The sequence below is a fragment of the Helianthus annuus genome, chromosome 3 (genome assembly GCF_002127325.2).
Source record: "Helianthus annuus cultivar XRQ/B chromosome 3, HanXRQr2.0-SUNRISE, whole genome shotgun sequence".
Taxonomy (NCBI): domain Eukaryota; kingdom Viridiplantae; phylum Streptophyta; class Magnoliopsida; order Asterales; family Asteraceae; genus Helianthus; species Helianthus annuus.
In genome coordinates, this window is record NC_035435.2 from 124,329,614 (window position 1) to 124,401,702 (window position 72,089).

The 72,089-nt window shown below is 38.3% G+C and overlaps 3 protein-coding genes across 3 annotated transcripts in view; all 3 read right to left on the minus strand.

Annotated features, from left to right (window-relative positions):
- The window catches only part of LOC110929424 (cytochrome P450 CYP72A219), a 3,901-nt gene extending 3,897 nt beyond the window's left edge, over nucleotides 1-4 (minus strand). The window contains exon 1 of the mRNA XM_022172582.2: nucleotides 1-4. This exon is cut by the window's left edge and continues 264 nt beyond it. Within this exon, the coding sequence (XP_022028274.1) occupies nucleotides 1-4 (4 nt within the window).
- A 6,233-nt stretch (nucleotides 5-6,237) lies between these two features.
- LOC110931858 (cytochrome P450 CYP72A219) lies at nucleotides 6,238-32,107 on the minus strand. Its single transcript, XM_022175231.2, has 4 exons — nucleotides 31,831-32,107; nucleotides 31,523-31,740; nucleotides 27,579-27,823; nucleotides 6,238-7,189 (listed from the first exon to the last, which is right to left on the minus strand). The coding sequence occupies exons 1-4, from the start codon at nucleotides 32,105-32,107 to the stop codon at nucleotides 6,370-6,372; spliced, it is 1,560 nt and encodes a 519-aa protein (XP_022030923.1). The 3' UTR covers nucleotides 6,238-6,369.
- A 1,814-nt stretch (nucleotides 32,108-33,921) lies between these two features.
- Nucleotides 33,922-37,246, minus strand: LOC110931859 (cytochrome P450 CYP72A219). The gene is made up of 4 exons (XM_022175232.2): nucleotides 36,970-37,246; nucleotides 36,666-36,883; nucleotides 35,468-35,712; nucleotides 33,922-34,841 (listed from the first exon to the last, which is right to left on the minus strand). Exons 1-4 carry the CDS (start codon nucleotides 37,244-37,246, stop codon nucleotides 34,022-34,024), a joined length of 1,560 nt encoding a protein of 519 aa, XP_022030924.1. The 3' UTR covers nucleotides 33,922-34,021.
- Nucleotides 37,247-72,089: the final 34,843 nt, after the last annotated feature.

Consider the following 72,089-nt stretch of genomic DNA (forward strand, 5'->3'; position numbering starts at 1 on the left):
CCATTTTTTCCACATAAACAGGAAGAGTACTAGCATATATTGGCTTTTATAACATTAACAATACATAATAGTTTAGTTATAATTAATTAAAGAGGTTGTTGTATATAATCCACATTTATTTAATCTGGTAAACTCACCAAACGGCAGTTCCCTAATAATTCCAATAAGATAAGAGCTCAAATATCGTCACTAGGGTATCTTTTATTTCTATTTTTGTAGTCTTGCTGATTATTTTCAATGCAAAGATAAGGGAGTATTTGGACTATGTTGTAGGTGATGAGTAGTTAAGGGAGTATTTGGACCTATATTAAAGGTGATGAGTCATGTAATATTAATATGTATTTTTCTATAACCAATCAATTTTACGTCAAATCAAGTTTAATATTTAATTACAAGTAAAATGTAAAAATCGTCCCTAATGTTTTGTATTTTTGGCTTAATCCATTAAAAATGATTTTTTTTTTTGTGCATTTAATTAAGTCCTTTCTGTCTGCGTATTATTGACATTTCATCCTTGAGTTTGGCAATTTATTGCAACTTTTGTCCCTCGAAATTTGGCCATCAGGGATGAAAATGACAAAATTTAATTTTTTTGGTGAAAATGACACCTCAGGGACGAAAGACATAATAGTGGTCAAACCTTGAAGGCGAAAATGACATTTTACTCTTAACTTATTAGCATCAATCACGACCATAACTTCACATACTAAGACAACAACACTACCATCACCCATTAGCCATAGCGCTGCTGCCCAGCCACCATTCCCCATCCCTTATCATCGCACCAACCACCACCTGTGTCCCCATCAGTGCACCAGCCACCATCCCTAATCCCCATCGCCGCACCAACCACCATCACGCATCGCCACACCAGTTTTGAACTTTTTAATGTGATATTGTGATTTGTGTCTACTTTAAAATCTATACTTGGTATTACAGTTTTGATTTTGATAGTTGTTTATATATTTTAAATGAAGTTGAATCAAAACGAATTTATTCGAATTTACCCGGATTCGATTCGAATATGAATTCTAATCAAATTGGCCAATTTTTAATCGAATATGAATTCAAGCAAAAATAAAAAAATATTCAAAAAGTTTGATTCGAGTAATTCGAAAATTCGTTATTCGAATCGACGAACACCCCTATTAATAAGCCAGACTAAAAATAATTAGCACAACAAGCCAACTTTTAACTCAAATTAGCGTAAGAAAGTTTAGAACCAAAAAAGAATCATTAACAACATCCATGCTGTGGCAGTTATTCGGTTGAATTCTCTAAACCGCCATCCACACTGCAGCATGCAAAAGGATTAACGAACCCTAAAGTACTTCCATTCACTTGAATTCTCTATTCACATTTTCAAAGCTGTCTACATCGCGGCAATCGATTGATTATGATTACTGGAAACCTTAATTAATCGGCATTAACTGTGGGTTCTACACTTCTATTCCTTTAGTTTTTCATGGATTGATTGAATTATTTCATTGATAGAAAAGTTTACCAAGTTAGTTTTTAATAATTATACATAAGAGTTTTCTTTCAATTAATTGACAGGTTTGATTTCCGGAAACGACTAGTTACAAATTGTTTACGAGATTGTCCCTAATTGAGCGTATATAATTAGTGAGTGATTCAGCTATGCTTATTATGCTTATTGGGTTCTTGCTATTTGTAATTAGTAAGATATCCAAAACGTTCATATTTTTGTACTAGTAGGGTGCCTGTGCGTTGCTGCGGAAACGCAAGACTTAGGCACGTTTTTCATAACTGTAGGGGAGATCTAACCGGGCAACTCGAAGGTTCACTTATATGTAGCGGTCTCATTAGCCTTACACATGTCAATTAAATAATAATTTGACATAAAAAGCAGTGGCGGATCTTGACCTAAAACTTAGCATTGGCCGATGTTTTTTGGAGATAAAATCAGCCTGGGCCGAACCAATACACATTTAAAAAAATTCTCGAAAACCTGAAATTTAACACTACTGGACGAAAAAACCGCACGGGCCGAGGCCCGGTCCGGCCTCCTCTAAGCTCCTCCCCTGATAAAAAGTATCAAGTATGTAGTAAAACCATTGTTGCATCTTAATAAACATATTCACAAATACGAAAATAATAGTCATAAACATAACAATTTAAGATAAAAATCCAGTTGTGAACCACTTGCATCGTGATGAGTTGTAATTCAGTTGTAAACCTTACAAATTTCGATTATCGCATCTAGATATTCCGACCACCATTCTTCATCATCAAGACTGTTATAAAAACAGTTCCCGGGAGTTTCTTGTTTTCTTTCACCATTGCATCAACGAGGAAGCGTTTCCTATATCTTTTCCTCTTTAATTACTACATCTATTGGAGCAGATTTGGAGGTTTGGCCACTAATAAAAAATAGTGTTAACTATCTTAATTACGTATATTGCATCATTTTTAATATTTCGTATAAATACCTGACGCATCTTTTAGTTTGCTTTTTGTCTCATCCATAACAGCTTCTAATTTGTGTATAAGAGAAATATGAACAAGTGAGTAAAAGTGACCAAAGTGTGTGTGAACTAATAGAATAAAATTGTGATGTACCTAAATATTTTGGAATATATTTATTTGTTTTATTATTTCGTTAATTGAGTTTGTTAACTTGTTAGTTTTCGTGTCTAGTTTGTGATGTAATTTGGTTTTCTTTTAGTTTATAATACAAGAAAAGAGTGGTGGAGTTCCCATAAAACATGTTGCGTTTTTTGGGTGATTTTTTTTGTCAAGTTGATCTTTCCATCCGAAGTTACAATGGTGGAACCAAGGTCGTCTAGGGTTTTCCGATGTAATATATTCGTTGACCATTGTGGTCAAGTAACTAGAAAGCTTATGATATTTCAGGTTGGATGTTATAGTTGAATGCAGATGTGGCATTGGCAAGATCACGGATGTTATAGTTGAATGCAGATGTGGCAGTGGCAAGATCACGAGGCATACTATACCCCTACCGGGCCGCGTGAAAATGCGGGATGGGCGTGACCTAGCTCCCGCTCACCATTCATCCATTTCCTTTCCTTGTTTTTTTACTTTGTATGATGTGGTACATTTTCATTGGTATGTAATTTTTTTATTTGTAGTAAATAATAAAAAGGGTGAAGGATAGGTATAACACTTGTTGAGTGGTGGAGGTGAAAGATGGATGAGATAGTTGATGTTTGTTTGCATTTTAGTTGTTTTTTTTTTTTTTTTCTGGACATCAAAACTTTTATATAAATATAGAAACCGGGGTAGCAGGTAACTAAAACCCAAAGTTACTAGATTACATCACAAACATTGAGTTCACACCATCTACCCCAATTTAAAACTTTAATTTAGATCTACAACGGAACCAATAAACGAGTCTTCTTTGATGTCTTCCACCGTCTCCATAACTAGAATAAAATTGTTGTTAAACTTAGGGGTGTTCAGAATTCATTTCCAATTCGAAAAATTCGAAATTCGATTTAATTCAACTCAATTATTAAGAATTTGTTTCGATTATCAAGAATTCGAATTCAATTCAATTCGAGTCTAGTAAATTGAATACAAATTTATAATTTTAAATTCTATATGATTCGAAATTCAAATTAAAATTATATATATATATATATTATTTTTATATATAACTAGTTTATAAACCCATATATTACACGAATTAAATATAAAAAAACTTAGATTGAATAATATTTTAATTTATAAGTGTTACAAACCCGTGTATCACACACGTAAAATAAAAAAAATTTGTAAATCATACTCCTATATAATCCTATCCTGATCACATAGTTAAACAATGTAATAATATTAAAATCTAATTATTGCGTGTTTTCGATAGTATTAATATAAGGATGGTTTAGTAAAAAAGATCTAATTATGTATTCTTTAATTTTACGATAATATTTAATAAAATACATTGTATTTATCTATAAAATTAATTAAGTAGTGCATCCTAATATGGTTATTAAGATATTTAAATTAAATTTATTATATTAGTAAGGATAAGGATTAAAAAAATATTTTTAAATAAAATGGAAGTCTAAATTGTAATGCTGAAGGAGAGAGTGACCCGTGACAATAATTGGAATCTTATATTAAAAGTTAAATAAAATTTGATATTTATTAAAAGTTAAATTAGATTGACATGTGGCTTTAGGGGGACTTTCTTATTAGTAGATTTGTTACTTTATAATCTTTATCAATAACTAATATTTTAAGTCATTTGGTTTTAGAAATATATGTGGTTAATCTTAATGAGGTGTTATATTATCAAATAAAGTAAATATAATGATGCATAAATAATTAAATCGGGGATATTAATAATAATAAAAAATAATAATAGTTTTGCTATAGATAAAATAAACCTACGATTAAAAGGCTTTTGATTTTAAAGGATATTAATATTAAATACAGACATATTAAAAAAAAATATAATGACCCTTTATCGTATGTTATAGATGTGAAGATAATCTTGATCTTTAATATGTAAAATCGGTATATTCAAGAGATAAAGTAATTCTTATATTTTTATCTATATATCATATAGTATAATTTAGTAACTCAAGCATCATGGTATATCAATTTCTTTTGAGTGAGATGGCGCATAAAAAAATTATTTATTAAGGTGGAGAATGATATTTATATTAATTTAGTTATTATTATTATTATTATTATTTATTATGGTTGATGTAATATAATAAATTGCCTCATGACATTTTGATAAAATCCTTTATTACGAGAGAATGCCATGTGACATTAAGGGAATTTTTTTTATTAATATTAGATACATATATGACTTTTATTGGGCTATAGTATAAATTAATCTATAAATTTATTCTAACTATTAAAATAGCCCATTATCAAACCCATTACAAAGCCCATAACTTAAACAATTTATTACATATTTTAACCAAATTTGAATCAAAACGAATTTATTCGAATTTATCCGAATTCGATTCGAATTTTTAATTGAATTAGAATCGAATTCGAATTGGGATTTTAACTTGAATAGGAATTCGAATCGAATTTCGATATTCGATTCGATTAACACCCCTCCTCTTTGTCGTTTCGAGCCTTCCAAACATGCCAAAGCGTCGTCAATAGGATTGTACTTATGACTTTCTTCCAATCCCTCGAACCTGTCAAGCTATGGAAGGTTTTGAGGACCAAAATCCAGTTTATCCCCACGGCTGGAATAGGAAGTTTGAGCCACACCAATATATTCCACCAAACGTCTCTCGCAAAATAGCACAAGGCCGCCATGTGCTGAGTTGATTCAACCTAAAATGTACATCTGTTGCACATCAGATCTGTGAGACCCATACATCTTTAGCTAGCTCGTCTTTAACCGCGATCTTACCAAGAGCCACCCTCCAACCAAAGTAATTAGCTTTGAGAGGTACCTAATTGTTCCAAAGGTTCCACTCTTCACTAATCCCAAGGCTGCCCTTAGACGTTATCTTTCTCGCAAAACCGAAACCGAAAGCTCCTCATCTCTACTTGTCTGGGCCGTGACACATCTGAATCGTTTTTACCTGCCGCATAAGGTCACTGAGCTGGCCCATTCTTCCACCAAAGTTGGTCCGTTAATCCAATTCCACGCCCAAAGGTTTTGGCCGCCACAACCACTTTGGAGCGATTAACTTGTTCCACCCAGCCCATTTTGTGTTGTATTTATCCCTGTTCTTCCCCATACAAACGTTATTCTAATACTCTCCAAAGTGTTCAATACTTTCTTTGGCGCTTTAAACAAAGAAATTATTTGCCTTCCAACCGAAGAGTTTAGCATTAAACTTATCGATCATGAATTTCCAAAATTTGACCCGTTTTATGTTCGCCCCGATGGGGACCTCCAAACGAAAAAAAGGCAATTTACCCTCCATACATCTAAGAATCCCGGCCATTCTAGACACCTCTTCATTGCACACCCCAAATCCAAAAACACAAGACTTGGAGGGATTAATTTTGAGACCCGAAGCGAGAGAGAAACTTATAAGGATCCGGTCAAAGTTCTTGTAGCTATAGATAGATGTAAGGCACACATGAGTATTTAGTCAGATAGATAATAAACTACAATTACTCATTTCCTAATTTCCTTCTCCTATTTTTGTAGATTAGCAACCTTAAGAATCAGTCTCTATTTCTTGGTTTTTCAAATTGTTAATTATATGATTGACCATTGATTATAAGTGTCAAAGACCAATACTATCTTGTTTGTGAAATCAAGAATTGCAGATTGCATCAATAGTTATTATTTTTTTTTCACGTCGAACACATATCAGTACTCATAAAATCCACCTAATGCTTACAATGTAGGGTTCGACCCTGCATCACTTTGATGTGGATAAACACGTAATGCCACTAGGGCGAGAGGCCATCGGCACGTAAAATTAAATGAACGCCGAACTGGGGTGGAAGAGTGAACGATGAAAAAGGAGAATGTTTATATGATGGAGAAAACTCAAACGAGAACCGTTGCAGAATCTTAGCTATGGCTGTCTTTGCTTCTATCATGGCAAAGTTTTGCCCTATGCAAACCCTTGGACCACCACTAAATGGCAAAAAACAACCTGACCCTTTGCCCTTGGTTGCACCCATGATTCCTTCTAAGAACCTTTCAGGCTTGAACAATGTTGCATCTTCTCCCCATAGTTCAGTGTCATGATGAACATGCATTATAGGTATGGTTATATGCACCCCAGATGGTATCATCATGTCTCCTAGCTGTGTCTCCTTATGGGTAGCTCGTGTAACCATGGTTCCAGGTGGGTATAGTCTAAGAACCTCATTTAGTATCATCGTCACAATGTTGAGGTGCTTTAGTCCTTCATAATGTATTTCTTGATTACCAAACACTTGCATAATCTCTTCTCGAGCTTTTGTTTGCCATTCTTGATCTAAACTCAAACAAACCATGGTCCAGACGATCAAATTTGACGTTGTTTCTGAGCCAGCGACATAAAATAGTTTGCATTCTTCGATCACATCTTCCATACTCATTCCAACTCCATCTTCTTTAATCTTTTTTATATTGGATTTGAGTAAGATCCCAAGTAAGTCATTGTTTATACCTTCTCCGATCGCCATTGCTTTCTTCCTCTTATCAATTATACTCATTAGTAGTATTCGTTGTGTGTTGTTATTTTCATTAAACTTCCTGTTTGCTCTGGTTGGTATGAACCTACAATTAAAACCAATTAGGGTGTGAATTTCCGAAACGATACAAAAACACAACACAAACATAATATGAATTATTCGCGGGTTTGAGCCTAGAATAGACAAGGTCGGGTTAGTTACTTTCGGGTGTGGACAAGTTTAGCTAAACGGTTGCTAATAGCGTCAACCCGGCAAGTTTACAAGTTGACCCATTTAACCACTTTATTTGTTATTTATTATTTATAAAATGTGTTTTGAGTAATAACTTGAACTATTTGGGTATTTTTATGTCAAAATTAGAAGTTTATAATAAATTAGCATATTTAAAAGATAATTGTTGGTGCACTACATCTGCTGATTACGTCTTGTATCGAGTCATTGTCTTAGAACGTTAGATCTGGGCTCGAAATACGAGAAATAGTGAAATGTATAGGTTTTAGAAGTTGGGCCGCTTTTAGAGTCATATTAGATAGTTGGATCGCTTTAGTGGTCATTTAATGGGCTGGACCGCTCATTAGGCTAATGAGGTGAACCGCTCGAGTGGTAACAAGTTTGGACCGCTCGAATGGCAAAGCTTATGGACCGCTTATGAGACATCTTGTATGGGCCGCTTATTGGGCCTGTCCAATAAGCGGTCCCAGATCCCTATAAATACCCTAAAGGCGATCTTGGTTAAAAACTGTTGTAGAAATCGTGCCGAAGTTCTGCCGGTGCGAGATTTGAGCTGTAAACGTTTGAAATCAGTAAAACAAGTAGTTAAAGTGATTTGCCTGCTGTTTCTACCTTAGTTTCTTGTAATTCCGCACCTGAAACCAAGGAGAAAGCCTCTGAACGACTCGTTCGGGTCAGAACACGATCCTACAAGTGGTATCAGAGCCACGGAGGAGGTTCTCTGCAGAAATTAGCCGGTTTTCATCACTTTTTCTTACTTCTACACCTTCTTTTTCTGATTCGGGAAGATTTCACGGTCGGAATTCGTTCAAATTCTCACAGATTGTGCAAAATAGTACCGTGACAAACCCTTGAAAGTTTCAAATCAAAATTCGAAGTTTTAGTGGGTCAAAATTGGATTTGAGAATGTGGACCGCTCGATCGGACTACCCTTGAACCGCTCATTCGGACGGTTGGGAACCGCTCATCCGGACGGTTGGGAACCGCTCAATCGAACAGTTCTTGGACCGCTTATACGTACGAATCGTGAACCGCTTATTCGATCGAACAGCTCTTTGAACCGCTTATCCGGACAAGGTCTTGGATCGCTCATTCGGACGTGTAACACCTCGAAATTTTGTGTCCAATGATGTGTTAACACGTGTCATTTGTTTACACATGGCATCTATAATAAATAAAGGACTAATTTTGACAAACCTTGAAAGTATGTAAATTCGAGGGTTATAAATGTCAACAAGGGTAAATATACTGTATAGTATCCCTAAATAATGCTTAAACCTTCAAACGAATAAATTATAGATCGTACAAAAACAAAACGCGGAAGAAAGTGAGAGATTACAAACTACAGGGGTTAACTGTGTCAACATGTTTAATAATACCTCTGAGTGACCCTTTAACGTTCCAAAGACTTTGTAACGGTATTATACCCTCACTAAAATAATATATATAAATCTCGCGAAGTTTCGATATGAAACGAGAAAGATACGATCGAATTCGTAGAAGAAGGATTAAAAGCGTCAACAATGAAAGTTAAGGCTTTCAGAATAATTAAATAAATAAACCGGGGACTTAATAGCGCGGGTAATTAACACGAGGCCCCTATCGGTAAATAACCGAGGGCCAAACCGCAAAGTTACCCCTTCAAAACCGAAAGGTCAGGCGAATCATTACGAAAGATTTCGTTATTAATGGCCAGATTCTGTAATAATTACAAAAAGAATTAAAAATCCTGAAATCTTAACCTTAGGCGACCCGCGTGAAGTTTAAGGATAAGTTGAGGCGGGCCGCGAGCCTCCTCAATAACGCGTCTGAAATTCTAATCCCAAGCGACCCGCGTAAAAGAAGCATGGAATGTCCATGCGGGCCGCGTAAAGTGCCCAGATGCAGAATTGTAGTAACTACTTGGCTTTTGGACCATTTGAACGATCAAACCTTAATCAAAGAGGCATGGGCACCCTACAATTGACCCATATCACTCAGGGGACATCTACCCATCATCATGATCAGTAGTAGCATGTTGTGTAATGATTTTAGGCCTTGTTCTTGGCTATAAATAGCACCATTGTGCTCATAACATTCACAACATCAAAACTCACTTCTCTGATCATTCTAAGTGCTCCCAAGCATTCTCTTCTGCTCTATAATCAAGAACACACTTCTGTAAGTCGTTCACAATCAATTTGGTCTTGCATTTCCATAGTTATAGCTCATAAACGCAACCGTCGTAACTAACGGTTGTCATTGCAATATCTTGCAAATGGTTCAGTCTTATGACGAATCAAAGATGGTTATGAGTTGGTATTTATGTGGGTATTAAACCTCTAAAATGGTTCCCCCTGATCACCACTCTAACTATGTCAATTATCGAGTCAAACGTGCGGTTAAAAAGTCAACAGAAAGCTATTTTAGCGATTTAAGCATAATCTGTAATGTATATGTTATGGAACCCGTTTTGACAATCCTAAAACATGATGATAAGTATATAAACTTGTTTGCGCTCGTTTGAATCGATCATTTACTATATTGAACCGGTTCGGAGCCGAAAGTCGCATAAGTTTGACTTTTGCTTTGACTTCGGTTCTGACCCGTTTTAGTGAGGTATAAAGATACCTTAGGACTCTCTTAGGACCAGGTCACATGTTGGTAATAACCTCTGTGGTCGGTTCATGAGTTATCCGAGTCTTTTGCGCAATTCCGTCATTCGCCTAAAAGTTGACCGTAACGGCCTTTTAAAATTAAAACGAGTATTTCGGACACGTGAACGGACCAAAACCTTGCTTGTTAAATTATAAGCATGTCCTTAAAGTTTCACGTCAATCCGAGGTCTAGAATGAGAGTTATGCTAAAAGGCGCACTTTTAAGAAAGTTTTGTATTTTACGGCGCAATTAGCATAACGCCCATCTAACCCAAGTTTTCGTCACCAAAACTTTTACCCACTATGGTGAAATAATATTTTGGGAATTTTAAAGATTTTTAATAATTTTTACCTTGCTCATAACCTGCGGTTATGGCTACGGTTCGGTAAATACCGAATATGCCCTTTTTGGCCAAAACGGGAGTTCTACAAGGTCTTTTGACCCGATTCCAGTTGCTACTAGTTTTAAATAATAAATAAAGTATTTTAAGCTTTATAAGCTGTTCGGGAAAACTCAGATTTCCTGTAGAACTCGAAAATCCCTTTTAAAGTCTTTAAAATGACCGAAAAGCCCCTGCGGGGCATAATATTTACTTAAACTCGTTACGGGCATTACGGAAGGTATCCTACTGATACCAAAATACTTTTAAGGCATATTGACTTAGGAATTAAGCGTAGGACACTTATGGTTAACCGTTTCGCCTATTTGCGCACACGGTACGGCACACGGAACTAGTTTTCGTGCAATAGCCGATATGGGTCAAATTATACTATTTGAACCCCCAACTCCAGAGTGTGAACTATAAACCCATATAAAACAAGTCACTGAACTTGTCGGGTCCAAATCATACTCCATTCTCGGTTTTCGCCTTTTCGTGCGAATTAACCATATCTACGTATCGGAATCAACCGGTTTAAGCTACGGCTAATATAAGGACCGTTAGGATTCTAAGAGGTTAATTAAAACCTTCGTTCCAGATTAGGAGCCCCAGTAAAAGCTATCGGTGACTTGATCTTAATTAAGGATTTATACTTGCAAAGGTAAATACTTTTGACTTATTTCCCCTATATGGGCTTGGGTTACGGTATATTAATACCGCTTGATTGAGCATTATATAATTCCATCGCTTAGGTGGTTAATTGATTAAATATGATTGGCTCATTTAAACAGTTTTGTTGCTTATAAGCCTTTGGGGGGTTTAATGACCGTTGTCCCGGATATCCTCGGCATCATTTTACGAAATGGCCACGACCATCGACATCCCGGTGTAGGCGTACACCCGGTATAAAGTGTCGACATTAAAACTAAAAGACGTAGCCGTTGGTTTTTATACTACGGTTTTACGCAAACGTGGTGTGTCTATAAATCTTTAACCCGGCACGACCCGGGCTACTGAACGCATAAAAGAACATGTAAAACGTTCACAAGATCATTATGAATTCTTCCCAAGTTATAAAAGAGTTTGTGCCTCGTGCATTCAAATCAATTTTAATAAACATTTTCAAATGTGTCAGTTGAATGTATTTACCAGTGTAAACTGACGTATTTTCCCCAAAAAGATTAAGTGCAGGTACCTAAACGTAATTGGCTGGTATTAGCTCCCTAGCGTCGGGATAAGCCTCGCAAGCTTGATTGCAGTATCTAATGGAACAATACTTTATCTGTATTTACGATCCACTGTGGATATTCAACTTCTGTAATACATTTTGATATTACAATCAGAGGTTGAAATTATATATTTAAATTATGCTTCCGCTGTGCATTATATAATTGTGTGGTTTGACTATATTGTTGCCAACATCGTCACGGTAATCCCCCACCGGGCCCACCGGTGAGACACGTGGAAATCGGGGTGTGACAGGTTGGTATCAGAGCCAACATTGAGTGAATTAAACACTACCCTATTGTGTTTAATCTCAGTGACACAATTGCACATACTTGAGTCTAGACAAGAACTTAGGACAAATTCGGATTTATACTCCTTTTTGTCTTTATTTTTCGATTTGATTTTTAATAAGTTTTGGAGCAGGAAAATGCCACCTGTTATATTCCGAGGAAGAGGAAGGGGACGAAGAGGCCGAGGAGAAATCGTGACACATCACGATCAAGAAGCTGGACCATCTGGTACAAGACATCCTTCGATGACACGGAGCGAAGAGCCACAACGACGAAGAGATCTTTACGAACCTGCGAGGCATTCCACTTCGCACAGCTCGACGCCATCCTACCGGCACTCCTTTGGGCCAGATTCAGAAAATAATCCCAACAACCCACAACCTTCCTTCATACCTCTACAACGTTCGGTATCGCACCGAAACTACGACGACCCTAGTCCGTACTACGTAGCTCAGTTTAATCCGGCTGACTACATACAGGAACCTTCAGGTTTTGTTCCACTAGGACCACAAGACCATTTTTCTGAAGATCCCATGGAGGAAGATGAGGATCCAACTGAACCAGCTCGTGGTACGCCCACGCATCCGATAGAAGTATCTGATGGATCTTCATATCATGGTCCGCAGTATCAAGGCCCAGACAGCTTTATGGCCTTGTTTGACCGACATGAGTGGTACAACACACCATCTCATCAGACACAACAACCGAGACATCCACAGGATCCCTCTGAGGATTCACGCTTTGAGGCAGTTACGCCACCACCTCCGCCACCGGCACAACCAGTTATACCTGATCCGCCGAGGCGTAGGAGGACCAATGCTCGTATGTCTACACGAGGAGGAGGGGGTAACCACTTCAGCACTCCTCGACATTCTAGTAGTAGCCACTATCTGCCACTACATGAAGAAGGACCTTCAAGCCCTATACAGGAAGCGAACTCCGCACCTACTGCACGAAATTCGCCACCATTTGGGTATGACCAACCCATACCAGCTTACACAGGTCCAACGGCTTACAACCCGTTTGAACCGTCACAAGCACAATACAACTACGGCTATGAGCGCGACCCATATGTGGTGTCGGCTAGATATAATGCGCGCTACCCTGACGGAGCACATGGAAACATGGGACCACCAGATTACTCAGCTCATGGGTATCCAATACCTCCCAGACCTCCAGTTCCACATCAAGCGCCGCAACCACGTTTTTCTCCTCCTGAGCAGGAAGAAATACTCCATCGACTAGATCGTGTGGAGAGAGAGTTCGAGGAAGAAAAGAAAAGCCACCGAGGATTTCTCAAGGGCTTGGCAAACCTACTAAAGGGCAAAAAGAAGAAACGTGACCACTAGCCCTTAATAGTAGTACTACTGTAATTTCTACTTTAAAATAAGTCCCTGCGTGGACAACTTATCGTATTTCAGTCCCTACGTGGACTTATCTTTAGTCCCTGCATGGACACCTATCTCATATTAGTCCCTGCGTGGACTTGTCACTTATTTTAAAACCTCTATGGAGGTATGTATTATTTGGAAGACCCGTTTAGGGCAATATGTAATTGTATTTGAGATTTTGGAATGTATGTTATGAGTTTTGTTTTAATATATATAAAAAAATAAATCAAAACCATTCCTTTTATATTGATCTGCCTAAATAAAGAATCTTAAAGGGTGAAACCTAGCTTGGGGTCTTTTAAGATCTAGTCAAGATGGTACGACCTAACTGAAAAGATTCTGATTCCCTGTTAACCTCTGTACGCATGTTAACATTCATGGCAGATGTGATTCGTTATAATCACGCACGTCATTCCTATACAATAATCCTTTAAGGATTTCAAAACCCAACTAAATGATTTATAAATCGCGGGTTAAATCACCAATGAAGGTGATCAATATTATAAAGACATCCATTAGTGATGCAACGCCTACGGGCCAGTATTATAAAAACATCCATTAGTGATGTAGTGCCTACGGGCCAATATTATTAAAACATCCATTAGTGATGTAGTGCCTACGGGCCAACCATATTAAGACATCCATTAGAGGTGTAGTGCCTATGGGCCATAATAATTGTCTTATAAGACAAAAGGCAGTAGTAGTCTATGACTCTCTGTCAGGAAGAGATAAAAGAACTACGGTTCCACTCTCTATGCCATTGATTCTCTGGAATCTCGGCTAATATTATAAAACATCATCGTGATTAGGCTTTATGCCGCCAATACTATTTATATAGTTAAAATAGGATATATTCAAATCCTAATATTTAATGTAATGAGATAATAAGTTAACCGAATATGGCCTCTGTACCATAGTTGACAAATTGTCATAAAAGACAATCACATAATAATCTCCTAAATTAAAATTTTGTTATCTTCTGTAACAGATTCAAGTTACAATGGCGGATCCCAATGGAGAGAACAGCCACACGAATGAAGATGACTATGACAATGCGTCAGTACATTTGACAGGCGCACAGCTAAAGGCTCTGATCATCAATGCTGTCCAGGCAGCTATTGATCGTCAAAATACTGAGTCTCAAGGCAGATCTGTGTCAAAACCACCCTCTAAACCAAAGACACACTCCAAACCACCATCTGAACCCAAGAAAGATGACGACAAGCATTCGTCTACTGAGCACAGCGTTCACCGCAATAGAGAATATACTGATGCGTCCAGTGCTAAGGGTTGCACCTACAAATACTTTGTATCATGTAAGCCCCGTGAATTTACAGGGGAGAAAGGTGCGGTTGATTGTATCACCTGGCTGGACGAGATGGACACGATTGTGGACATCAGCGGGTGCGCCGAGAGGGACGTGGTTAAGTTTGTGTCCCAGTCATTCAAGGGCGAGGCCCTGGCGTGGTGGAGAGCTCTGGTGCAGGCTTCAGGTAAGTCTGCCTTGTACAAAATGTCATGGGGGGAGTTTATTACCCTCATAAAAGAAAACTACTGCCCTCAGCACGAGGTTGAGAAGATCGAGGCTGATTTTGTCTCACTGGTGATGACAAACCTGGATTGTCAAGCTTATCTGACAAGTTTTAACACTATGTCACGCCTGGTGCCATATCTGGTGACACCAGAACCTCGAAGGATTGCCCGATTCATTGGGGGCTTAGAGCCGGCGATCAAGGCCAGCGTAAAGGCCTCTAGGCCAACGACCTTCAGGTCAGTTACTGACCTCTCCTTGTCTCTTACACTTGATGCTGTCCGTCTGAGGGCACAAAGGAGCAAGGAGGCTGAAAAGCGAAAACGTGAGGATGATACCTCACGAAAGTCTGGGAAAAAGCACCGTGGAAACGGTGAGGGCAAGAGAGGGTCGGAGGCAAGGAAGGAGGGGCAAGCTGATGGAAGACCCCACTGCAAGGTCTGCAAGAAACCTCACTCCGGGAAGTGTAGGTTTGCGTCTGGTTCGCAGTCGCAACAAAGGACTCCACCCTGTGGGCTATGCAAGTCCAAGGAGCATAAGACAGTGGAGTGCAAAAAGATAAAGGACGCAACCTGCTATAATTGTAATGAAATGGGGCACATAAAGAGTAATTGCCCGAAGTATGCCAAGAAGGCAGAAGAGACTAAGAAGACAAATGCGAGAATTTTTCGCTTGGATGCAAAGGAAGCGGTTAAGGACGACACTGTGCTTACAGGTACTTTTCTCGTAAATAATATATTTGCAAGAGTACTGTTCGATTCTGGCGCTGATAAGTCCTTTGTAGACCAGAAATTTTGCCAACTACTAAATATGCCTATCAAAACCCTCGACGTAAAATACGAAGTAGAGTTGGCAGACGGCACGATAGAAACCGTCTCTACCATTCTAGAAGGATGTGAAATATCCATTAGGAACCATTCTTTTCCTTTATCTCTACTTCCTTTCAAACTTGCGGGTTTTGACATCGTGCTAGGCATGGACTGGTTATCCCATAACCAGGCCCAAATCATTTGTGGCAAGAGGCAAATAGTCTTAAAGACTCCGAGTGGTGAATCTCTTACCATTCAAGGGGATACGCACTACGGATTGCCAGAAGACGTATCTATGCTGAAAGCTTCAAGGTGTTTGAACAGAGGCTGTGTAATTTACATGGCTCAGGTGATAATAGAAGAACCAAGGCCGAAGATCGAGGATCTTCCTGTCATTTCTGAATACCCCGAAGTTTTTCCTGAAGAACTACCTGGTTTGCCACCAGATAGACAAGTGGAGTTCAGAATTGACATCATTCCTGGAGCAGCTCCGATAGCAAGAGCACCTTACAGATTAGCTCCGACGGAAATGAAAGAACTGAGGACCCAGTTGGATGAACTGCTGGCGAAAGGTTTTATCAAACCTAGTTCATCTCCCTGGGGAGCTCCTGTCCTATTTGTAAAGAAGAAGGACGGATCGATGCGGTTGTGCATCGACTATAGAGAGCTGAATAAAGTTACCATAAAGAACAGATATCCTTTACCAAGGATCGATGATCTGTTCGACCAGCTGCAAGGAGCAAGCTACTTCTCCAAGATCGACTTAAGGTCGGGCTATCATCAACTAAGGGTCAGAGATGAAGATGTACACAAGACTGCATTTAGGACTCGCTATGGTCATTACGAGTTCCTAGTGATGCCTTTTGGGCTCACAAATGCACCGGCTGCGTTCATGGATCTCATGAATCGCGTGTGCAAGCCGTATTTAGATAAATTCGTCATAGTCTTCATAGACGATATCCTGATCTATTCTAAAAGCCAAGATGACCACGAGAAGCATCTCCGTTGCATTCTCGAATTACTACAGCGTGAGAAACTCTACGCCAAATTCTCGAAATGTGAATTCTGGCTACGAGAGGTCCAGTTTTTAGGACACGTTGTGAGTGAGCGTGGTATCCAAGTGGATCCCGCTAAGGTAGAGGCGGTCATGAACTGGCAAGAACCAAAGACGCCTACCGAAATTCGTAGTTTCCTGGGGTTAGCAGGATACTACCGAAGATTTATTGAAAATTTTTCGAGGATTGCTGCGCCCTTGACTTCCTTGACCAAGAAGAAAGAAAAGTACATTTGGGGCCCGAAGCAGCAAGAGTCCTTCGAAATACTGAAGCAAAAGCTAAGCAACGCACCTGTGTTGACCTTACCTGAGGGTACAGATGAATTCGTAGTTTACTGCGATGCATCACACACAGGCATGGGGTGTGTGCTTATGCAGAAGGGCAAGGTGATTGCCTATGCTTCAAGGCAATTAAAGGTGCATGAAAAGAATTACACCACCCATGATTTGGAGTTGGGTGCCGTTGTATTTGCACTGAAGTTATGGAGGCACTACCTTTATGGTATTAAATTTGTGATTTATTCTGATCACAAAAGCCTCCAGCACCTGTTCAACCAGAAGGAGTTGAACATGAGACAGCGCCGTTGGATGGAAACCCTGAATGATTATGACTGCGAAATCAGGTACCATCCCGGCAAGGCGAATGTAGTCGCCGATGCCTTGAGCAGGAAAGAAAGGGTAAAACCCATTCGAATCAATGCCAAGAGCATTGAGGTTAAAAATAATTTGATGGAAAGGATATTAGCTGCGCAGCGTGAGGCTGTGTTGGAAGCTAATTATCCTAATGAAAAGCTGGGAGTAACTGAAGAGCAGTTGACTCTTAGCAAGGATGGAATTCTTAGACTGAACGGACGTATATGGGTTCCGATATATGGAGGACTACGAGATGTTGTTCTCCAGGAAGCCCATAGTTCCAAATACTCAGTCCATCCAGGTGCTGATAAGATGTACCAAGACTTAAAGGCAAATTATTGGTGGATAGGCTTGAAAAAGTCTGTAGCCGCCCATGTAGCAAAGTGCTTGACTTGTGCTCAAGTCAAAGCCGAGCACCAAAAGCCGTCTGGCTTGCTACAACAGCCTGAACTTCCCGAGTGGAAGTGGGAATGCGTAACTATGGACTTCATAACCAAGTTACCCAAGACCAGGAAAGGAAATGATACAATATGGGTCATAGTCGATAGGCTGACTAAATCAGCCCATTTTCTACCCATCAAGGAGACGTATAGCTCCGATATGTTAGCCCAACTTTACGTTGATAAGATTGTAGCCTTACACGGCATACCTGTGTCTATTATCTCCGACAGGGATACTAGATACACATCTCACTTCTGGAAGAGTTTCCAGCAATCTTTGGGCACGCGTTTAAATTTTAGTACGGCTTACCATCCACAGACGGACGGTCAAAGTGAGCGTACTATACAAACGCTAGAAGACATGCTTCGTGCATGTGCGATCGATTTAGGTGGTAACTGGGATAAAAACCTACCCCTGATCGAATTCTCCTACAATAATAGCTACCACACCAGCATAAAGGCTGCGCCTTTTGAGGCATTATATGGTAGGAAATGCAGATCGCCTGTTTGTTGGGCGGAAGTAGGAGAGGTCCAATTATCGGGACCAGAGATTGTTTTCCAGACAACGGACAAGATTGTCCAGATTCGGGAACGTCTCAAGGCTGCCCGCGATAGGCAGAAGAGCTACGCTGATCCAAAGCGTAAGGATTCTCACTTCGAAGTGGGTGAAAAAGTATTACTTAAGGTGTCACCCTGGAAGGGGGTGATGCGTTTCGGCAAGAAGGGCAAATTGAGTCCGAGATACATAGGACCTTTTGAGGTCATTGAACGAGTCGGATCAGTTGCCTATAAACTAAACTTGCCTGAAGAGCTCAATGGAATTCACAATGTGTTCCACATCTGCAATCTCAAAAAGTGCTTCGCCGACGAATCGTTGGTGATTCCACACACAGATGTGCATATAGATGAGAGCTTAAAGTTTATAGAAAAACCTTTGTCGATTGAAGATCGACAGGTGAAGAAGCTTCGCAGAAAGCACGTACCGATTGTAAAAGTCAAATGGGATGCTCGTAGAGGTCCTGAATATACGTGGGAAGTCGAAGCTACAATGAAAGAAAAATACCCCTATTTATTTGAGTAAATCTCGGGTCGAGATTTATTTTAAGGGAGTGAGGATGTAACACCTCGAAATTTTGTGTCCAATGATGTGTTAACACGTGTCATTTGTTTACACATGGCATCTATAATAAATAAAGGACTAATTTTGACAAACCTTGAAAGTATGTAAATTCGAGGGTTATAAATGTCAACAAGGGTAAATATACTGTATAGTATCCCTAAATAATGCTTAAACCTTCAAACGAATAAATTATAGATCGTACAAAAACAAAACGCGGAAGAAAGTGAGAGATTACAAACTACAGGGGTTAACTGTGTCAACATGTTTAATAATACCTCTGAGTGACCCTTTAACGTTCCAAAGACTTTGTAACGGTATTATACCCTCACTAAAATAATATATATAAATCTCGCGAAGTTTCGATATGAAACGAGAAAGATACGATCGAATTCGTAGAAGAAGGATTAAAAGCGTCAACAATGAAAGTTAAGGCTTTCAGAATAATTAAATAAATAAACCGGGGACTTAATAGCGCGGGTAATTAACACGAGGCCCCTATCGGTAAATAACCGAGGGCCAAACCGCAAAGTTACCCCTTCAAAACCGAAAGGTCAGGCGAATCATTACGAAAGATTTCGTTATTAATGGCCAGATTCTGTAATAATTACAAAAAGAATTAAAAATCCTGAAATCTTAACCTTAGGCGACCCGCGTGAAGTTTAAAGATAAGTTGAGGCGGGCCGCGAGCCTCCTCAATAACGCGTCTGAAATTCTAATCCCAAGCGACCCGCGTAAAAGAAGCATGGAATGTCCATGCGGGCCGCGTAAAGTGCCCAGATGCAGAATTGTAGTAACTACTTGGCTTTTGGACCATTTGAACGATCAAACCTTAATCAAAGAGGCATGGGCACCCTACAATTGACCCATATCACTCAGGGGACATCTACCCATCATCATGATCAGTAGTAGCATGTTGTGTAATGATTTTAGGCCTTGTTCTTGGCTATAAATAGCACCATTGTGCTCATAACATTCACAACATCAAAACTCACTTCTCTGATCATTCTAAGTGCTCCCAAGCATTCTCTTCTGCTCTATAATCAAGAACACACTTCTGTAAGTCGTTCACAATCAATTTGGTCTTGCATTTCCATAGTTATAGCTCATAAACGCAACCGTCGTAACTAACGGTTGTCATTGCAATATCTTGCAAATGGTTCAGTCTTATGACGAATCAAAGATGGTTATGAGTTGGTATTTATGTGGGTATTAAACCTCTAAAATGGTTCCCCCTGATCACCACTCTAACTATGTCAATTATCGAGTCAAACGTGCGGTTAAAAAGTCAACAGAAAGCTATTTTAGCGATTTAAGCATAATCTGTAATGTATATGTTATGGAACCCGTTTTGACAATCCTAAAACATGATGATAAGTATATAAACTTGTTTGCGCTCGTTTGAATCGATCATTTACTATATTGAACCGGTTCGGAGCCGAAAGTCGCATAAGTTTGACTTTTGCTTTGACTTCGGTTCTGACCCGTTTTAGTGAGGTATAAAGATACCTTAGGACTCTCTTAGGACCAGGTCACATGTTGGTAATAAACTCTGTGGTCGGTTCATGAGTTATCCGAGTCTTTTGCGCAATTCCGTCATTCGCCTAAAAGTTGACCGTAACGGCCTTTTAAAATTAAAACGAGTATTTCGGACACGTGAACGGACCAAAACCTTGCTTGTTAAATTATAAGCATGTCCTTAAAGTTTCACGTCAATCCGAGGTCTAGAATGAGAGTTATGCTAAAAGGCGCACTTTTAAGAAAGTTTTGTATTTTACGGCGCAATTAGCATAACGCCCATCTAACCCAAGTTTTCGTCACCAAAACTTTTACCCACTATGGTGAAATAATATTTTGGGAATTTTAAAGATTTTTAATAATTTTTACCTTGCTCATAACCTGCGGTTATGGCTACGGTTCGGTAAATACCGAATATGCCCTTTTTGGCCAAAACGGGAGTTCTACAAGGTCTTTTGACCCGATTCCAGTTGCTACTAGTTTTAAATAATAAATAAAGTATTTTAAGCTTTATAAGCTGTTCGGGAAAACTCAGATTTCCTGTAGAACTCGAAAATCCCTTTTAAAGTCTTTAAAATGACCGAAAAGCCCCTGCGGGGCATAATATTTACTTAAACTCGTTACGGGCATTACGGAAGGTATCCTACTGATACCAAAATACTTTTAAGGCATATTGACTTAGGAATTAAGCGTAGGACACTTATGGTTAACCGTTTCGCCTATTTGCGCACACGGTACGGCACACGGAACTAGTTTTCGTGCAATAGCCGATATGGGTCAAATTATACTATTTGAACCCCCAACTCCAGAGTGTGAACTATAAACCCATATAAAACAAGTCACTGAACTTGTCGGGTCCAAATCATACTCCATTCTCGGTTTTCGCCTTTTCGTGCGAATTAACCATATCTACGTATCGGAATCAACCGGTTTAAGCTACGGCTAATATAAGGACCGTTAGGATTCTAAGAGGTTAATTAAAACCTTCGTTCCAGATTAGGAGCCCCAGTAAAAGCTATCGGTGACTTGATCTTAATTAAGGATTTATACTTGCAAAGGTAAATACTTTTGACTTATTTCCCCTATATGGGCTTGGGTTACGGTATATTAGTACCGCTTGATTGAGCATTATATAATTCCATCGCTTAGGTGGTTAATTGATTAAATATGATTGGCTCATTTAAACAGTTTTGTTGCTTATAAGCCTTTGGGGGGTTTAATGACCGTTGTCCCGGATATCCTCGGCATCATTTTACGAAATGGCCACGACCATCGACATCCCGGTGTAGGCGTACACCCGGTATAAAGTGTCGACATTAAAACTAAAAGACGTAGCCGTTGGTTTTTATACTACGGTTTTACGCAAACGTGGTGTGTCTATAAATCTTTAACCCGGCACGACCCGGGCTACTGAACGCATAAAAGAACATGTAAAACGTTCACAAGATCATTATGAATTCTTCCCAAGTTATAAAAGAGTTTGTGCCTCGTGCATTCAAATCAATTTTAATAAACATTTTCAAATGTGTCAGTTGAATGTATTTACCAGTGTAAACTGACGTATTTTCCCCAAAAAGATTAAGTGCAGGTACCTAAACGTAATTGGCTGGTATTAGCTCCCTAGCGTCGGGATAAGCCTCGCAAGCTTGATTGCAGTATCTAATGGAACAATACTTTATCTGTATTTACGATCCACTGTGGATATTCAACTTCTGTAATACATTTTGATATTACAATCAGAGGTTGAAATTATATATTTAAATTATGCTTCCGCTGTGCATTATATAATTGTGTGGTTTGACTATATTGTTGCCAACATCGTCACGGTAATCCCCCACCGGGCCCACCGGTGAGACACGTGGAAATCGGGGTGTGACAGGACGGATAATCCTTGACTCGCTCGAACGAACTAGTTCTGGACCGCTTATCTGGACTGGTTCTGAATCGCTTATTTGGACTAAGTGTGAACCGCTTATCTGGACTGCTTATCAGTCAAAGTCTGATCCAAGTGTAAATCGTGCAGTTTCGCTTAACCAAATCATGGGGTTCAATATCTTTAACATGACTCAAGAAGAATGTGATAGAAGAAGAGTACTAACGAAAGAATTTGATTCATTTTCAGGTTTTCCAGGAGAAAGCACAAGATGTATCATTGAGAGATATATACATCTTGTTAATTCAATGTCCGAAGTTGGTTTAACCAAAGCATCAGAGGAACGGGTCGAAAAATTTGTCAGTGCGTTACCTCAAGAAGAATGGGAAAGTTATATCTTAAAATTAAAACATTCTGAAGAATTTTCTAGTCTGACAATTAGTCAACTCATTGGAAAAATTGAAGAACAGATGAAAATTAACGATGAAAAGAAAGAGGAAGCTTCAGAAATCAGAGAATCTGTAAAGTCTGGATCTTTAAGTTCTACATTAGGATGCTCTAAATGTGACAACTTGAAGACAAACAATGACAAACTCATGAGAGACACAAAAAGTTTGACATCTGAAGTCAAAAAGTTGAAACACGAGAAGCATGCTGCTGAAAAACAGATTCTTATGGTTCAGAGTATTTGTGAGAAACTGAAAGCTGAAAATGACAAACTGTTGGATGGTTTGAACAGTTTGACTTTTGAGAATAAGAAATTGAAAGAAAAAGAAAAGGTTTTTGGAGAGAAAATTAAGAATTTTGAAATTGAAAAATCAAAAATTGAGAAAGATTTTCAAAATCAAATGAAAATTCTTGAAGATGGGAGAAATGTGTTTAGTAAAAACAACATTGAAAAACAGAAAGTGTTAAATTCCCATCTTCAGAAAATCATTAAACTTGAAAAAGAAGGTGAGTACGCTCAAGTGAAAATCAAAAAGTTGGAAAAAGAACTTGAAAGCAAACAGAAATCATCAGAAGATGAAGATTTCTGGATCAAGTTAGAAAACAAAAACCTGAAAGCGAATGAATCAAAATTTCAGGAACAGATAAAAGTTTTGATGGATGAAAAATCTGTTCTTGAAAATTTGAAGATTGAGAATGAGAAAACTATCAAGTCTCATTTTGGGAGAATATCTCAGCTTGAAAGTGAAGCTGAGAATTCAAGGAACAAAATTGATGAACTTGAGAAGAAATTGAAAGGTTTTGTGACTAAATCTGACGGTTTGAATTTTCCCTGTCCAAAACCAATCAACTCTATGCCGATAAGTGAAAAAGTTGAAGATTGTGATGAGAAAACTGATGATGAAAATGAGGAATTTTATTCAGCAGATGAGTCTGAGATAGAATCTGATGCTGAAATTAAGAAAAAGGAGAAATTTTTGAAATTAAAAGAAAAATTTCAGAAAACTGTTTTACACTCGACTGAAAAGGGAGAATGCTCTAAGCAGAAACCTGTGAAGAAGATTATAAAACAGAAACAAAAATTTAAAAATGAAGGAAAAAACTCATCAGTTAAATCATCCAATCGCAATCAGAAATCAAAAGATTTAAAAAATGAAAATTCAAAAATTGTTGGGTGCAGGACAGATCACAGTGCTTCAAAGTCAAATTCAGCAAAGTTGAGGAAGGAATATCACCAAGCCAAACAATGCTTTGATCTGAGCGTTTGGACTAAAAATGGTGATAGGTACGATAACAGAATGTGTTATAGTTGTGGATATCATGGACACATTGCTGTTAACTGCCGGTACTGGAGATATGAGACCAGGAGGTGCTTTAATTGCAATATCAAAGGTCACATTGCTAGAAAATGCCCAAGGAAATCGAATGAAAGATTGAGGGCTAATTCTCAAAAATCGGCAAAAATTCCAGTCAAAGTCAAGCCCCAGGAACAGAAGGTTTTGAAACCTAAAGTTCAAGAACAGTCAACTCAAGAAACGAAAGTGAAGCTTTCGCAGGGGCAGAAAGACCGACTGAGGAAGAAAAGAAAGAAAGCGAGAGAATATCTCGAGAAGATTTTGTCCTCGGGTTCACCAAAGAGAAAGAGTAAAAGTTCTGATGAATCAATTTCCTCGATTGCAAAGTCTTGCAAGACAGATTCATCAGATACAAATCTGAGGACTAAAGAGGAAAAGAAGAAAAAGGAGAAGGTCGGCGATGAATCTGACAGATCAAAGTCGGACAAGCCACCTGCAGGCAATGATTCTGGTTCGTTAAAACCAGAGGAGCCATCGGTTGAGGTAAAAAAGGAGAATTCAGGTTTAGCAATGGATGATGCAAATTTTCCACCATTGTTGAACAAGAATTCGAAATCACCCAAGGACCGTCAGGCTTGGGTGAATCTGTTTAAATGAAAAACCTGACTTGCCGGAGATCCCAAGATGGTATCGTGGATCATGAATCGGCACATTTCTTGAGAAATTTCACTTTGGTGATTTTTCGCCTCAAATGTGGTAAATCAGGGACATTAAGTTGTACTTGATTTTCTACAGGTGGTTTATGATAAACTGGAAATGATAAATCTTTAAAAGGTTTGAAGAAAACAAGATGATGAGATAACCCCAAATCTACAAATGGTTGGAACACAAACTAATTTTTCCGGAAAAACCATTTTGATTGAAACAAACTTAAGTGTTTTGAAATCATTATGGGAAAATAGTTTGTTGTGATGAGGAGTTCTGATTGTTTTTGCACAAGAATGGTGAATTGAAGTAATTCACATAATGTTGTCATATTTTTTTTTTGTATAGTTGGTTTTCAATTTTTTTTTTCTCTCAGAAAATCAAAATTGAAATATATTTTGATTTTAGGGGGAGTAATAAAATTTTGAAAAATTTAAAAAATTGAAAAATGAAAATGAGTTTTGTTGCAAAAAGAGGAGATGATAGTACATCGGTGGACTATCACAGCATGCTAGAGATTTGTAAAGACAAAATTGTTTTTAAACAAGTCTTACTAATAATGTGTCAGTAGGCTTCACACAGTTAGTAAATTGTATTCGAGATATAAACATAAAATCAAAACTTACTTATTTTGTGGGGAACACTACTTGGATATATAGGTAACCCCTGAAATCTCGTCTGAAAGGTTTCTTATTCTGGAATACTAGGTTCTTGTACTCAAATGATGTCTGGGGTATTATTCCGGGACTTCTGCTGAACGGTAGTTCTGACCTAGTCCCTGGCTAATACTTTCTTCATATGCTTGAAACATAGCATAAAAGCCCTCAGCTGATTAGACAATAAAATTGATGATCAGTTGTTGTAGCTAAAAAGATCCTCTAAAGGGGACCCACTGCTAAGTCGAAGCTGATATCTCTCTGCTGAACGGAAGTTCTGACCTGAGATCCCTCAGTTCTCGCATTTTTCCCCTAATTTATATACAGATATCATTTGTTGTTATACTTACCTGTAGATCAGAATATTGGGATCTGGATACGGGAGTATATTCAAGAGGTGGGACACTCAAATAAGTCTAAGTTCTAAAACATTAAATACGTATCTTGAATTGATTGAAAACTTGTGTAGAGGTTTAAGTGGACAACAATACTGACAATCAGAAGTAAATTTGTTTTTTAACATTTGCTGATTAATCAAGATCAACGGTGTTGGTGATATGTCTAAAAAACTGATATGATCCTCTTGCACAATCTCTCAAAAATAGTGTTCATTTCTGTATTGTTCAAAATTCAAAAATCCAAAAATATTGTATTTTTGTTTGATATTTGAAAACTACAAAAAGATTTTTTGACAACAGAGTGTGAAGAACTGATATTTGACATTTCAAGTGCTAAACATGTTGAACTTGTGGTTTGGGAGAGAGTGTTAAATTGTGAAGATTTGAAATGCAAAATTGGTTCATTAACTTGATGACTAAGTTGAATGGTAACCTACAGTTTGATCTTCATAATTTTTCTTATATGATTTACCGATTCATTAAGTTGAACTTCAAATTATATTAGTTTGTGATAGTGTGTTTGAGTTTTGCAGGTTTCTGATCCTGTTGCTACGAATAGCCAGGAAACACATCAGAACCAGAGGAGAGCTTAAAACAGAGAAAGCCAGGAGTTGATTTCAATGGTGATAACGATTTCCAGACAGAGATCCTAGCATTATGATAGGGGAAGTCTGATGAAAGTTAGAGCCAGAGAATGATCCAGGCATGTGATTCCAGGAAGGAATTCCTGAAGAAGATATTATTCCAGGCTGAGTTCCTGAAGAAGGCCGAACAAGATTGAAGGCTGGTGATTGTTTGAAGACTCTCACTGAAGATTCCGTCAACATTCAAGGGGGAGTCATCTGTTGGTGCAGCTGTCTGTCGACTACATCTTCGTTCGTGTCTTAGAATGATAGAATGACAAAGAGAGAGAGAAGCCCGAAGACTGATCAAGACTGAAGAACTAAAGACAGCATTGTTGTGACTCGATAGTCGACTCCATCAACATCTGAGGGGAGTCTGTTGGTGCACTACATCTGCTGATTACGTCTTGTATCGAGTCATTGTCTTAGAACGTTAGATCTGGGCTCGAAATACGAGAAATAGTGAAATGTATAGGTTTTAGAAGTTGGGCCGCTTTTAGAGTCATATTAGATAGTTGGATCGCTTTAGTGGTCATTTAATGGGCTGGACCGCTCATTAGGCTAATGAGGTGAACCGCTCGAGTGGTAACAAGTTTGGACCGCTCGAATGGCAAAGCTTATGGACCGCTTATGAGACATCTTGTATGGGCCGCTTATTGGGCCTGTCCAATAAGCGGTCCCAGATCCCTATAAATACCCTAAAGGCGATCTTGGTTAAAAACTGTTGTAGAAATCGTGCCGAAGTTCTGCCGGTGCGAGATTTGAGCTGTAAACGTTTGAAATCAGTAAAACAAGTAGTTAAAGTGATTTGCCTGCTGTTTCTACCTTAGTTTCTTGTAATTCCGCACCTGAAACCAAGGAGAAAGCCTCTGAACGACTCGTTCGGGTCAGAACACGATCCTACAATAATTACTTACAAAACATAAAAAAATGTAATATTAAAGTTTAAAGTATTAATATGTAAAAAAAATGGAACCTATTCTTCCAGCTAAACAGGTCGTATTCATGTAAACTAGCAGATGTTCCTGTCGTATAGTTGATATGTGAGACATTTTTTTGGGTTCATTTCAGGGTCGGGTTCTTGTTAATTTTTTTGGTTTACGTTGGGCTTAACACACTAACCCACAAACATGACCCGCTTGGCAAGCTAGAAACCAACCAATTTAGCAAATGTATATCAGATTAACATATTAACATGAGTAAATCATCATTGTTGTCACCTTCCTCCGGGAAGATGAACTGTAAGCAACCGTTGTGTCATAAGATCGATTTGTTCTTTCTGAATTCTGAATATTCTTTGTCCTTCCTCATAACAGCTGCCGAATGCAGTTCGTGAAATAACATCTCCAGCTAAGTTATCGATATAAGGCCACACATCGATTTCCGCTGAGCCACTTTCGACAGTCAACAATTCCCATTTTTTGATCATGTCGGTACAACTCGAACAAATCATGGAGAACATACTCTATAAGTCCATCAACACAACAGTTTTTTAGATTTTATAGATGAAGTATGAATTTCTATTTTTGTAAAGTGGTAATTTTGAAAGAATGTGACTACATGAGGGTATGGTTTTAAAAAGTTTTCACATGAAATAGAGTTGGGGAGTTAACAGGGTCAAGGGAGACATCTCAGAAACTTTTTGATTTTCATTTTTTTTTCTTCTTTTAGTTTTCATTTAACATTTAGTTTAGTTATTTCTCTAATGCCATTTTATATCTAGTATTTTTTTTAAATCTAAATACACAAAACAATCGTTTCTGTTCTGATATTAATTTATTGAAAACCGAGTTGCATTTAAATTAAATAAATCTTTTTTGGTTTTGTAATATTAAAAAATATATTTTGTTTTTTATACAACTTGGTTTTGTATAAATGTTGTATTGAAAGATAGAATAAAAAATATATGTACTTAGATTTATTAATAATGCATGTTTAAAAAAAATTAAATAGTAAAATGCCAAAAGAGTCCCTGATGTTTGGTTATATTTGCTTATTTCATCTAAAATAACCTTTTTGTGCATTTAAGTCCTTCAGGTTTGTGTTTTATTATCATTTTCATTCAAACCACTAACTTGGTTTTTTTTTTCGTTAAGGTGAATAACATTTTTGTCCTTTTGAATGGAACAAGCAAATATAAAACCTTAGGGACGATTTCATTCATACATTTTTCTTTTATAATTTTTATTATTTGTTTCCCCCTTGTATAGCTTAACGTTTATTATTTTTAATAACTTCTTCGATACATATATGTTTCACAAAAGGCATTTTGATTAAAAAAACAAGTTACATTATTTATCAAAATCCATTGAAATACCCATTTAAATTTTATGAACATATTTTTGATCCATTACCCAACCCACCATTGAAATACCAATTAAAAAAATTATAAACATGTATTTTGACTTTTTGTGTGTTTGTTATCAAGTATGATTTAGGTGGTATCATCTTTTCTCATTTCTTTAGCTTCTCTGAATCCAACTTTTTAGAATACTTGGCTTGTGTATCTTTTGATATTCAACTTAAGCTACCATTTTAGTAGGATTTATCTTTTTTGTTTGTTTCTTATGCATGACTAAAAACTATAACATTAAAGATATTCATTAGATATTATTAGTGGCGGATCCAGAAGCAGAATTGTTAAGTTGTCATTTCTGTATCACTATATAATAATATTTTTCGGTACGATTCAAGTCGAGTCGAGTTGTATAAAATTTTAATTGGTATTTCAATGGATTATGATAAATAATATAACCTTTATGTTTTATCAAAATGTCTTTAGTGAAACATATATAAATATATACGGAAGAAGTTATTAAAAATAATAAACATTAAGGCTTAAGCGATATAAAGGGAAAACAAGTAATAAAAAATATAAAACAAAAATGTAAGAGTAAAATGTCAAAATCGTCCATTAAATTTGGTCGTATTTACTTGTTCCATCCAAAAGGAAAAATGCATTTCACCTTAACATAAAAAATAAGTTAAGTGATTTATATGGTAATTGTAATAAAACGCAAATCTGAAGAAGTCAAACGCATAAAAAAAGTCAATTTGAATGAAATATGACTAAACTTAAGATACGATGACATTTTACTAAAAAATAAATTTTAGATGTAAATTAAAAAAGAAAAAGTCAAAGGGCAACTCATTTGTGAAAACTTTTCAAAACCATAGTCCATTTTATCTTAGTGGCAAACTAACCTCCTAATTTACTCTTATTAATTATCAATACATGTACATTGTGGGATTTGAACCTAGCAACTCAGTGTAAGGGTATATGGGGCACTATGCGGGGAGTGATGCGGTGACCCCAGTCCCCGAGCAGGAACATCACCGCCATCACCGCGGGGAGCGAAATCGGTGAGCAGGATCGGTGTGTATTCACCAATGAGGGGATCGAGGTTTAAACGGCTATATAGCCGTTATACATTTAAAAAAAATTCCTAACCCCTATAAATACTACCTCTTTAATCTTTTTATTTTTCAAACCCAAAACAACTCTCACGCATTCAACTCATCTAATTTTTTTAACCAATCTTTAAAAAAAATGGATTCCAAGTTCCCGTTTTTTTCTCCCCTGCCCGACTTTTCCGACGATGAAGATTCATCGTCAAGCGATGGTAGTTTAATTTTCTTCCAAAATCTCATCCAACAAGCGGAGCTACTAGACACGGCATCGTCTAGTAAAAAAAATGTCCGTCGAGATCGTGTGGGAGGCCACGAAACACTCATGGCCGATTATTTTGTCGAAAATCCAAAATTTAATGCCGATATTTTTCGTCAGAGGTTTCGTATGTCCAAGTCTTTGTTCCTAAAAATTGTTAGTGACGTGGAAGCGAATAACGAGTGGTTTCAAGAAGGCGTGGACGGGAGAATGAAGAAAAGTTTCACGGCGCTGCAAAAGGTTACTTCTGCGATTAAACAACTTGCAACCGGTAACCCACCAGACGAAAATGACAAGTATTTAAATATGGCTGAAAGGACCTCTCGTGAGTGCCTTGAATATTTCTGCGAGACGGTCTGTACAATGTATGCCGGTGAATTCTTACGTAGACCAACGAGCCACGACGTTGCGCTATTGTATCAGGCTCATAAGGAGAGACATCACCTACCTGGTATGTTGGGTAGTCTGGATTGTACACACTTCGTCTGGAGAATGTGCCCCACAGAATTGCGTGGACAATATATATGAGAGGCGATCATCAATACCCGACAGTTATGTTAGAGGCGGTGGCGTCTCAAGATTTGTGGGTTTGGCATGCTTTTTGTGGCCCGGCAGGTTCACAAAACGACATCAACGTGCTCCAACAATCTCCGTTATTTCTTACTCAACGAAACGGAACGGCGCCAAATTGTCCATTTCAGGTGAACGACCACTTATACAAACGCGGGTATTATTTTACTGATGGGGTCTACCCTAGCTGGTCCGTGTTTGTGAAGTCTTTTCCATATCCTCACATCCCGAATGAAAAAAAAGTTCAAGAGGCAACACGAGGCCGCAAGAAAAGATGTGGAACGGGCGTTTGGTGTGTTAAAGACGAAGTGGGAAATACTAAATTGTCCAATGCGTTCCAAAACGGTGAAAAAGATAAGGTCCATCGTGTATACGTGCATTATTTTACATAACATGATTATAAAAGACGACGGAAGGGCGATAGTACCGGTACACATTCAAGATCCTCCAGTCGAACCCGTCTTCGATGATACAGCTTATAGCGAGCTCATTGACGAAGAAACGCATCGGAGACTAAAACACATCTCGGACGTTTAGATCTACCTCACCTTGAAGTGAGTTCCGACGACGAGTAGTTTGTTTTTTTATTTTTCTAGTTTGAATGTAATTTTTATTTTTAATTTAATGAAATGTCTTTTATTAAATTTTATTTAATTTTTGTTTAATTTATAAACATGCATAATTACAACAAATAAAAAAAACAAAAAAAAAAATAAAAAAGCAAGTCCCCTAAGAGAGGAGTGCCGCCATCAAATTGAGGGTGTGAGGGGAGTTAAGAGGGGAGTTGACGTGGTGCGTGCTGATTGGCCGTGCGTAAGAGAGGGGACTCCCCTAAGAGAGTAGTGCCCCTCTCACCCTAATTACAATGTTTCAAAATCCCTTTTTTTTTACTCTATAAATAAGGTAAATTCGTACGTTAGCACTGACCTTGATGTTTTCAAGATGAAACGCCGGGTTGATTATTTTACGATGTTTGATCCATTTGTGACCTTCCGTGACAACAAGTCCACCTAAGATGCTATCTCGTATCGGCTCTGGATGTGGCTTCTGAAAATCGTCGGGTGTTGATAAAATCTTCTTTATAAGGTCTGGATCCGTTACGTAAATCCGCGGGATTGGTCCGAACCACATAAATGACCTTTTTCCTATCAAACGACTCAAAGATTTCATATATAGTCTAATAAAAAGGGGGAAAATACTTTACCATTTCATAATTTGGATACAAAAATAATTACCATATTTGGTGATTACGTGATGATCAAAAGGAAGACAATGTGAAAAGATATCATGGGAGATTTGAATATGCTTTGGTTTAGCTTCTGTCATCATTGTTGCAAGGTCTTTTATGTCACCAATCAATAACCTGTACGGATTACCTTGATACCCTTGTTCTCTCAGCCACTTCTCTAGTTTCTTTGGCTTCAACCATGTCCAGTTTAGTACTTTCCAACCCCACCTCACTATCAAACCTATAACAATGGCGATCACAACTTTACCCACTATTGCCACCATTTTTTTCAAGATGAAAAGAGAGTTATGGCTAAGGTTGACCTATATAAACGACATCATTGTCGTATGTAACGATGCAGTTGGTAGCAAAGGTTGAACTATCCAACATCATCATCGTAAAAAATGAAGTATGATTGATTTGTTTTCTTAAATTTTGTAAAAAAAATGCATTTTTAATTTGGGTTGTCTCTAGTTTCCATCTGTCTTTTTGTTTTTGCATTAGTGTCTCGTTATAATCAAAGGTATCAATGGTGGATAATATGACACATACAGTAGTGAAGTTTGAGATTTCCAACAGTGAAGGTCGAAAACTTATATACCCCAAAATTTCTATAGAACCGGGGGTCGAAACTGTATATACCCAAAAAAATTTATACGAAAGTTACATACATAACAATACCAAACGAAAAGTTCGGGGGTCGGGCGCGCCCCTCCCCCCCCCCCCTTCTAACCTGCACCACTGCATACATGTATAGAGGGTGGGTTAATGTACAAATTAAGTAGAATTAGAGGGTGTTTGGGATTACGTTTTGAAGTGATTATTTGATTATTGCGTTTGTAAAACATAAATAATCTAAAAAAGTGTTTGAATGAAAAAGTGATTATCTGCCTCCAAAACGTAGTTTTGGAGAAGCATGTACCTACATGCTTTTTCAAAACGCAGTTTTGAAAACGCAAAATCTATTTTGAAAACGCATAATATATTTTGAAAACACAACACCAAACACCCCCTTAATGTGTGAAGGCATGATGCTACCAGAACACGGTGGGCGAGGTGTATGCTCACCAATACTTACGCAAAAATATGAATAATTACGCAAACATATGTGAAATAGTTACCAACATATTATGTAGCATGTATCAATAAGGGTGTGCATATTGGCACACCATGTTGCATATTTGCACACCAAACCCTAACAAACCCTACCTTTACCTACGCTGCGTATAGAGCTATACGCAGCGTATAAGGTTACATCTATACGCAGCGTATAAGGTTACATCTATACGCAGCGTATATAAATCATGGATTTCAGAGCCTTATCAGCAACCACTGCATAGAAAACAAGGTTTTATATACGCTGCGTATAGCTCTATACGTAGGGTGTATAAACCATAAGAATTTTTTGGGTCATTTTGGTAGGTTTGAAGCATCAGTTTTTCACAAAGTTTATATACGCTGTGTATAGCGCTATACACATCGTATATAACCTTTCAGAATTTTTTTGGTCATTTGGTGTATTTGTGGTATAAATTCTGCCGTCATCCGCCACCGTCAACCACCGTCATCCGCCACCATCAAGCTGCTGACCATTTGAAGCTTCATCGTTCACCACCCAGCAAAACCGCCGCCATTCGCCACCGTCAACCACCGCCATAACAACCACACCGTTGTAGTTTTTGTAGAGTTATGTAGTGTTTGTTTATAGCTCCGTTCACTTATTTTGTATTTGTAAAAACCATGTAATGTAAATGGATCTTAATAAGAAATTAATCGTTTTTTTGTTATTGTGTTTAAGTTTCATTTTCAAGTATAAACAAACAGTGATGATTTGTGTGTTTGAAATCTGGAAATCCATCTCCGGCGAACTTTCCAGCATACTCCGGCAGAGGCATTAGCAGCGACGTATGCATTAGCGACGACATTATGTTCAATAGCGGCCGACCTATACCGACAACAATGTAGCGGCGACATGTCGCCCCTAAAACTCAATAGCGGCGACAAAAAAGGGCTATTAAGGTACCCGTTTCTAGTAGTGATTGTAGTTCAAAATGCGGACTGCCATTATATGTTATGTAAAATAGTTATTATTATTTTTTTCACATTGAACACATATCAGTCCTCCTAAAATCCACCTAATGCTTACATTGTGGGGTTCGACTCAGCATCACTTTGATGTGGATAAACACGTAATGCCACTAGGGCGAGAGGCCATTGGCACGTAAAATTAAATGAACGCCGTACTGGGGAGGAAGAGTGAACGATGGGAAAGGAGAATGTTTATAAGACGGAGAAAATTCAAATGAGAACCGTTGTAGAATCTTAGCTATGGCTGTCTTTGCTTCTATCATGGCAAAGTTTTGCCCTATGCAAACCCTTGGACCACCACTAAATGGCAAAAAACAACCCGACCCTTTGCCCTTGGTTGCACCCATGATTCCTTCTAAGAACCTTTCAGGCTTGAACAATGTTGCATCTTCTCCCCATAGTTCAGGGTCATGATGAACATGCATTATAGGTATGGTTATGTGCACCCCAGATGGTATCATCATGTCTCCTAGCTGGGTCTCCTTATGGGTAGCTCGAGTAACCATGGTTCCAGGTGGGTATAGTCTAAGAACCTCATTTAGTATCATCGTCACAATGTTGAGGTGCTTTAGTCCTTCAAAATGTATTTCTTGATTACCAAAAACTTGCATAATCTCTTCTCGAGCTTTTGTTTGCCATTCTTGATCTAAACTCAAACAAACCATGGTCCAGACGATCAAATTTGACGTTGTTTCTGAGCCAGCGATATAAAACAGTTTGCATTCTTCGATTACATCTTCCATACTCATTCCAACTCCATCTTCTTCGATCTCTTTTGTATTGGATTTGAGTAAGATCCCAAGTAAGTCATCGTTTGTATCTTCTCCCATCGCAATGGCTTTCTTCCTCTTATCAATTATACCCATTAGTAGGATTCGTTGTGTGTTGTTATTTTCGTTATACTTTTTGTTTGCTCTGGTTGGTATGAACCTACATTTGAAACCAATTAGGGTTTAAATTTCGACACAACATAAAACGACAAAACAAACCTAATATGAAATTTATGGGTTTGAGTTTAGACTAAACGAGGCCGGGTTAGTTACTTTCGGGTACAGACATGTTTAGCTAAACGAGTTGTGAACAGTGTTAACCCGACAAGTTTACGGGCTAACCCGTTTAACCAATTTATTTGTTATTTTTAAAATGTGTTTGTGTAATAAGTTGAATTATTTGGGTATTTTTTTATGTCAAAACTATAATAAATTAGCATATTTGAAAGATAACTGGTTACAAAACATAAAAAGTAATATGTAATATTAAAGTTTAAAGTATTAATACGTAAAAATAAATAAATAAATATAACTTATTTGTCAAGATAAACTGGTTGTATTCATTTCATCCAGTTGCTCATTTGCTCGTGTTGTATTCAGGTTAATATGTGTATATGTGTGACACAATATTCAGGTTCATTTCAAGGTTAGGTTCGTGTTGAATTTTCTGGTTTATGTCGGGCTCGACCCATTAACCCGCGAACACGGCCCGCTTAGCAAGCTAGAAACCAACCAACTTAGCAACCGTATATTAAATAAACATTAGTGAATCATCATTGTTGTCACCTTCCTCCGGGAAGATGAATTGTAAGCAACCGTTGCGTCATAAGATCGATTTGTTCTTTCTGAATTCTGAATATTCTTTGTCCTTCCTCATAACAGCTGCCGAATGCAGTTCGTGAAATAACATCTCCAGCTAAGTTATCAATATAAGGCCACACGTCGATTTCCACTAAACCACTTCCGACAGTCAACAGTTCCCATTTCTTGATCATGTCGGTACAACTCGAACAAATCACGGAGAACATACTCTATAAGCCCATCAACATAATTTTTTTTTTAGATTTTATAGATGAAACATGAATTTCTATAATTTTTAAAGTGGTAATTTTGAAAGAATGTGATAACATGAGGGTATAGTTTTGAAAAGTTCACACATAGGGTTGGGGAGCTAACATGGTCAAGCACACATGTAACAAAGAACCGGTTTTAGGATCGAAATCGAAAAAACAATCGAAACAGGTTATTTAACCGGTTTTTAAAAAACCGGTTCGGGCTCAACCTGACCCGACGGTTATAGACCAGTTCTTTTTCTTGACATTTGTAACCTACTTAAAAGGAACCAGTTAGTACTAGCTCGGGTTCTCCTCGTATCAAACAGGTTTAAAAACCGAACCAGTTTTTGTAAACCCGTTTTTTCCTAAAAAAACCGAAACCGGTTAAAAAAGTCAGACCAGTTTTTTTAGAAAAAAAAAAACTGATTTGTACACTTCTAGGGACAAGGGCGACATCCCCGAAACTTTTTGGTTTTCATTTTTCATTTTTCTGCTTTTAGTTTTCATTTGACATTTAGTTTAGCTATTTCTTTTTTTTTTTTGGTTTATGTTTACCTTCTGATATAAATTTATTGAAAACCAACTTGCATTTAAAATATATCTTTTTTGATTTTGCAACATTTAAAAATATTTTGTTTTCTTATACAACTCGGTTTTGTATAAATGTCATATTGAAATAAAAAAAAAACTATATACTTGGATTTAAAAGTAATGCATGTTTAAAAAAATTAAGTTTTAATAAAAACTGAAAAAGAGAAAGTCAAAATAAAAAATGTGTTGGAGATGTTGGCAACCCATTTGTGAAAACTTTTCAAACGATGTCAACTCTAGAACAGAGATGAGACACTTTACCATCAAATCATGTAATTACAGTGTTTCAAAATACCTAGTTTACTCTAAAAATAAGGTAAATTGGTATTAGCACTGACCTTGATGTTTTCAAGATGAAACGCCGGGTTGATTATTTTACGATGTTTGATCCATTTCTGACCTTCCGTGACAAGAAGTCCACCTATGATGCTATCTCGTATCGGCTCTGGATGTGGCTTCTGAAAATCGTCGGGTGTTGATAAAATCTTCTTTATAAGTTCTGGATCCGTTACGTAAATCCGTGGGATTGGCCCAAACCACGTAAACGACTTCTTTCCTATCAAGCAACTCTAGGATTTTCATAGTCCAAAAAGGAAAAAAAAATACTTTACCATTTCATAATTTGGATACAAAAATAAGTACCATATTTGGTGATTATGTGATGATCAAAAGGAAGACAATGTGAAAAGATATCATGGGAGATTTGAATATGCTTTGGTTTAGCTTCTGTCATCATTGTTGCAAGGTCTTTTATGTCACCAATCAATAACCTGTACGGATTACCTTGATACCCTTGTTCTCTCAGCCACTTCTCTAGTTTCTTTGGCTTCAACCATGTCCAGTTTAGTACTTTCCAACCCCACCTTACTATCAAAGCTATAACAATGGCGATCACAACTTTACCCACTATTGCCACCATTTTCTTCAAGATGAAAAGAGAGTTATGGCTAAGGTTGACCTATATAAATGACATCATTGTTGTATGTAACGATGCAGTTGGAAGCAAAGGTTGAACTATCTAACATCATCATCGTAAAAAATGAAGTATGATTGATGTGTTTTCTTAAATTTTGTAAAAAAATGCATTTTTAATTTGGGTTCTCTCTAGTTTCCATCTGTCTTTTTGTTTTTGCATTAGTGTCTCGTTATAATCAAAGGTATTAACGGTGGATAACATGCACACATAAATGCAGTGGCGAAGTTTGAGACTTCCGGCAGGGGGTTGAAAACCTATATACCCCAAAATTTCTATAGAACCGTGGGGTCGAAAACGTATATACCCAAAAAAATTTATACGAAAGTTACATACATAACACTACCGAACGAAAAGTTCGGGGGCCGACCGCCCCCTGGCCCCTTCTAACCTGCCCCACTGCATACATGTATAGAGGGTGGGTTAATGTATAAATTAAGTAGAACTAATGTGCGAAGGCATGACGCTACCAGAATGCGGTGGGCGAGGTATATGCTCAGCAATACTTACGCAAAAATATGAATAATTACGCAAACATATGTAAAATAGTTACCAACAGATTATGTAGTATGCATCAATAATTACATAGCATATATACTAATGGCGCAACCTATGTTAATAATTTCATAACATATATATTAGAATGTGGGGTATAGGGCGGGGGTTGGGGTGTGGGTTGGCTGAAAACGTCTAAGCCACCATCCCGGGTGGGCTTGGGTTCGGGCGTGGCCCAAGGGGCAGGAGTTTAAAGCCGGACGTGGGGCGGGCTATCGATCCTATGTGGCCGGCTCCTATTCGCTTGTTGGCTAGGTCATAGCGGGACATTTAAATTTCAAAATCTAACCGTTTGGCCAAGCCAAGCGTTTCACCCAACCCAACAGTCAACCACCCGGCTATATATATAGGGTGAGGGTATTGACACACCCCTACTTTTTGAGTGCACACCCCTACCCCCCCCCCCAGAGGTGGCATATAGGGCAATAAGGGAAGTATATAGTGTGAAAGCAATTACCTATACGCCTCTCATTGAGCAATGAGAGGCATATCGGCACGACTTTTGATGAATTTAAGGTATAATTACTGACATGAAAGGAGTTCAGTCTGAAAAAGCGTGAAAGTGACCCATATGACCCTTATCGACCTATACGACCCTTATCGACCAAAAATGTTTATTTACCCAAAACATACGGGATTTTTTATTCCAAATTTTTTCAAACTCGCAAAATTCCGACTGAACTCCTGAAGATTCTTAACTAAAAAATTTGGTTGAGACCGTGAAGCATAAAGATGTCGTTTTGGGGCATTGGTAATATTTTTGGCGAAGATTCGAACCAGTCGTACGTCTCCGAAAGCGTTTGGTTATCCGGCGTTGATCGAGGTGAGGGGGAGGTTGTGTCCGTGCCTCGTTGTGATGACGGGGGTGTGCGACCCACGTTACCTGACTTGAACCAGGTGTTTGTAGATGAGGGGGAACCATCTTACATTGCCCAAAGTTATCCGCGACACGAATACGTGACTTACCATTCGTATACGGAAAACAAACACAAGTTAGAGTATGAGGAAGGTGCTAAGGAGTATGAGAAAAATGATAACGAAGTCGAAGAAGGTGCTAACGACTTTGAGGAAAATGATAACGAAGTCGAGGAATGTGCTAAGGACTTTGAGGAAAATGATAACGAAATCGAGGAAGGTGTAATGCACTTTGAGGAGGATGTTGACGACGACGAACCTGCTAACGAGGAAGGTGTTCACGAAGACGAGCGTGCTAACGAGGAACCTGCTAACGAGGAAGGTGCTAATGACGAGAAAAAAACAAAAAAGGTATGACATAACCGTCAATTACGTGTTATTCGTGTTATATAATGTTGATATAATTTTAGAGTGGATAAAATGATTTTGTATACATGTTATTCGTATGTATATAATTTTTATTAGGTAGGAGAAATCTAGAAAATGTTTAACCCGAACCCGACCCGAAATTGTGTCATACATATTAACCCGATTTCGTTATCATTTTGGTGAAATATTATATATGTTCTGGTGAAATATTTTGTTAAAAATAGATTACTTAGACTTGTAAATGAACCGAACGAACACGAACGAGGCATGTATACTGATTAAAAATAGATATGTATCACACGAAATTTCATACAAACCCTAAAATGTGTCATACATATTAACCCGAACCCGATGTTGAACCCGAGTTTTTTTATTGTTTTTTCGACAAATTAATATATTAATTTCATTTATGTGGATTTCTAATGAACCTTTTTTTTTGAGGTATTTGGGTCACTTGAAGAATTGAAGAATTGGGTATACAAAAGAGAAGTTGCGAAAGGTTACGTCATTGTCACCCAACGAACGAGGAAAAAAGGCGAAGGTGCGTCAGCATGGACAATGAAGATATGGTTGCAATGCGATCGTGGTGCCGAACCCAAAAGTAAAGCATCCGTTCGACGTTCCAGTAGCAAAAAGGTTGGCTGTCCTTTTAGTCTGATAGGGAAACTAGACTCAAGTAGTGGTAGTTGGAGCCTTGTGGAGAAGAAAAACATTCACAACCATGAGCTTGCTGAATTTCTCGAAGGCCACGCGTTTGCTAGAAGGCTGACCCCGGACGAAGAATCACTGGTGGAGAGACTTTATCTGCAAAACATGAAGCCTACAAATATACATTTAACCATAAGAAATCATACCCACATAGCGTATGCATTCTACAAGATGTACAAAACGTGATTAAAAAGATTAAACAAAAAATATGGTACGGGATCGAACTCCAATGCAGATATTGGAGAGCATGTTGCAAGAAGAAAGGTACGTTTATTTCACCAGAGTGAATCCCTCCACAAACGCGGTCGAGGAGGTTTTTTTTCGTTCATCCGGACTCGTACAACATGTGGCGTGCATTCCCACATGTGTTGATGATTGATGCTACCTACAAGACGAATGAGTATAAGCTTCCGTTTATTCAAGTTGTGGGTGTGACATCGACACACAAGTCTTTTTGTGTGGCTCATGCGTTTGTCTCTAAAGAAAAAAAAAAGATAACTTCTTATGGGTCCTGGAGAAGCTCAAAGAATTGTTGGTAGATTGCATGGAGCCACGTGTAATTGTAACAGATAGGGATCAAGTTTTGATGAATGCTTGCGATAAAGTATTACCAAAAGCTTCCAAATTGCTATGTAGGTGGCACATCTCACAGAATATTCTAAAACACTGTCGGGCAAAATTTACGGATGAAGACTGGAAAATATTCAAGCTTTCTTGGTCTCGACTGTGTAATTCTCCCATTCCGACGATATATAATTATAACTTTCAGTGGCTTTTCACGCGACTGGTTAACGACGGACGATCAGGTACATATTATATTAGTTTACATACATTCATCCATACATATATACATACAAACATTACAACTCATTGTATTCAATTTTTTTCAGATGTTCTGGATTATTTGTATGATGTGTGGCTGAAAGATTATAAAGAAAAGTTCGTTTCAGCTTGGAAACACAGTCCCCAATTTTGGTCAACATACAACCAACAGAGTTGAAAGCCAACATTCTAAGTTTAAGAGATACATTAAAGGGCCAAACAACTCGCTCCATAGACTTGTGTGTCTTGTTGGCAAAGTTGTAGAGTCACAAAAGATACAAATAAAAGTTAGTTTTGAGGAGAGCAGGTCCGTGCAAATGGGGGACCACAGATTTCCATTTTTTGACATCCTACGCGGTAATGTTTCCCAAAAAGCCTTAGAGTTGTTGGTTGTCCAGAGGAAGAAGCTAAATGCGTTGAGGGCAGGAGGGGGGACTTGTAGCCACCAGCTTTCTACGGGTTGTGGGTTGCCATGTGCTTGTCAGATGGAGTGGTGGGAAAATACAGGTAACATAACAACTATAACATATGCTTCGATCCATAGAATATAATCATCATTATACTTTATGTTTTAACAATGATTCTTGAAAAACAGGTTGCAAAATTCCACTTGCCGCGATAGATAAATTCTGGACAAAACTTGATTTTTCGACAGAAAAACTTAATCAAGACGAGTGTAATATTCAGGCGGAAATGGATAAACTCACACAGCAACTACATACGCAGCCACCTCTAGTGTTAAAAAGTATGTTGTCGAAGATGAAAGCGGTGTTGACTCCAAGTATGACTGACCATCAACCGCCTGAGGTACAACAAGATATGCGGGGCCGCCCAAATACGAAAGCAAAACAACAAAAGAATGAAGACCTTGCGAGACGTAAAGATAAACAACCTGAATCACAGAGGAACGACTACACTCAAAAGCCAATTGTGCGACGTAGTCGTTCAAAGAAAAACAAAGAAGAAAAAAATACGCTTCCGATTATAGATAAAGACTTTCCACTGTTGGCCGGGCACAGGTACATACGTATATACATACATATATTTAGAATTCTTTTTCAATTTTTTATTTTTTAATATTTTTTATTTTTTAATATTTTTTATTTTTTTGCCAATTATAGGTACAAAAACGTGATCGAGCGTTTTAAGGATTGGCTTCCATCTAGCTATCGGAGATACATAACACATATCGAAGATGCCCAGCCGGACGGTAACTATGGGTTTCGATCCATAGCTATGGGTTTGGGGTATGACTAGAAAGAGTGGAAGTGGGTCCGCCAAGAGCTACTCGACGAGATGTTCATTAACAAAAAGCGTTGGGGCCATATACTCGAATCATTGGACAAGGGATGTTACGTAAATGTGTATCGATCGATAAATTGGTTAAATGTTGAACCTGCACCTATGGCATGTTGGATGTGGTTGCCCTACACAGGGTTGTTGGTGGCTCAAAAATTTGGGGTGATTGTTCAACATTTAAGCAACGGTGTTTGTCAAACTTACTTCCCGATGTTCGATGGACCGCAGGTTTACCCGAACCATTCCATTTTAACGATTGCTTATGTCAAAGATAGCCATTTCGTCATGGTTAAGTTAGTGGATGATAGCCCGATGCAAGTACCAAATTGACTTTGGAATATATACCGAAGTATGGAAGCTATGGAATGGGAGACAATGTACATGTCTCGTATTGCACAGGGTAGGGCGTTACTACGTAGTAATAGAACTCGACAAAAAGAAGTTATTGACTTGTGTTAGGTGTAGCATCCGTGAAACATAGTGTACGCAACAATTTTTTTTTATATTTTTTTTTTAATTAAAGTGCTTCATATAAAAAATGTCAAATAAAAAGGGAGGGGTCCTTCTGTATCGGACCGGCCTCCCCCGGGATTCGAACTCGCACAACTCGCATAGAACACACAAACCTTAACCAGTTTATCCTCCTGTACAGGAGCTGATAAATTGGTTATAGTATATCCTTTATACACTTCATACGCTTTAACAAACAACTCCTATACGCGTGTTGGTGGGCACGGATCCTGACAACTTTTCAGCCCATATGCCTCGTATAGCTCGATGAGACCCATATCCACCTACCTTTTCTGAAAAGTTGACAGGACATTTATGACACCCCACTTGCATATGCCTCTCATCGACCCATACGGGTCTCATTGAAGTTCAGTTTGACTTCCTTTTATGGTTTACCTGTCACACCTCGATAATTCCACTTATTACCGGTGGGCCCGGTGGGGAGTATCGTGACGTAGTTGATATCATCATAGTCAAACAACACAATATTTAAATGCACAACGGAAGCAAAAGATAGATTTATTTCAACCAAATAAAATTGTAATATTTAAGTATCACAAGGTAGTTGAAACAGATCCACAGGCTGATCAAAATAAAGAGGAAACTTGTTCAACAGATTTAAACGCATCCAAGCTTGTGAGACTCTTATTGATGCTAAGGAGAGGCCAGCCTATTACGAGTAGTACCTGCACTTAGCCTTTTTGGGAAAATACGTCAGTTTACACTGGTAAATACAATTTAACTGACTCATTTTGAAAAGGTTTAAAATTGATTTGAATGCACATGGCACAAAAAGGTTTTTATAACTTGGGATAATTATTTGAATATAAACTTGTAAAAGATTTACATGTTTCTTTTGCGTTCAATAGCCCGGGTTGACACCGGGTTAAAGATCAACAGACACACCACATGGTATAGTCCCGCAGCGGTTAAACCCAAAACCGGCGGTTATACCTTAATATTTATTTATGCACTAACGGGTGTACGCCTACACCCGCATGCTTAGGTCGTGGCCATTTCGTAAAATGATGCCAAGGATATCCGGGACATGGTCATTAACCCCCCAAAGGCTTTAAGAAAACAAAACAATTTTAACGGGTCATTTCAATGATTTAACCTTCATTTGATTAAAGATTCAATGCCCGACCAAGCGGTATTTTATATACCGTACCCCAAGCCCGTATAGGGAAAATAAGTTAAAAGTATTTACCTGAGCAAGTATAGTCACAATAAGCAAATGCAAATAGCTTTTACCGGGTCTCCTATTCTGGAACGAAGGTTTATAATAACCTATTAGAATCCTAACGGGTCTTTATTTTAGCCTAAGCTTAGACCGGTTAGTTTTAAAAAAAGATTCGGTTCAACGCGTGATAAAGCGAAGACCGGATTAGAATGTGGTTTTGACCCGACAAGCTTGCATGCTTGTTTAATATGGGTAACTTAAACACATTCTGGATTTTGAGACAAAAATGATATGGTTTGACCCGCTTCGGCTAATTTATGTAAACTAGTTACATAAGCCGATCCGAACGCGAAAAGTGCGTAACGAGTAACCATATGAATCATATATAAGTTTCCTAAGTTAATATGCCCTAAATATGTTGTGACATCAGTAAGATATCTTCTATTATGCCCAAAATGTTTTTAAACCCAAACTATGCCCCGAAAGGGCATTTTGGTCATTTAAAAGGTTATAAAAGAGTTTAATTAGTAATCTGAGTTACAAGTCTGATTTATTTAGTAAATATACTTAATTTAATAAGTTATAACAGTAGGGTATCATATATACGTGAAATTTATTAAATATAACCATACTATGCACCGTAGGGGCATTTTGGTAATTTCACATAAGCCTAAAAGGCCAAAACTGGAAATCTGAGTTTAAGAGTTTTGGTTACTGTTAAAATATATAAATTTACTGAATATATCAGTAGGCATTTACCCTTATATGTTCAAAATAGTTTTGACGCATACTATGCGTTAAAAATGCTAAAAAGCGATTTGGAACCGTTTCCGGGTTTTGAAAGAAAAGCTGATATTTTTATAATTCTAAAAGGCTTAAAATAATTTACTTATCATATTAGATCAGTAGAAAAAGGTTTGGTATCAAAGGATTTGTAAAACTCATTTTATAGCCCGAAAGAGCAAAACCGGTAATAACTGAAATAAGCTTAGAACTCTAAGTTATGCTCAGCCTAAAAATAAATAAAAATCTCCAAAAATCCCAAAATATTATTTTATATCACTAGGTAAAAAGTTTGATATCAAAAATTGGGTTTAGATAGGCTATACGCTAATTATGCCATTAATTTACTAAAAAGTTTCTTATTTACGCTAACGAGCATAACTCCTATTCTAGACCTCAAACTGATATCAAATTTTGGGCACAAGTTTATAAATCAGTAGTGAAGGTTCTTACTCTTTTACTTTTTCAAAAATCACATTTTAAAGTGAAAGGGCATAATAGTCAACATTTAGGCAATTAACGGAAACTTGCATAATAATTGAACAACTAATGAACCAAGCCGTATAATCACAGAGGGTTATACTAACATGTAACTAGGTCCAAAAGAAGTTCTAAGGCAATCCTAAACTAGGCTTAAACGGGTCAGAACTGAAAGTCAAAGTAGAAGTCAAACTATGCGACTTTCGGTCCCGAACCGAGCCTAAACTGAAAATTGTCGGGGTGAACATGTTTAGACATGCTCTTACATTAATTACCAAGTTATATTAATGATAAAACAGGTTGTATGGCTTCTACATTGCTAATTATGCATTTATTTGAAATTAAACTTTCTGTTGACTTTTTAAGATCAAGTTTGACCTGACAATTGACCTAGATAGAGTGGGAATCAAAGGGTACCCTTTTAAGGGTTTATTACCCACATAATTACCTACTCATAGGTATTTTTAATTCGAGATTTGACTGGGTAATTATTGATTAATCTCGAAGTCAAACCTTAATTACGACGGTTTGACTTTTAGCTAATTAATTAAGCTAAACTGAATTAAAAAGGATTAAGGACACTTACAAGAGTCCTAAGTATGATTAGGGACCTAAGAGGACTTGGTTGCTAATCAGAGAAGCTCCAGAGAAGTCTTGAAAAATTTTCCAAGTGAGCAAGTAAGAATGTTGCAACTTGTTCTTCTTATATAGTAAACCCAATTCCTTAGGATGATGCCAAACAACTCTACCATTGTCATGAGATCCTCCCAGGTGTCCCTATGATGCTAAAAACCAGTTACAAGACCCCTGATTTTCGAAAACCACTCATCTAAGGCGGTGGAACTGGCTGAACAGGCAGCTGTCCATTTCTGCTGCCAGCGACAGCCTTACGAACCGTAAGCGATTCCTTTGCGGTCCGTAAGCATCTCCTTGCGGACCGTAAGCCTTAGCTCTTACGGTCTGTAACCGATGACCAGAGACAAAAATTTTTGCAACTTTTAGGCTTTGCTCATGCATTTCTTTCAAGTCTGAATCTTGTGCTTCTTTTCAGTAAAGGGGACCAAGTTTTCAGCCCTTGCATGCCTTGCATGTACTTACACAACTTTGGCTCTTTGTGGAAGGTTTTAAATGACGAAAATACCGAGAATTCACATTGGATCTATGTCTTAGGCTATAATCAATTTATTATTTAGGATAACCAGATTTATTTGCATAATTTTAAATGTTGATTAAATATATCATGGTTAGGGATTTATTAATAGGTCGCTCAGAGGTATAAATTAACATGTCGATGCTTTTTGAAATCCTACCGTACATCTTTATCTGGATCCGGGTTTATAACACGTTCATCTTACATGACACGTGTCTTTATTTTATTGGGTATGATTTTACGAGGTGTTACATCCTCACCCCCTTAAAAGAAATCTCGACCTCGAGATTTACTGAAACAATTGAGGGTATTTTTCTTTCATTATGGACTCTAACTCCCACGTGTATTCGGGACCTCTACGGGCATCCCATTTGACCTTGACAACAGGCACATGCTTCCTTCGAAACTTCTTTACCTGTCGATCCTCAATCGACAAAGGTTTTTCCACAAATTTCAAGCTCTCATCTATGTGCACATCTGTGTGTGGTATGACTAGTGATTCATCAGCTAGGCATTTCTTCAGATTGCAGACGTGGAATACATTGTGAATACCACTGAGCTCTTCAGGCAAGTTTAACTTATAAGCCACTGTTCCCACACATTCGATGATCTCGAATGGTCCTATATACCTCGGGCTTAACTTACCCTTTTTACCAAATCGCATCACCCCTTTCCAAGGCGACACTTTAAGCAGGACTTTATCACCACCCTCAAACTTTAGAGGTTTTCGTCTTTTATCTGCATAGCTCTTTTGCCTATCTCTGGCAGCTTTCAGGCGGTCATGAATCTGGACGATCTTATCCGTCGTTTCAAAGAATATGTCGGGTCCTGACAACTGAGCTTCTCCTACTTCTGCCCAACAAATAGGCGTTCGACACTTTCTACCATATAATGCCTCAAAGGGCGCAGCCTGAATGTTCGTATGGTAGCTATTGTTATATGAGAACTCGACCAATGGCAGGTGGTTATCCCAACTACCACCTAAATCAATCACACATGCACGTAGCATGTCTTCCAGAGTTTGAATGGTACGCTCACTTTGTCCGTCCGTCTGGGGATGGTAAGCCGTACTGAAATTTAAGCGCGTGCCCAAAGACTGTTGGAAACTTTTCCAAAAGTGTGACGTGTATCTGGTATCTCTGTCAGAGATAATAGCCACTGGTACTCCATGCAGAGATACAATCTTATCAACATACAATTGGGCTAACATGTCAGAACTATAAGTTTCCTTAATGGATAGGAAATGTGCTGACTTAGTCAGTCTATCTACTATCACCCATATAGTATCATTTCCTTTCTTTGTCTTTGGCAACTTGGTGATGAAATCCATTGTGTCACCATTTCCCATTTCCAAGTGGGAATTTCAGGCTGTTGTAGTAAACCTAACAGCTTTTGATGTTCAGCTTTGACTTGCGCGCACGTCAAACATTTAGCTACATGGGCAGCTATAGACTTCTTCAAGCCTATCCACCAATAGTTTGCCTTCAAATCCTGGTACATCTTATCAGCTCCAGGATGAACGGAATATTTGGAACTATGGGCTTCCTGGAGGATAACTTCCCGAAGCCCTCCATAAACTGGAACCCATATTCGTCCATTTAACCTCAGGATTCCGTCCTTGCCATAGGATAACTGTTCTTCAGTTACTCCTAGTTTTTCATCAGGATAGTTAGCTTCCAAAACAGCTTCCTTCTGTGCAGCTAACAACCTTTCGTTCAAACTGTTCTTTATCTCAATGCTCTTGACATTGATTCTTATCGGCTTCACTCTTTCCTTTCTACTTAAGACACCAGCAACTACATTCGCCTTGCCAGGATGGTATCTTATCTCACAATCATAATCATTTAAGGTTTCCATCCAGCGTCGCTGCCTCATGTTCAAATCCTTCTGATTGAACAAGTGTTGAAGGCTTTTGTGATCAGAGTATATCACACACTTAGTTCCATACAAGTAGTGCCTCCACAGTTTTAGTGCAAATACAACGGCACCCAGCTCCAAGTCATGGGTGGTGTAGTTCTTCTCATGCACCTTCAACTGTCGCGAAGCATAGGCAATGACCTTGCCTTTTTTCATAAGCACACATCCCATCCCGGTGTGTGATGCATCACAATATACTACAAACTCATCAATTCCTTCAGGTAACGTCAGTACAGGAGCATTGCTCAACTTTCGCTTCAAAATATCGAAGGATTCTTGCTGCTTAGGCCCCCAGTTAAACTTGCTATTCTTGCGAGTGAGTAAAGTCAGGGGTGCTGCAATTCTTGAGAAGTTTTCGATAAATCGCCTGTAGTATCCTGCCAGTCCTAAGAAGCTGCGAATCTCTGTAGGCGTCTTCGGCTCTTGCCAATTCATAATAGCTTCAATCTTTGCGGGATCCACTTGGATACCACGCTCACTAACAACATGTAACAACCCTCATCAAAACTATTATTTATTGTATTATTTCATCCAATAGGAAACCCTAATTGAGACACCCAAGTGATTCTGCACAAACCTTAAAAATTTCAGAACAATCAGAATCAGGATCAGGACCCCTAAAACTCAGGGGGGGGGGGTATTCCCTACTTAACGATTATCCTTATAAAACGTTGTCAAAATTGAAATTTACGAAAATGTCGACTCAGCAAGCCTACACCCACACGTGGCCACCCTATAGTGAGTTCGTGTCCCTTACGGACCGTAAGGAAAAAAAATGCTTACGGTCCGTAAGCATGTCAAATTTCGTGTATAAATAGCAGACTTTGGGACTGGAATTTGGGCGATTGAACGACGTAAAAACTCGTAATACACACTGAGTTACGTTCTGTTTACTATCAAAATCACTAATTAATATAGCGGGGTGCTGCTGCGATACCAGGTATTAACTCAATCGCTGCTACGATTGAATGTCCGATCGATTGAAACTATCCAATGGATGTTTTAGTACTATCCTTTGTCATTTGTTGTGATTCCGACAGGATGTTTGAGTACCACCCGAATTCGGGGAATACTTTGTCATTCGTTATGAATCCGATGGATGTTTAAGTGATTGCACTTTGTCATTCGTTGTGAGGGTTTTAATCTCGTGAGTTATCGTAATTGCTGTATTAAGTTACCTACCTAGTTCGTATGCACTAGGTTACAAGGTTAAATCAATAGGCTAAGCTCTGCCTGTATAAATCTGCAATATATCAAGGATTATCTGTAGACTAAACTTTGGCCATATGAATCTACATGCTTATAATGTGAGTCATTCTCTTTTTATCAACTGTTTTACAAAACTCCAAGTTATTTTCAAAGTTATAATTACAGGGATTAAGTCTTTGTAATCACCAAGTTACAGCCGGTATGTGGGGTTTTGTATACATTACTTGATAATCTTCACCATTGGGGCAGCCAATGGGTGATATGATCATAATCACAGACACCATTGGACAATTAGAGGGCCAATGGGTCGAGTGACAAAGTACCGTGGGTAGTTGGTTTGATATCAGAAACATTGTAATCGCTCTTAATACTGTAAATTATAACAAATGTGTCGTTTTCAGTAAACTGAATGATTCACTAAGTATTTTCCGCTGACAAAACCTTTTTAAAACGCGTTTCAGGTAATTACAGTAGATTGGAGTAAAAGATGGATACGGCACTGAAAGGCATCAAGAAGTGGCTTATTTTATTAATTAAAATCAAATTAAGAAATATTGTTTTATGTAATAAAATTTATCTTTATTAAAGCTACCTTTGTAAAACATGGATTTATTCCATCTATTTCATAAATAAAAATCCGGTGTTTCTAAACTCTGATATTTTTCCTAACTCACGGTCCTGATTAAATTTCCGCTGCAATATTTTTCCAAATAATCACCGGTACCACTGGGCTGTTCGCGACTCCCGATTCCGTCCAGAGTGGGTCGGGGGTCGTGACAGAAGGTGGTATCAGAGCCACTGCTTTAAGCCTATAAGTATTGTGATAATAATACTTAAGCTTAAATAAAAGAGTTAGGAGATTGCTATTAACTGGTAGCACATCTTATAGTATTTAGACTTGAACATAAGAAAAGATGCCTTAGTATAAGCTAAGCCACTTGTTTAAACAATTAGGTGTTGTAATAATACCTAAGTTTAAATGGAAAATTTGGAACTTAATAATTATCCGATAGCACTCAGGATGATATTTAGACTTGAACTTAAGAATTTTGCCTTAAAATCAGCTTCAAGATAAATTACTTATATAAGTATAATGTGATAAATATTGGTATGTCATAAGAATGACGATTAGCAGGTAATAGCACTTAATTGCTATTTATTCTTGTTTATCGATATTACTTGGTCTAGAATAAGATATGTTACGGGAATATAAATTTCCTTGATTCTGAATAAAAGCCCTAATAAAAGAGGCACTTTTAAAATCTTGAAAAGATACTATATATGGGAAATAGAAAATTTTCTCCGGCAAAATTGGGTATAGAGTAGCAGACTCTCCAGCTTGTCCGGATATACTGAGATTACCTCTTCGGCGCGAACCGGATAAGACGGGGTAAATAATATGTCAAATCAGTGACAAGATTTCCCCTAAATAATATCATGACCTGATATCTGACTTGTTTTTGGAAATATGAATCTGTTAAATACATTATGGTATGTTTATTTCAGCATGTGAAATATGTGATTATACAGATATATATATATATATCTATAAGAAATTCCACAAGTCAATATGGAGTAAAGCATAAGCATAAGTGTCTAGATTTCTTTATTAGGAATCTCTTTACCAATATCAAAACATTATTTCGTTTGATCATCTGTCTCGTAGCTCGTATGATAAAATAAACAATGGAAAACCTTTAAATTAAAACGCCATCAAAAGAATTTCTAACGCGTTATCATAAACTATTAACGCAAGTAAGAAGCATGTAAAGTTATGATAATATACAAGAAAACACATGAAACTTAGATTATAAGTCCACAGAAGTTGAAGTATATCACACACAACTTTTGAAGCAAGACCTTTGGAAAATATAAATTGGGCACGATAACACCAAAGTTAATTCCGTCAGTTGAAGAATTACTAATTAAAAAAGAAGCACTTTGCCACGTAAATTCTATAAACGACATGAATCTCGATAAGGTACGTTGTAATAAGATTTCACAATTATCAGTGCACAGTCTAATCAGAGTCATAATTATTATCACTGAAAAAGGAATCGTATACCTTTGCAAATTCCTTATTTTATTTTATTTAACATTCCCTGGTAATTTCACTTAATAACGGTTATCACACGAAATTTCAGATAGAAGTTCTTATATTTCTTTCATTAAAATTCTGACTTCTGTATATAAAGAGTTGACTTTCGTGTTTCTATTTCCTCTAATAGTCATCATACTATGAGGATTTCTTTCATAGTAGCAAATATTGATCTATTTCATTTCTTGGTAAATCCACACATGCACTATTCATTATGCATGTGATTCATTTGATTTATGAAGACCACTGGAGGACTTCATTCCGATTTGTTATTTTATCCAAACTCAAATATCATTCTGCTTTTTGTACTGTGAACCGCATTATTGCAAAACAACAACTCCTTGATATCGAGTCAATGAATTTCTTGAAAAATTTAATTTTCTTTGACATACATAGTTTCTATTGTGACCATGTCCGAACTTTCTTATTAAAACTTGTTTTGTTTAAATCAAGTTCTAATTATTTGACTTGCTCACATTACATATTCATTTCAAGATTCCATATGATGGATGGAAGCTATCATATTCAAAATAGTCCCAACAAGCATTTCATTTGTTTTGAACCATAATAGGCTTGTTTAGTCTTCGACTTCATTAAATCATTTCTTTGATCACGATCACCTTGTACTGACGTTTTCACAAAAATTTAAAACTTGCATTAATCTCGTTTATATATATCATATACGGATTTAATTATTTATATAAGTCATCTTAACACAAATCGTGTGCTAAGATAATGATACCCAAATTTTTGTCATATTTCAGTATATCTCTTAATGATTCTTACAACATCAATCTAGCCTTTTTAGATAATTATTGCTTTAACATCTTCAATCGAAAAACATTATATAAATTTTATTGATTTATATAGAAACTTACATAAGTAATTACCTTATTTACAAATATAGTATTCCTATATTTAAAATTCTTGTTAAACCATTAAGGTAAAGAATTTATATTTTTACGTATAAAATTATGTTTGAGATATACTCTCATTTAAGTTTATATTTAATTATTTATTATTGATAATTAATATTAGTTTTATTATTAGTAATAAAATATTAATAGTAATAGTGTTAGTATTATTTTAAAATACTAGGGTTATTGTCAGGGGCAGGTATTAAATAGCTTAGCCTTAGTTAGGCATGGATTGGCCACCTATGCTTAAACAAGGCACCACTAACCAATATCCGCCATGATAATGACTAGTTAATTAAGTCATTATACTTATTTAGTAAATCTTAATTATATATAAAAATATTTTACTTTGTACTGTAAAGAGAAGACATATTTTCATAAAATAATATAAGAATTAGAGGGACAAATAAAACTATATAAATAATAGTCTATCACATGTTTTATGGTAACTATGTACAGTATCGCTCTGGCAAGAAAATAACTATACAAGAATAATATGGTAGTCATCAACTATGTTAGGTTAGGGGAACATGGTAATATATAAGAATAGTCCCTGTTTTCACTTATTTACAACATTTGTAAATACATTCACAACGTTATATGATTTCAAAATGAAAATAAGTAATCACATTGAATCGACCCATTAAGTATTACATATATTTACAAAATATTTCACAAATACTTTTGTACAATAAATATTTTTACACCTTTATTTACCACTTTCATTTAACGTTATAAATAAAAGTGAATTCTTTTACAAAATAATAATACTAAAATATTTTGTAATGTAATAACTTCATTACGGTGTTTTGTAATGTATATTACATAATAAATATAAGTTATTTTACATAGTATAGTAAAATACTATAATATTTATTTAAAAGTAGTGACCATTTACATATAGTAAAAATGTGTAATAAATGATATATATTACATTTGCTTTACAAATATAATATAAATTGGTCATGCCAAAACAACTTGTTCTTATTATATTTTGATCTATAGGACATAGTATGAAAAAAAAATATGATCACTAATAGTGTACTATCATATTGTTTCATAATTAAAACAAACTTGGAACTTTAAACAATGATACACTAACTCTATTTTCTTTCCGTATATCCTTACAATTCACTCATGTCAGCACATTGATTTTCTCATATCATAGTTTAATATTTGACAAATCATTTTTCATGCCTTTATTTCAATTGGAACCTGTCAATTCTAAAGTCTTACTCAGTTGCCAATCAAAGTAAGCTTTCTTTTGACAAATAATTTTTATTGATTCTAAAAGTCCTTCACATTCATTCTAAATATCTATTAATCATATATCTTTTGGATTGAACCTAGTCACCTTAGAAGTTATATCATTTCATCTCATTCGTTTGTCATCAATTTCTTGAACTAATTCAGTTGAATCTTTGAATCCTACTTATGGTACAACTCGTATTCACAAAATTAGATATTTTGATTCTGTGACATCTATCTTAATATTGTTTTATTGACTAAAATATAACCTAAATCTAAAAGAAATATCATAAACCAAATCTCGAGGACGAGATTTTTATTAAGGTGGGGAGAATGTAACAACCCTCATCAAAACTATTATTTGTTGTATTATTTCATCCAATAGGAAACCCTAATTTAGACACCCAAGTGATTCTGCACAAACCCTAAAAATTTCAGAACAATCAGAATCAGGATCAGGGCCCCTAAAACTCAGGGGGGGTATTCCCTACTTAACGATTATCCTTATAAAACGTTGTCAAAATTGAAATTTACGAAAATGTCGACTCAGCAAGCCTACACCCACACATGGCCACCCTATAGTGAGTTCGTGTCCCTTACGGACCGTAAGGAAAAAAATGCTTACGGTCCGTAAGCATGTCAAATTTCGTGTATAAATAGCAGACTTTGGGACTGGAATTTGGGCGATTGAACGGCGTAAAAACTCGTAATACACACTGAGTTACGTTCTGTTTACTATCAAAATCACTAATTAATATAGCGGGATGCTGCTGCGATACCGGGTATTAACTCAATCGCTGCTACGATTCAATGTCCGATCGATTGAAACTATCCAATGGATGTTTTAGTACTATCCTTTGTCATTTGTTGTGATTCCGACAGGATGTTTGAGTACCACCCGAATTCGGGGAATACTTTGTCATTCGTTGTGAATCCGATGGATGTTTAAGTGATTGCACTTTGTCATTCGTTGTGAGGGTTTTAATCTCGTGAGTTATCGTAATTGCTGTATTAAGTTACCTACCTAGTTCGTATGCACTAGGTTACAAGGTTAAATCTATAGGCTAAGCACTGCCTGTATAAATCTGCAATATATCAAGGATTATCTGTAGACTAAACTTTGGCCATATGAATCTGCATGCTTATAATGTGAGTTATTCTCTTTTTATCAACTGTTTTACAAAACTCCAAGTTATTTTCAAAGTTATAATTACAGGGATTAAGTCTTTGTAATCACCAAGTTACAACCGATATGTGGGGTTTTGTATACATTACTTGATAATCTTCACCATTGGGGCAGCCAATTGGTGATATGACCATAATCACAGACACCATTGGACAATTAGAGGGCCAATGGGTCGAGTGACAAAGTACCGTGGGTAGTTGGTTTGATATCAGAAACATTGTAATCGTTCTTAATACTGTAAATTATAACAAATGTGTCGTTTTCAGTAAACTGAATGATTCACTCAGTATTTTCCGCTGACAAAACCTTTTTAAAACGCATTTCAGGTAATTACAGTAGATTGGAGTAAAAGATAGATACGGCACTGAAAGGCATCAAGAAGTGGCTTATTTTATTAATTAAAATCAAATTAAGAAATATTGTTTTATGTAATAAAATTTATCTTTATTAAAGCTACCTTTGTAAAATATGGATTTATTCCATCTATTTCATAAATAAAAATCCGGTGTTTCTAAACTCTGATATTTTTCCTAACTCACGGTCCTGATTAAATTTCAGCTGCAATATTTTTCCAAATAATCACCGGTACCACTGGGCTGTTCGCGACTCCCGATTCCATCCAGGGTGGGTCGGGGGTCGTGACACAACATGTCCAAGGAATTGGACTTCTCGAAGCCAGAATTCACACTTAGAAAATTTGGCATAGAGCTTTTCTTGATGAAGTAGCTTCAGAATACAATGGAGATGCTTCTCGTGGTCAGCTTGGCTCTTCGAGTAGATGAGCATGTCATCGATTAAGACGATGACAAATTTATCCAAGTAAGGCTTGCAAACGCGGTCCATAAGATCCATGAATGCGGCAGGAGCGTTAGTGAACCAAAAGGCATCACTAGGAACTCGTAATGACCATAACGAGTCCTGAATGCAGTCTTATGCACATCTTCATCTTTAACCTTCAATTGATGATAGCCTGACCTCAAATCAATCTTAGAAAAGTAGCTTGCCCCTTGCAATTGATCGAATAGATCGTCGATCCTGGGCAAAGGATACCTATTCTTGATAGAGACCTTGTTAAGCTCACGGTAATCAATGCATAGACGCATCGACCCATCTTTCTTCTTGACAAACAAGATTGGCGCTCCCCATGGAGATGAGCTTGGTCTGATGAAACCTTTGGCTAGCAAATCATCTAACTGCGTCCTTAAGTCCTTCATCTCTGTTGGTACCAACCTATAAGGTGCTCTTGCAATAGGCGCTGCTCCTGGAATGATGTCGATTCTGAATTCTACTTGTCTATCTGGTGGCAAGCCAGGTAGTTCTTCAGGGAAAACTTCAGGGTATTCAGAAATGACTGGGATATCTTCAATCTTGGGTTTCTGCTCATTAACGGTTACTTGTGCCATATAAATGACACAACCCTTCTTCAGACATCTAGATGCCTTGAGCATAGACACTTGCTTGGGTAACCCATACTGGGTTTCTCCTTGGATGGTAAGTGGCTGACCAGACGGAGTCTTGATCACCACTTGGTTCTTGTTGCACACAATCTGGGCTTGGTTATGTGATAACCAATCCATGCCTATCACTATATCAAAACCGACTAGCTTAAAGGGAAGTAGGGACAAATGAAAAGAGTGGTTCCTAATGGATATGAAACATCCATCTAACACGGTTGATGCGGTTTCTATGGTTCCATCAGCTAATTCCACCTCATATTTCACATTTAATGCTTTAACTGGCAATTTCAATAATTCACAAAACTTATTATCTACGAACGACTTATCAGCTCCTGAATCTAAAAGTACTCTTGCATAGACATCATTAATTAGGAAGGTACCTATTATCACATTGTCGTTCTGGATAGCCTCCTGAGCGTTCGTTTGAAAGACCCTTGCATTGGTCTTTTTCCCTTCTTCGGCCTTCTTTGCAGCTTTTGGGCAATTTGTCTTAATGTGCCCCTTTTCGTTGCAACTGTAGCACGTTGCGTCCTTCAGCTTCTTACACTCTAAAGTCTTACGTTCACTTGACTTGCAAATCCCACATGGCCTTGGCTGTGACTGGGACTTTGACTCATACCTGCACTTCCCGAAATGGTGCTTTTTACAGACCTTGCACTTGGGTTTATCACCCGACTGTTGACCATCCTTCTTATTTCCATTACCCTTCTTGTGGTCATTGTTTCCCCTATGCTTCGTATCCGAACGTCGTGAGTTGTCATCCTTATGCTTTCTTTTCTCGGCATCCGTGTTCCTCAGTGATCTCTGCCTGACCGCGTCCAGTGTGAGGGACAGAGATATATCAGTTGCCGACCTGAATGTATCTGGCCGAGAGGCCTTCACGCTTGCTTTAATTTCTGGGGCTAAACCCTCAATGAAACGAGCTATTCTTTTGGGTTCCGGGGTCACAAGATAAGGAACCAACCTTGAAATTGTATTAAAGCTCGTTAGATAAGCTTGGCAGTCCAGGTTTTTCATCACCAATGACAGAAAATCAGACTCAATCTTTTCTACCTCGTGCTGAGGGCAGTAGTTCTCCTTGATTAATGTCACAAACTGTTCCCAAGACATGTTCTACAGTGGGATTTTCCCTGTAGCTTGGATCAAAGACCTCCACCAAGCTAATGCCTCACCCTTAAAAGACTGGGATACAAATTTTATAACATCCCTATCAGCACACCCGCTGATATCTACCACAGTGTCCATTTCATCCAACCAAGTCATGCATTCCACTGCCCATTTCTCCCCAGTGAAGTCCCGAGGTTTGCATGAAACAAAGAATTTATATGTACAGGACTTGGCACGTGGTGCACTATCAAACACTATTCTCTTGGATGGAACACTGTTTTGGTTTGAGGAGTGTCGATCATCATCTTTCTTTGGTTCTTCTTTCTTAGGCTTAGGTTGGGTAGAAGGTGGCTTGCTGTGAGCCTCGGAATGAGTCTTAGGCTTGGAATGCGGTGTAGATAGGGTCCTACTTCGAGTCCCACTAGATTCACTATACTGCCGATCCATAGCCCTTGTAACAGCATTATCAATTAGTGCTTGCAGTTCAGCACCAGTCATCTGTATCCTAGCATTCTCGTGGTTTTCCACCGGATGACTGTTTACCTCATCCGACCCGGCCATGTAGCTTAAATTGCTACATATAAGAAAATAATGGGCAAGGTTTATTTAGAAGCTTTTACAGTATTTTATGAATTATTAACCATGGTTTTAATAGCCATTTTAGGTTAATTTGCTAATTATTTATATATTCAGGACCTTTGTTACAATCCTATATTTTTATTTAATAATAGCACAAAAAGGGCATAGTCATAGAGACAAATTTAATTTATAAACCAAGACTTTTACGGAGTCAAGGTATTAAGACTTGAATCAAGGTTCATTGCCCTTTTTCTAGACAGGGAGTTATAGGCTACTACTGTCTTTAGTCCCAAGGACATTAATTTTTAGCCCGTAGGCACTTTATCCTTAAGGGATAATTATATAATTAAGGGAATTTAAAATAACCCAATTAAAAGGTGACCTAGGTGATTTTATCGCATCACAGTTTGTCATGAATGGTAACATTCTTTCAGATATTAACAAGAATTGGAATCTTTTGTGTAGGTTCTACCATCTTGGCCATGTCTGCAACGACGTATAGACTAGGTTTTACCTTTAAGATTCTTTTAATAATTAACGCAGAACAGTCCTAAATTGAGATGTTAATGTGGATCTGAATCTAATTATGGAACTACCATCTTGGCCCTGTCTTATGATGACACATGGCTAGGTCTTGTCCTTTTTAGATTTTGCCATTTTAGTATAACGGTAGATCTTTTTAAAGAGGAATGTTATTTTCATTTATTTTATGTTTTATGTTCATGCACATAATTAATAACAAACAAAATGAGAATTTAAATTAAACCATCTCATTAATAATTCAAACAAGTACAACTTTTGCCCTAAACGGGACTTCTACAAAATAACATGCCCTCGCAGGGGCGAAACAAATAAACATACCCACGCAGGGGTCAACAGAAAGACATGCCCACGCAGGGGCAGAGTACAAAAAGACAAGCCCACGCAGGGGCTGAGTACAGATGTTGGACCGTTCTATGACCCTGAAAAGTCAGTTAAGGTAGTTCATCTTTGCGTATAAAGGCGGAATCAATGTACACAAAGTAACAACAGCTTTTCCTCTTCAATTCCTTCTCTATTGATGCTTTCTGAATGAATTTTGACAGAGTTTCGTTACCACAAGCATGACCTGATTTCGCTCTAAGTTACAAATGAGATTGTACAATGAGGTATTTATAGTACCTCTGATTTCGCTCCTAACACTATGAGCGAAACCCCTATGAGCGAAATCACTAGATCAGATGTACATATGAGCGAAATAGCAACATCCTGATTTCGCTCCTGATGACCTACCTGTCATCTTGAGCGAAATTAACCTTTAACTATACAAAACCTGTTTTTCGACTCCGTACAATCTATCTAGACCTAAGACTTGATACAAGCATAGTCAACAGACATTCCGTGCACCAACAGACTCCCCCTTGGATGTTGACGAAGTCTTCGGCTCCGAGTCTTCAGTCTTGGTCTTTTCTCCAACTCTGTCTATTCTTCGTAAAAACTCTATCTTCACAGGTTCAGAATTATTTCCTGGCTCCATCTTCAAACTTCCCTCCCCTTGGATGTTGACGAAGTCTTCGGCTCTGAGTCTTCAGTCTTGGTCTTTTCTCCAACTCTGTCTTTTCATCGTAAACACTCTATCTTCACAGGTTTAGGTTCACTTCCTAGACTTGTTGATCCAGACTCCCCCTTTCACAGACTCCCCCTCTCAGTATGCTAGAATCTAAGGTCTTGATCTGGTTCAAGCTTTGACAATTAGCTCCCGTGGGAATGATGAAGTCCAAAACCTGTTACTCAACTATCAAACATTACAATTCTATCTTTTCAACAATAAATCACAAACTCAATCAGCTTTAGAAATCCACTCAAGTATTCAGGTCCAAGTTAATGACCCTGATTACTCAATTAATCTACCAAGTCCAATTTAATGACCTTGGTTGATCTTTTGACGATACAGACTGATTTTGTAAAACTTTTTCAAACATTATTCTGAAAATATGCAACAAGCATCAAATTAATGAACTTGTTTCAACTTGTAAATCACACAAACTCTGACAAAGTAAGCTCTCCTCATTCTTCAGCTCAGAACTTTCCTGCATCTGCTTCAATCTTCGAGAATCCAACGATTAACTCTCCACTTTGGTTTGTCAAAAATATAGCAGAAATAAAATCTTTTTGGATTTTAAAATGTGTTCTAAACTAAGAAATGAAATACAGAAAACTTAAATTGCAAAAAGTAAACAAAGTAAACAATTTACAGATTTATTTTTTGCGAGCGTGTCAGAGAATCATATCAGCTTTTCAAACAAATTACAAGTACCGTTTGATCGGAGTGTCGCGCTCCGGTCAAAGATAATATTTATAAGCCCAAATTACCCTTAACAATGTGTTAGTGGTAGTAAGGGGTCGATCCACGAAGAGTATGTGGTTTGTGTATGGATTCGAATGAATTATAAACAATTGTCACAATTATGAAGCCTGCTAAAGTGTTTTTGTATTTTTGTTTAATGGAGAGATATGATTTTTAACTAATTGAATTGATGCAAATGATTAACAACTACTAATTAACGATTGCAAGAAAAATGATTACTAGAATGATAATAATAAAAAGGAATCACACCCGGTTTCGGTAATTATTAACCTAGGATTTCTACAAGTTCTAGTTTCAACTCAAATGCATTTGATTAACGGATTTAGTGTACCGTGACTTAGGTGCTACTAACTATCAACGCCCCGAAGAACGGACAAAAAGACACTTTGTAATCAACACAAGTAAATCCTAACAATGACAATGTACAATTACATATCACCGTTTCGCGAAGTCATAACTTTTAACATCGCTCGGCAATTCACGAATTCGTAACAAATGTAATACTATTGTCAAGAGTTTCAAAAACCAAATACAAATTGTCACTAAGTTAAAACAAGAACAATTCAAAACCCTAGAATTAACAACTACCTACACCGGGGTGAAACCGAGATGATTAGCCGCTCATGGTTGAAGAAGCTTGATCACCGGATGTTTGGAACTCGGAAGAATTCATCTTTGAAGCTTGCTTGGATGGAGAATTGATGGATGATTGGGGTTTTTGGGTGAAAATGGTGAGTGTGAATGAAGGATGGAGAACTAGGGTTTAGGATGGTGAATTGGTGATTTGATGGTGATTCGGTTGTTGGAAGATGATGATGGAATGGGTAGGTGATTGAGAGTGTAAGAGATGGTCTGCAATGGCTCCAAGATGAGTATTCAACTCAAGAGAAGTGTAACTTACGAGTTTAATGAATCAGAACCAATCAAAATCGAAATTAACCCTTTAATCCTCAACTTTCGCGTTTTGAAAAACCATCACCCGTCGCCGACGGGCCTGACCCCGTCGCCGACGGGTCCCCAAAAACATGAATGCCTCCGACGGGCTAAGTGACTGGTTACGGGAAAAGAGTGGCCACGGGTTTATCTGGAAGGCGTCGCCGACGGTCTGGACCCCGTCGGCGACGGGCTCTCGTTTGTGAATCCCCCGTTTTCCGCTCCTAACTCTCCCGGTTGATCCATGACGCGTTCCGGTGCTCCGGTTTCGACCCGGTGACCCGTAAAGCTCCCGAAAAGCTCCTTAAACTTCATCAACCTGCAAAACACATTCTTGATTAAAAGTAGGCTATTCGAAACTAAAACTTACGTAAAAACGTTAAGTTAAACAATAACAAGCACCGGTTTACAACCACATATCACATCCCCACACTTGTCTTTTGCTTGCCCTCAAGCAAATCTGTTTTTCACTTTCACGTGGGTCGAACAACAAATGCATGCAAAAGTTCAAACTCTTTACACATTTCACATATTTACCGGTTAAGTGAATAATCACATATACTAATGGTTATCCAAGATTAACTCGCCCGTAAAACTAACAACTCATGCATATCCCTCACAATGTGCTCTCCACTCGGCTTAAATTTTTTTTTTGCTAACATGTATAATGTATTAGCATTTCAACAATTAATCGCTCAAAACCGATTAGAACACGTACCCGCATAGGCTTGCAACTCAATCATTCTCCACTATCGAACACAAATACTAAGCACAAGTCAAAATGTCTTTGAAGGGTTGTAACGGGGCTAGGCGAAGGGTAGGAAATAGGATATTTTTAAGGTGGCTAAAGTGATGAAAATTCAACTTTCTATTACAAAAGACTATCCTAAACAAAAGTAAACTATAAACATCAACTATGGGCAATAATCTTTCACCCTTTTATTCGACAACTACTAACGCTTCTTTTTGTGTTTTTCTTCAACAATTTTCAATTCTTTTTCACACATTTTTCTGTTTTTTTTTAACAATGCAAACATTCAAGAATAACTATATAAATACGACTCCTATAATCGAATTTTCATCACACGGGTTTAAAAAGAAAAGGTTTAAGGTTTATGGGCTATAGGGTGGTCAAACGAAAGGTTTAGGCTCAAAATGGGTGACTAAGGAATTTGTTCGGGTAAGGATAGAAAAATGGTTTTAAGAGAAAAAGGTTCACCTAATGCCTTAATCATTCTCGTGCTTGTATTTGGTCTATAGTCTCAAACGTATCAAAAGTTGCAAGTTCTACAATACGCGACTAATGGTCCACTCAAACAAAGAAACATGTAAATGTAAATCTATGATATATAAGTGGCTCAAACCTCAGGTATAAGGGTATGATATGTGATATGCATAAATTGCTAGTTCCTTAGGCGAATTATTCCCAAATAACCACCCAATAAATACCCGCTATGCTTATTAATTTGAACTTGACCATGACAAAAGACCAAATGGGTTGTGACATCCCTCGTTGACTTGGTTACTCGTGCTTTTTAGATCGCTTTGAAAACAAGACATTTTTGAAAAAATTTTTGAAATTTTCCCCCATCCCCACACTTAAGGCAAACATTGTCCTCAATGTGTAGTGTTTAAATGAACGGGTCAAAATCGAAAAATTTCTACTACTCCCCCATCCCCACACTTGAAGTACATATTGTCCTCAATGTGTAAGAACTAGAGTTTTAGCACTGCACAAGGGATGTGACATGACTAACCTTCCCAACTTTTCACCCCGGAAATTAAAATACACATTACAATCCACTTATTCTAAACTACCAATCAAAGTAAAAAGAAACACATGCACCTGATTTTTATCGCTTGATGCTCATATCCTTCGTCTCTTCATAAAAGTGGTTGTCCCGCGAACCCGTTATACCTACAAATTCTAATCCTTGTGTAGAAGCATGCTTCTCACAACCATCAAAATTTGTTAGTTACTTAGTTCTACCATTTTTTATGAACATATTACCAAGCCATGCGTTATTTCACTTTGATTTTATGTGGAAAATATTTTACAACAACAACAAACCTAACTCACTTTCGTAGGAATCACGACGGCATTTAGCATATGCACGCAAGCCCTTTAAACCTCCCGATAGCTCGGGAGGACGAGTAGGTCTCGTGAGGGTTATATAGGGAACACACCCACAAAGTTCATTTAACTAGGCGATAATTTAAATAATCAAAATGAGAAGAACGAAAATAAACTAAAAATATACAACAACAACAACAAAAAAAAACATACCTCGCCTCTACCGCTGATATCGCTCGTTCGGATCCATTGGCGGGTTGGGTTGGTATGGATAACCAGTGAGGGCCTCGAACATCTCCCTATAGTTATCTAAGGGACTTTGCTCCCCTTGAGGCGGTGGTTGATACGGGATCGGGATGAAGCTAGACCCTACCGTTTCGGGCCAATGTGGAGTCGGGTCGGATGGGCCTTGTGGATGGGGAAGATCGGGGTAATTTGTCCACCCCGAGTGCTCGGCGTAGGGGAGGCCGGCTTGGTAGTCTCTATGGTGCCGCTCCTGATCATGCAACACTTTGGCGTTATTCATCGCCATTTGTTGAGAGACGTACAGGGCACTCCACCGGCGTCGGTTCAATTGTTCTTCTTCCTGTCGACGCGCTGCCTCTGCTTCTTCCCATGCCCGTCTTCGGGCTACCTCATCCTCCTGCATCTTTGCCAACTGTTCCATGTGTGATCTTTGCATGGCTTGGAACAGTTCTTGTTCTTCTATAAACTTGTTCATTCTTTCACGTTGGGCTTCTTGAGCCGCCCAATATTCTTGCATTGCGGATCCATGCGACCCTTCCCAAGCTTCTCTTCTTTGACTGTATTCCCGTCCTTCACCGATACACGCGGAGACATTGTCATATATCTCCTGTTGCCCCCGATCAAAATTTTTATAGGAGGGCACCCGCCTCCTGGTCACAAAACCTGCCACCTCTGCGTTAATTTCCCTATGTGGCCGCATATATCGTTGCCTCGGCCTTTGTGCACCGGAGGGTTCAGCTTCCTCCTCTTCTTCACCCATTTCCACGTCTTCTTCCACGATGGGTGGTGCTCCAGCAGCACGGATCTCATACTTGTTCCCCAAATCATCGGTCACAACGTACTTGTTTCCCGAGAACTTGACTTCTATCTTCCAATTCTTCCGCATGTAAGCCACATTAAATTCCTCCACCGGCTTAGAAACCCATAGTGATTCCGGGGGTCAACAATTTTGTTGCACAATCATGGCGCTAATGAGTCGTGCATACGGAATAAACCGCCTCTGGGACGACTCCCTGGTAGCCCATGTGTTCATCATCACTATGTGTCTCCACGATAGTGTCGGGGTCCCATACAGTAAGGCATGCACCACCCTACAATCACTCACTCTTACTCCTCCACGGTCACCAAACCTTGCCAAGATGTTCTCAACCGAGATCCCTTGAAGAATCTTTCCCTCAAGCGACATTTGCTTCCGTTTCATTTCTCCCCCTTGGTGGGTCGGTAAAATAACATCTATCAACTGCTCACCATCATTGATGTTCAAATGATTATCCAAAAATTGCTCGATGGTTGGGTAGTCATATGCTTGTGCTCCCAAAGAGTCAAAACGAGCAATACGATTCATGGTCTCGAAAGACATCGTCATGCTCCCTCGAGTAGTCTTCCCCACTAACTTCCACTGTGAAGGGGATTCATTCTTATTTACAAGCCTCAAAGTGGACAACCACTCACATACTTCCGACAAGTAAATCCTGGAAGTATTATCTTCGCACCAATCAAGAACGCTTTCCCATCCTAAATGCTCAAACATTTGCACAATCCCGATGTTCCGGAATTCTTCTACATTCACGACCCGTTCACATATCACTCTTGTTGGAACCGACGTGTTCACCCCATTCACCATCTTCCACTTCCACAACTTAGCTTCTAACTTTCTATCTTGATAGCTCGACAACTGTTTGTTCTTCTCGTCATCCCAAATTCTAGCACTTTGGCTATCCCTGAACTTTGCCCACTCCCAATCTTGTCGGTATAGCCTTGCATCATTCTCCTCCATGGAGCTTAGTTGCTCCCACTTCTTCGGTATTAAACCGGAAGAAGAACCAACCCCAGATGATGAAGCTTGGCCTGTAGTCTTTTGTCTCTTGCTTCCCGCCATGACTACAGTCACAAACAAGCAAACATCAATATAGATTCAACCTTCATTAACTCCCAAACTTTGAACATGAGGGATGATGTTGACATTTAAATTAACAAGTGAATGTAAAATCGCCTCTTTAAACTTCCAAAGTCGCTCACTTTATCATAAACTTATTAATTTTCTGTTAATCATACAATCTCTTATAATTTTCAACAAAAGTCAACATCACCTTCATGTTCAATCATGTTCATAAAAGTGTAATCACATCACTATAGTTACGACATACTCAAATTCCATTCAAAACAACTAATCTTACTCAAAATCATGCTAGCACAACATACATTGTCTAAACAACCTACTCTTAAACCAAAAAGTTTAAAATTTCGAAAGAAAAACACTAACATATGATAATCAAGCATAAATTTAAGAAGAATCCATACCTTGGTTGTTGTTAAACAAGAAGAACTAAGAAAAGATGGCAAATAAGCAACTTGATGAACACCCTTTCAAAAACCCTAAAGAACACGCCCAGAAATCTCGCACAATAGCAAGAATTGATGAAAACCGTGTTGGGGGTTTTGTTCGTCTTGAAAAATTACCCAAGATGGACCCAAAAATCAGTGGATTTGGTGGAAAATTGAGGAAGTTATGAAAGCTTGAAGGTTTAGGGTTCTTGGAGAAAAGATGAAGGAGATGAAGAGAAAAGGTTATGTTGGGAGAGAGAAATCAGAGATTTGCGTGGTAAAGAATGAGTTGGGATGATGTGAGACCGAATTTGTGGTGAATATTGAGTTTGGGTGATGTTTGGTTAAGTGAAAAAAGTTTTAAATCGTTTTTAACCTCTTTAACCCAACCTGCGTCGGACAACAGTTGACAACCCGTCGCCGACGGGTCCCACCCCGTCGCCGACGGGCAAGGAATGATGGCAGTGGTGGCGACGGGCTAAGCGTCTGCCTACGGGTGAAATTGTGCCGACGGGGCTTTTTTGAAGCCGTCGCCGACGGTCACAACCCCGTCGCCGACGGGTTGTTGAATTTTTTTTTTTTTGAAAAATATGAGGAAAATTATGAGATTTTAATAAAGAGAGTATGTACACTAAAAATTCCTAAAAATTATTAAAAATGTTTTTGTGAATTTTTATAAGTTAAAATTTTTTCGCAACGGAAATCGTTAATGTCCCTACCACCCCCCAAAAATTCGTGTATTGTCCTCAATACACATAAACAAGTCTAAAAACATACCTTGTATCTTCATGACCCGTTCGTAATGTTTGGACTCCACACAATCAAGAAGGATTAGTAGGAACTGAAAACGATAATCCTCGAAACACCCAAACAATGAAACAAACATACATAACTTTACACAAAGTTTTACCGGTCCTTTTCATTCGACCTCGTAAACCGGGAAACTTACCACGAAGCTTACCGATTCCTTGTTTGCATCCACTTTCTCGTTACCCTCGAGAAACAGTTTTAGCCGATGACCATTTACCGTTTGCCGTACCCCGTCCTTCGGGTCCTCGATAGTAACATCACCCAATTGTCCGACCCGGGTGATAACATAGGGTCCCATCCACTTACTTCGGAGCTTCCCGGGAAAGAATTTGAGCTTTGAATTGTAGAGCCACACCTTTTGACCCACTTCAAATTCTTTCTTCCTCAACTTGGCATCATGTGCTCTCTTCATTCCGTCCTTGTATTGAGATGCGTATTCATATGCCGTCTCCCGTAGCTCCTCCAATTCACACAACTTGAGCTTCCGTTCCTTACCTGCATCATCGTATTGCACATTAACCTCTTTAATAGCCCATAACGATTTGTGCACCAATTCAACCGATAAATGGCAATTTTTACCGTAGACCAACCGGTAAGGTGTAGTGCCTATGGGTGTCTTATGTGCCGTTCGGTAGGCCCATAAAGCATCGTTCAATTTAATTGACCAATCTTTACGGTCCGCCCGCACGGTCTTTTGCAAAATCTGTTTGATTTGCCTATTTGACACCTCAACTTGCCCGCTTGTTTGCGGGTGATAGGGGGTAGCAATCCTATGGTCAACACCAAACCGTTTTAAGAGTTTGCCAAACCGAAAATTTTTAAAATGAGATCCTCCATCACTTATGATGACACGAGGAATCCCAAACCTTGAGAAAATATTGGTTTGGACAAAGTTGCATACTACGGAATGGTCGTTTGTCTTGGTGGCTATTGCTTCGACCCATTTTGACACATAGTCAACAGCCACCAAGATATACAAATTGCCATAGGAATTGGGGAATGGGCCCATGAAATCAATACCCCATACATCGAAAACATCGACTACAAGGATTGGTTGCATGGGCATCTCATCCCTTTTTGAGATACCCCCTAGCTTTTGACACTCTATGCAATTTCTAGCAAACTCATTTGCATCTTTGAAAATAGTAGGCCAATAAAGGCCACTATTCAACACTTTGTGACCCGTTTTGTGACCACTAAAGTGACCACCACATGCAAACGAATGTAGATGTTGCAACACGCTCGGAATCTCTTCATCATCGATGCATCTCCTTATAACTTGATCCGCACACTCCTTCCACAAATGTGGTTCTTCCAACCGATAGTACTTGATTTGGGACATGAAGTGTTGCCTTTTCCGTCTATCCCAATGCGCCGGCATATCACATGTAACAAGATAATTGACAATGTTAGCATACCATGGCAATTTATCTAATTTCATTATATGCTCATCCGGGAAAGACTCATTGATCTCAAAAGCTCTCGGATCATCTTCTACCATCAACCGGGACAAGTGGTCCGCTACCACATTCTCAATGCCTTTCTTGTCCCGTATCTCCAAATCAAACTCTTGGAGCAACAACACCCATCGGATCAATCTCGGCTTCGCATCTTTCTTCTCCATGAGGTACCTAACTGCAGTGTGATCAGAGTAAATAATCACTTTACTACCCCATATATAAGACCGAAATTTATCCAATGCATATACTACCGCAAGTAGCTCTTTTTCGGTGGTTGTGTAGTTCAATTGTGCATCCGAAAGAGTCTTACTTGCGTAGTATATGGCAACGGGTTTCTTGTCAACCCGTTGTCCCAACACGGCCCCCACCGCATAATCACTTGCATCGCACATAATCTCAAAAGGTAAAGACCAATTTGGCGATTGCAAGATTGGGGCCTCCACTAACTTCTCTTTTAAATTGTTAAAAGCGTTTTGGCAATTTTCATTAAACTCAAACGGTTGGTCTTTTAGCAACAAATTACATAAAGGCTTCGTTATATCACTAAAACCCTTAATAAACCGCCGATAAAACCCCGCATGACCTAAAAACGACCTAACACCCTTAACAGTCGTGGGATATGGTAGAGTAGATATGACTTGTACCTTAGCACGATCAACCTCTATCCCACGACTTGACACCACGTGCCCCAACACAATTCCCTCTTGAAGCATAAAATGGCTCTTTTCCCAACTTAGGACCAAACTAGTTTCAACACATCTTTTTAACACTTTATCTAGTTGGTCCAAACAAGTCTCAAACGATGATCCAAAAATTGAGAAATCATCCATGAAGATTTCCAAAGACTTTCCCACCATATCGGAAAAAATACTCATCATGCACCTTTGGAAGGTGGCGGGAGCATTACATAATCCAAACGGCATCCGCCTAAATGCGAAAGTACCGTAAGGACATGTAAATGTAGTCTTTGATTGATCTTCCGGATGGATGGCAATTTGGTTATAACCGGAATAACCATCTAGGAAGCAATAAAATTTTTGCCCCGATAACTTCTCAACTATTTGATCAATAAAAGGTAAAGGAAAATGATCTTTGGAAGTTGCGGTATTCAACTTCCTATAATCAATACAAATTCGCCACCCGGTTACCGGCCGGGTAGCTACCTCTTCACCTGCGTCATTTTTGACGACTTGTATGCCGGCTTTCTTGGGAACCGTCTGTGTTGGGCTCACCCATTGGCTATCCGAGATCGGGTAAATGATACCCGCATCAAGCCACTTCAACACTTCTTTCTTCACGACCTCCCGCATGTTCGGATTTAACCGCCTTTGTGCATCTCGAACGGGAGTCACATTCTCTTCCGTGATGATTTTGTGCATCACCATCGAGGGACTAATACCCTTCAAATCCGCAATGGTCCACCCAATCGCCGCCCGATTGGTGACCAACACCTCCATCAACTTTTTCTCTTGCTCTCCGGTTAAATTTGATGCAATGATAACCGGGAGAGTATTGCCCTCTCCAACATAAGCATACTTGAGATGCTTCGGCAATGCTTTCAATTCCACTTCCGGCGGCTCCACTAAAGAAGGCTTCAATTTAGTATCAATGCTCTCCGGTAAGCTTTCAACTTGGTGCGTCCATGTCGGTTTTCCTTCTCTAACCGCAAGCACCTCTAAACTCCTCACTTCCTCGTCTATGCTTTGCTCCAACTCCACCTGTGACCTGTCAAACATATAACAATCCTCCATTGTGTTTTCCCCATAGACGACTGTGTCGCAAAGAGGTATACACGTGTCAACAATGTCTGCCATAAAGCATTCATCATCAACTGGAGGGCTCATAAGTCCGGAAAAAACATGCAACCTTAACCTCCGGTTTCCAAATGTCATGTCAACCGTTCCCGTTCTGCAATCAATTTGAGCATTTGCAGTTGCTAAGAACGGCCGACCCAAAATCACCGTAGGTTGTTTGGTTGGGTCCTTGGCCACGTAATCAAGTACAAGAAAGTCCACCGGATAGTAAAAATCCTCGATTTTCACTATCACATCCGAAACAATTCCACGGGGTAGTTTGGGTGTCAAATCGGCTAACACTACGGTGGTGTTTGACGATTGAAGTGGACCAAACTCGTATTGGTCATACAAACTACCCGGTAGAATGCTTACACTAGCACCAAGATCTAGAAGTGCCCGGTTGATTTTAAAATCACCCACTTGAATTGAAATGATAGGCGCACCCGGATCTTGGAGCTTAGGTGGAAGTGCACCCGAAAGAATCGAACTCACGTTTTCAGTTAAATCTAATTTTTTTGGAAATTTGTGAGTGCGTTTTTGGGTACACAAATCTTTCAAGTACTTAGCATAAGACGGTACTTGTTTAATTGCATCCAAAAGAGGTAAATTGATTTTTACTTGTTTGAAAATTTCCAACAACTCTTCTTGTTGTGGACCTCTTTTGTTTACAACCTTTTTCGTCGGTCCCTTCAATGCTTCGGGATAAGGGGCGGTATTAACCTCCACACCCTTTTCCTTAGCCTTGGGGACGGGAATGGCCACAACGGGAGTAACATTATTCTTTTTCAAGTCTTTTTATTTTGACCCGTTTGGCCATCCTCAAGCTCATCATCACTAGCATCTTCCACCACCCCTTCGACAAATTGGGGTGGTGGTGTTTTGACACCATTATCAACAACTCGACCACTACGTAAAGTAACTTTATTAATTGGTACCTCACGTGTGTTCCTCGAGCTCGACCCTTGATGCTTAGGGTTTATGGTGGTGTCACTTGGAAGCTTCCCCATGCCTCCCTTTATTTGCGCCACTTCTTCCGCTAGTTGGCCTACTTGTTTTGCTAATGCCTCATGTGCTTTGTCTCGAATCTCATTCTCCTTCTTGGATTCTTGCATCATCGAAAGCATCGCATCCATCTTTGTATTCAAGTCATTACCACCGGTTTGGTTGTTTGACCCACTTCCGTTACCGCCTTGGTTGTTGTAATTCTTTTGGTACCCACCTTGGTACCCTTGGTTGTAATTTCGTTGGTAGCCTCCTTGGTTACCACCTTGGCGGTTTTGGTATGATGACCCGCTTCCTCCTTGATTACCCGATTGGAAATTCGGGTTCATTTGATTTGAAGCATTGCCATACCGAAAGTTGGGGTGATTTCTCAAACCCGGATGGTAAGTGTTGGAGTTCATGTCGTATTGTTTTCTATCTCCATACACTTGATTGACTTCTTCGGTGTAACCACTCGAACACATTGAACATTGCTCGGTCGCATGCCCAATATCCCCACATTCTTCACAAACCGCAAATTGAACCGCATTCACCTCTTTCTTCTTTTTCAATTGAGCTATTTCCCGTTCTAAGGTGGAAATCCGGTCTTTGGAATCGAGATCGGGAAGTGACCGGGAAACTGGATGCCTTTTGGCTCTATCGGCAGATTCTTTTTCCTTGGATCGTTTGCTCATCCTTTCCAAAAATTCCCAATCATCATCCTCGTGATTGCTCAAGAGGGTGCCATTGCTTGTCGTCTCAAGCCGATTCCAAGTTGCATCATCCAAACCCCGTACAAAGCATTTCACCAACTCCCATTTTTCTATTTGGTGATGTGGACATCTCCGCATTAACTCTTTGAACCGGGTAAATGCTTCATGCAAAGGCTCACTCGAAAGTTGACGAAACGACCGAATTTCATCTCTAGCATCGTCGGTCTTGGCCATGGAATAGTATTCATCCAAAAACGCTTGTTGCATTTGTTCCCAAGTTCGAATACTATTGGCCGGAAGTGTGAGGAACCACTGTTTTGCCTTATCTTTCAACGAAAATTGAAATAACCGAAGCTTCACTTCCTCTAGTGCGAAATTATGCCCCCCAATAGTGTCACAAATGGAAGAGAACTCCGTTAAATGCGTGTACGGCTCATCATTGGACCTCCCGTTGAAATGAGGAAGTATGTTGATGTAATGTGGTTTACAATCAAACATCCTCCTTTCGCATACTATCGGAGAATTATTCTCGGTCACTATTGGTCGGAAACGGTCATTTACTCCCCGTGGAGGTTGTTGACGACGTTGTGGCCCATTAACTTCTTGATCGAC

What these genes read in the sequence shown, in the direction of transcription:
- LOC110931858 (XM_022175231.2), bottom strand. Translation starts at nt 32,107, where the DNA reads ATGGTGGCAATAGTGGGTAAAGTTGTGATCGCCATTGTTATAGGTTTG. An exon ending in TTCATCTTGAAAACATCAAG is followed by an intron (nt 27,824 to 31,522) that starts GTCAGTGCTAAC and finishes ATGGACTTATAG; the next exon opens with AGTATGTTCTCCATGATTTG. An exon ending in GTTCATCTTCCCGGAGGAAG is followed by an intron (nt 7,190 to 27,578) that starts GTGACAACAATG and finishes TTTTAATTGTAG; the next exon opens with GTTCATACCAACCAGAGCAA.
- LOC110931859 (XM_022175232.2), bottom strand. Translation starts at nt 37,246, where the DNA reads ATGGTGGCAATAGTGGGTAAAGTTGTGATCGCCATTGTTATAGCTTTG. An exon ending in TCACATAATCACCAAATATG is followed by an intron (nt 36,884 to 36,969) that starts GTACTTATTTTT and finishes GTTGCTTGATAG; the next exon opens with GAAAGAAGTCGTTTACGTGG. An exon ending in TTCATCTTGAAAACATCAAG is followed by an intron (nt 35,713 to 36,665) that starts GTCAGTGCTAAT and finishes ATGGGCTTATAG; the next exon opens with AGTATGTTCTCCGTGATTTG.